The 71,998-nt window shown below is 40.7% G+C and overlaps 1 protein-coding gene across 1 annotated transcript; it reads left to right on the top strand.

Moving 5' to 3' along the window:
• Window positions 1-11,961: 11,961 nt before the first annotated feature.
• On the top strand, window positions 11,962-47,946 carry ELOVL4 (ELOVL fatty acid elongase 4). Its single transcript, XM_043439603.1, has 6 exons — window positions 11,962-12,364; window positions 37,417-37,604; window positions 38,640-38,720; window positions 41,878-42,049; window positions 43,500-43,627; window positions 45,881-47,946. The coding sequence occupies exons 1-6, from the start codon at window positions 12,265-12,267 to the stop codon at window positions 46,154-46,156; spliced, it is 945 nt and encodes a 314-aa protein (XP_043295538.1). The 5' UTR covers window positions 11,962-12,264; the 3' UTR covers window positions 46,157-47,946.
• The last annotated feature ends 24,052 nt before the right edge of the window (window positions 47,947-71,998 follow it).

Genomic DNA, 71,998 nt, shown 5'->3' with positions numbered 1-71,998 from the left:
GCTTTTGATGAACTTAGTTTTGTGGAGAACTAAGATATTTTCACTTCCCTGGTGGCTCAGACAGTAAAGCGCCTGTCTGCAATGCAGGAGACCTGGGTTCAATCCCTGGGTCAGGAAGAGCCCCTGGAGAAGGAAATGGCAACCCACTCCAATATTCTTGCCTGGAAAATCCCATGGATGGAGGAGCCTGGGAGGCTACAGTCCATGGGGTCACAGAGAGTTGGACATGACTGAGCGACTTCACTTTCTTTTCCAGATTTATCTACCTACCAAAAAGTTACTTTTTTTCTTCCCTTTCCACATTGTACTCTTTGGAAAGAAGTTACTACAAGCAGCCTTTACTTAGGGAGTGGGGTGTTATACCCCACCCTGTTGAGTAAGAAGTAGCTGCCTAAGAATTTTTTAGAATTCTTCTGCAAGGGATTTCTCTCTTCTTCCCCATATATTTATTTGTTCAATCACTTCTATCTGTATGGACTCATGGATCTTATTTTACACTTTGGGTTACAAGGCAATACTACTTTCTCTATTTTTTTTTTGCTCAAAGTGTTCCAGCTCTGGGCACTGGGAGCTCTTCCAGTTGTTTCCTGTGTCCCTTTGTCAAAACTCACACCAATTTGCATTTTTTTTCTTGAGCATTTCTTGACTTCCTGGTACTAAAAGATGTTCTGGGATCATCTAATACATTCCTACCCTAGTCCTCGAATCAGTCATTTTATCCTCGTTTACTTTGATAGGAGAATAGTGTGAGGAACCAAAATCTGGGTACTAAGCGTACTTGCTGCCAGAAGGGTGTCAGTGCCTCTTAAGCCTTCTCAGCTGACAGAGCAAAGATATATGTGTATATACACATCTCTATCAATAAATTAAGCTAATCATGATTTTATATGGATTTCTCCAACTCTATTACCACATGGATTATTTATAATAATCTTTGCCTTGCTTATTTATAAGTTTCCACTTCAACAGAGAGAGAGCTGGCTCATGCTATTCTCCATCCAGTTACTTAATTGTTCAGTTCTGGCGGACTCAGAACTGTTGATTTGTACTCCTATGGGAAACTACCTTACCAAGTAAAGTACATTGCCTATGAGCACTTCCTTTTGCCTTTAGTCTGAAAGACTCTATTCACTTCTAAATCTACTAGGGCAGCAAATTTTACCCTGACCCCCTTCAATGTGGTTGTTCCATACATTCTGTAATACAATTACATTCTTTTGTCATAGCCTGTATTCCATCCTGGTATTCCCCAACCTTCTCAATGAATAATATGTTAAGGCTCACTCTTTGCTCTAAAGTTCTACGGATTGTGAGAAATGCATAGTGCTATTTATCAACCGTCACAGTATCATATACAATAATTATATCACCCTACACAATTTCTTGTGCTAGACATATTTAGCCTCTTCCTGTCTCCCTGAGCCCTTTGGAAACCACAGATCTTTTTACTTTCTCCATAGTTTTGCCTTTTCAGAAATGTCAAATATTGGAATCATACAGTATGTAGCCCTTTTCACACTAGTTTCTTCCACTTAGCAATATACATTTAAGTTTCATCCATGTCTTTCATGTCTTCTTTCTTTGTTTTGCTGAATAATATTCCACCGTACGGATGCACCACAATTTCTGTACCCATTCATCTATGGGAGAGCAGGTTGGTTGCTTTCAGTTTTTGGTGGTTATGAAAAAGCTGCTATACATATCCATGTGCAGCTTTTTGTGTAGACATAAATTTTCAGATTAGTTGGGGAAATATTCGTGAGTACAGTTTCTAGATTGCATGGTAAGACTACGTTTAGCATTGTAAAAAACTGCCAAACTGCCTTCCAGAGTGGCTGTACCACTTTGCATTTCTGCTACCAGTGAATGAGGGTTTCCCCTAATGTGTGCCTGAAGCAGCAATTGGTGTTACCAAGGTTTTTTTTTCCTTTTATTTTTTTAATTTAGCCATTCAAATAGGCATTTAGTAGTATCTCATTGTTTTAATTTGCTCTTCTCTAATGACACATGATACTGAGCCTCCGACATGTTTGTTTGCCATCTGTATGTTTTCTTTGGTGAAGTGTCTGATTCTCTTGCCTAATTTTAAACTGAGTTGTTTTATTATTGTTGAATACTAAGAATTTGTTGAATACTAAGAATTCTTTTTATATTTTGGATACAAGTCCTTTATCAGAAAAATGTTTTGCAAGCATTTTCTCTAAGTCTGTGGCTTGTTTTTTCATTTTCTTAACAGTCTCTAACAGAGCAGAAGTTTTTAATTTTAATGCCTTAGCAGTTTGTTTGTTTGTTTGTTTTTGGCTGTGCCATGTGACATGCAGGATCTTAGTTCCTGACCAGGGATTGAACCCATGCTCCCTGCAGTGGAAGTGTAGAGTCTTAACCACTGAACTGACAGGGCAGCCTCTTAATTTTTTTTTCATGAATTGTGACTTTGGTGTTATATGTAAAAACTCATCACCAAAACCAAGGTCACCTAGGTTATACCCTATGTTTTCATCTATAAGTTCTATTATTTTACATTTTACACTTAGGTCTGTGATCTAGTTTGAGTTAATTCTGTTGAAAGATGTATGGTCTCTATTTATGTTTTTATTTTTTATTTTTTCCAGAACAACTTGTTGAAAAGACTATTCCTTTTCCATTGAATTGCCTTTGTACTTTTGTCAAAGATCAGTTGGCTATATATGTGTGTCTATTTCTGGGGTACTTTTTCTATTGTTCTGTGTATACATCCTTTTCCCAGTGTCATACTGTCTTGATTTCTGTAGCTTTACAGCAACTCCCGAAATCAAGCAGAGTAAGTTGTCCAATTTTGTTCTTTTTCAGTATTGTGTTAGCTAGTCCAGGTCTCTCTTTTTTTTTTAATTGAAGTATAATTGACCTATAAGACTATGTTATTTCCAGGTGCATAACATAGGTGACTCAATATATGTATACATTACGAAATGATGACCATGATGTCTAGCTACCATGTGACCCAACAAAGTTGTTACAATATTATTAATTGTATTTCCCCATCTTTACATTTAATCCCTGTCACTCATTTTTTTTTTTTCTCGGTAACTGGAAGTTTATCTCCCTCACCTATTTCACTCATCCCCTATGCCCTTCCCCTCTGGCAACCACACTTGTTCTCTGTATCTATGACTGTTCTGCTACATTTTTTCATTTGTTTTGCTTTTAGTTTCCACATATAAGTGAAATCATGTAGAATTTGTCTTTCTAAATTTGATTTATTTTTTTTAGCATAATACCCTCTAGGTCCATCCATGTGGTCACAAATAGAAAGATTTCATTCTTTTTTATGGCTGAATAATAAATCTACTATGTGTGTGGATATATCTCTATCCGTGTGTGCATGTATGCTAAGTCACTTCACTTGTGTCTGACTCTGTGATCCTATGGATTGCAGCTACTAGGCTCCCCTGTCCATGGGATTCTCCAGGGAAGAATACTGGAGTGGACTGCTATGCTCTCCTCCAGAGGATCTTCCCAACCCAGGGACTGAACCCTGGTCTCCTGCATTGTAGGTGGGTTCTTTACCACTAGCACCAGCTGGGAAGCCCATCTATATCTATAGCTATATCATCTACCTAGCTATACACATCTTCTTTATCCAGTCATCTACTGATGGATGTGACAGACTTTATTTTCTTGGGCTCCAAAATCACTGCAGATGGTGATTGAAGCCATGAAATTAAAAGATGCTTGCTCCTTGGAAGAAAAGTTATGACCAACCTAGACAGCATATTAGAAAGCAGAGACATTACTTTGCCAACAAAGGTCCATCTAGTCAAAGTTCTGGTTTTTCCAGTAGTCATGTATGGATGTTACAGTTGGATTATAAAGAAAGCTGAGAGTCAAAGAATGATGCTTTTGAACTGTGGTGTTGGAGAAGACTCTTGAGAGTCCCTTGGACTGTGAGGAGATCCAACCAGTCAATCCTAAAGGAAATCAGTCCTGAATATTCATTGGAAGGACTGCTGCTGTTGAAGCTGAAACTCCAATACTTTGGCCACCTGATGAGAAGAGCCAACTCACTGGACAAGACCCTGATGCTGGGAAAGATTGAAGGCAGGAGGAGAAGGGGACGACAGAGGATGAGACGGTTGGATGGCATCATTGACTCTATGGACATGAGTTTGAGCAAGCTGTGGGAGTTGGTGATGGACAGGGACGCCTGCTGCAATCTATGGGGTCACAAAGAGTCAGACATGACTGAGCAACTGAACTGAACTGATTGATGGGTACTTAGATTGCTTCAATATCTTGGCTATTGTAAATAATGCTGCAATAAAACTAGTGTTTTTAATTTCTTTGGAAAAATACCCAGAAATGGGATTGCTGGGCCACATGGCAGTTCTATTTTTAATTTTTTGAGGAACCTTCATATGTTTTTCAGTGACTGCATTAACTGACATTCCCACCAACAGTGTGCAAAGGTCCCCTTTTCTCCACATCCTTGCCAGCCCTTGTATTTCTTGTCTTTTTGATAACAACAATTCTCACAGGTGCAAGGTCTCATTGTGGTTTTCTCTTGCATTTTTCTGATGATAGAGATGTTGAGCATCTTTTCATGTGCCTGTCAGCCATCTGTATGTCTTCTTCAGAAAAAAACGTCTATTCTGATCCTCTGCTTAGTTTTTATTTTTTTATTGACTTCCGAATTTTATTTTTCTTTCAATTACATTATTTTTAAAATTTATTTATTTTTTAATTAAGAGATAATTGCTTAACAAATTTTGTTGTTTTCTGTCGAATCTCAGCACTTTTTAATCAGTTTGTTTCTTTGATATTGAATTCTTTGTATATTTTGGTTATTGACTCCTTATCAGATATATCATTTTCCATGATCTGATGGGCAATTTTAAAAGAGTATTTAAACTGCTGTGTGAGAAGGAGGAAAGACATGTATGCAGAGAGAGCAGTTAAGGGGTGGATGAAGTGATTAAGGTGAGGAGATGATGGAAGCTTAGGTTAAAGTGTATGCAGTGGAGCTGAGCGAAGTAGAAGGAGTCAAGATACGTTTTGCAGTAGCAGTGATGGGACTTGGTCATGGATTGGATATGGGTGGTAAGGGAGTGTAAAGTGTCAGTGATGGCTTGGGGCATGTGTAGTAATGAAAGAATATGAAGCAAGAACAGACATGGGGGAAATATGTTCTAACATCTCAGATTCAGATGCCTGAGGCCCATCAAAGACAAAGTACCACACAAGCTGTGAGATTTATGACTTGAAAGGCTGTAAACTGGAAATATACATTTGGGAGTAATAAAAAGATGGCAATCAATGCCATGAGAATGGATCAAAGGGCAGGAGGTGTAATATAAGAATTCTGATAATCAAAGATCAGAAAGAAGAGGAGGAGCTAGTGAAAAAGAATGAGAAAGGGGGAGCAGATATAAATGACAGTAGAGAAGCCAAGACTTTCCTTCAGTTATTGCCTTTTAATTTTGTCCATGGATTCTTCAGGGTCATGGCTGTTTCTCCAAGGTCTAAGGGAGGTCATTCACTTTTGTGCAGTTTTTCTTCTCATGTGAGTGTCCTACTGAACAGCTGCTGGGTCCAAACACTTCAGCTTATCACTAGCAACTTTCTTTAAATTCAATCACATATGGCCATTTTCCTGAAGGCATCCCCAGAATAAATATCAAGATGGCTGGTGAAAGATGGCTTCTGCAGTCAACTAAACGCTGGCCTGGAATCAAGAGTCAGGTTTTCAATACTAAGTCCTTGAAATTCAGCCAGTCTGTTTATCACATGAATTGGTTTTCTCTCAGGGGTCTCTTTTGTCTTCTGCTATGATGAAACCAGACTGACTGTCAGTAATGAGAAGGTAAGAGCAAGGTGAAGAAGTGTTCTCCTTAACACTTTCCATTTATCATCAGATTTCATGATCAAGGTCTATATCATTGGTGAAGATGGTGATTATATAGGATGTAGTAAATAAAAGAACTGTAAACCTAGAAATACTCAGTTGAGTGTGATAGAATCTTTCTGGGTTAGAACCCAAGCCAGGAAGAACTGGGAGCAGTACTGTGGTTTGACACTCATCACTAGGTCCTTGAATGCACAATATCGCCTTGAAGTATAGCTATGTGAAGAGAGATAGGGCCAGTAGCACTGATCTATAAAAGAGTCTAGACTGGGTGTATGTTATTGGGGATCTCAAAATAATCAATAGTCAATGCAAGATGTTTGGAGCTGAGATTCTTGAGAAGGGAGTAGTGTTTGCTCCTGAAAGTGTAGATCAGAATTTCCAGAAGTTACACAGTTTGAAAAAGAACATTCTGATTCATAATTCTGGTGGAGGTGGTGATGAGTGAGCCTCAGTTCAGTTCAGTTCAGTCACTCAGTCGCGTCCAACTCTTTGCAACCCCATGAACTGCAGCACACCAGGCCTCCCTGTCCATCACCAACTGCCAGAGTTTACCCAAACTCATGTCCATTGAGTCGATGATGCCATCCAACCATCTCATCCTCTGTTGTCCCCTTTTCCTGCTGCCCTCAATCTTTCCCAGTATCAGGTCTTTTCAAATGAGTCAGCTATTTGCATCAGGTGGCCAAAGTATTGGAGTTTCAGCTTCAACATCAGTCCTTCCAATGAACATCTAGGACTGATCTCCTTTAGGATGGACTGGTTGGATCTCCTTGTAGTCCAAGGGACTCTCAAGAGTCTTCTCCAACACCATAGTTCAAAAGCATCAATTCTTTGGTGCTCAGCTTTTTTTATAGTCCAACTCTCACATCCATACACGACTACCGGAAAAACCATAGCCTTGACTAGACGGACCATTGTTGACAAAGTAATGTCTCTGCTTTTTAATATGCTGTCTAGGTTGGTCATAACTTTCCTTCCAAGGAGTAAGCATCTTTTAAAAATTCATGGCTTCAATCACCATCTGCAGTGATTTTGGAGCCCCCAAAAATAAAGTCAGCCACTGTATCCACTTTCTCCATCTATTTGCCATGAAGTGATGGGATTAGATGCCATGATCTTAGTTTTCTGAATGTTGAGCTTTAAGCCAACTTTTTCACTCTCCTCTTTCATTTTCATCAAGAGGCTCTTTAGTTCTTCACTTTCTGCCGTAAGGGTGGTGTCATCTGCATATCTGAGGTTATTGATATTTCTCCCGGCAATCTTGATTCCAGCATGTGCTTCTTCTAGCCCAGCGTTTCTCATGATGTACTCTGCATGTAAGTTAAACAAGAAGGTTGACAATATAGAGCCTTGAGTGAGCCTAACTTATGCTTTATCCCCAGCCTCCAATATGCACAGTTAAAAATTATTATAGGGACTTCCCTGGTGGTCCAGTGGTTAAGACTCCAACATCTACTGCAGGGGGTGTGGTTTGATCCCTGGTTGGGAAACTAGATCCTGCATGCCACAATTAAAAGATTCCCCATGATCAACAAAAAGATCCTGTATGCTGCAACTAAGACCTGGTGCAGCCAAATAAATAAATAAACAGTAGAAACATGTGATTCTAGATTGAGGAGAAATCAGAGTTCACCAAGGCCTTTGCATTTATGACTCTCTCATTTCATTTAACTCTTTCTTCAAAGATCCTTTTCTTGGTACTCCTTTTTTTTGAGCATTGTATTTTAAATGGAAGTAAGATCCCACATGCTGAGTGGTCTGGCCACCAAAAAAATGAAAAGATAAAAAAGACAAACAGAAAAAAATTATTATAATAAATCCAGTAAAATATAAATAAACTGGGAAAATACATTTGCAACATACATAGCAAACTGTTAGGGCTATAGTCCATGGGGTCGCAAAGAGGAGGACATGACTAAAGCAACTTAGCACACACACACAGAGCAATAACTTTATTACATAAAATCTCTTATAAATCAGTAAGAAAAATAGATGCAACTAATAGAAAGTGTACAGTGAATACAAGTAGACAATTCTCAAAAGAAAGAAGCTTAAATGCCAATAAACATGCTTAACTGTTAGGCAACAGTAAATATCATTATCAGCTTATCTGATTGGTAATGATTATAAAACATAATTAAAATCAGCAAGAATAATGGGGTGTAGAGAAATGAGCACACTTTCATAATTTTGGTGGAGTTATGAACTGATATACTTCTGGAGGTTAATCAATCATCAGATACCCAAAATTTTAAATTAAAGCTCCCTGACCCAGAAATTTCCCTTGCAGAAATTTATGCTAAGAATATAGACAAGTTCACAAAATTGTGCATACTGGGATACTAATAGTTAAATTGCTATAATAGCTCAAGTTGGAAACAATCTAAATTGCAGAGACTAAATAAATTGTGGTATATCCATATAATGGAATATTACATAGTCAGTATTTTTGCATTGAAAAGTGTTCCTAATCTATTGTTGTTTTTAGAAAGCAGATTATAGAATAGCATTAAAATAAAAATTTGTGTAAAGAGAAAAGAGCTTATATAGACTCGTAACGCGTGCATGCTAAGTCACCTCAGTCGTGACCAACTCTGTGTGACCCTATGGACAGCAGCCCACCAGGCTCCTCTGTCCATGGGGTTCTCCAGGCAAGAATACTGGAGTGGGTTGCCATTTCCTTCTCCAACAGATGTGTAAAAATCTGGAAAAATAAGAGAGATGAGATTGTGAGGGATTTTCACTTCATTGTTTTATTTGTAATTTTTTCAGTACACAAGAATTATCAGGAGAATCAATATCCACTTCATATAATAAAAATAATTAAATACAAGGTAACAAAAAAGTAAACATCCTAAAAAAAATTTTAATGAAAGATGCCTTAAGGCAAAGCTTGTAATTCCAAACTAGCTAAGAATATATGTGGCTCAGCTGGTAAAGAATTCGCCTACAATATGGGAGACCTGGGTTTGATCCCTGGGTTGGGAAGATCCCCTGGAGACGGGAAAGGCTACCCACTCCAGTCTTCTAACCTGGAGAATTCCATGGACTGAATAGCCCATGAGGTCACAAAGAGTCGGACACAACTGAGTGATTCACTTTCACTTTCTTTCATGGTGTAATGGATACTACATACTTTTTTACCTTTATGGAGTAGGGGTGGAATGGCCAGTGGAATTAACAGAAAACTAGAACTAATAGACAGCAATTAATATTAGCATCAATTTTCTTCATTTTCTGTATGATCCACTTGGCAACATTTACTTCTGTAAGATTCAGGGTCTCTCTACTGCTCTTTATCAGACTTCCTTTCACTCCCGAGTCAACAGATTTTTCGGTTCTGCTTTCTTTGAAAGCATAGGTTGCTGACAATATTGACAACATGGAAATATAGAAACACTAGGGGGAAAAAAGTGGATAGCTTGGTTTATATTCTTAACTCTGTATGGACTGGAAGACATTTAAAATATATTTTGCTATTTTATGTAAAATGATCTTATTATAATCATATCCTTTCCTTTAGTTTTTGTAGGTAACTCTGTTGTATTTATAGTCATTCCCCAAGAAAGAACTCCGTTCTCAAAATTTTGCAGATACCAACCATGCATGCTTGTATTTTATTTTGTTCTGACATAATGCCACCAAGATCTTGGTTAGATGGCTGCCACTCTAGCTGAGTGGACATGCAGTTCTCCTTCTGTTCCACAGAGTAGGTAGACTTTGGGTTTGGTCAGCCAGTGGTGTTTGTACACATCTTGTGAATTGAGGACTGGCCGGTCAGTCTCCATGCTGGGTGATAGGTCAGGGCAGGTAAGTTCTAGGGCTCTGGTTCTTGGTGTATGTTTGGACAGCCCATAAATGGAAACAAACATACTACTCCACCGGGTAGGTCATGGAGGCGGTGCAAGTGCCCTGCCGGATGTTTCTGTCATCCCTTGTCTAGGATTTTCGTATATGTGACAGGCGCCCCCTAGTGAATAGAGGCACTTAAGTTGGCCTCGCTGTAAAAAAAAGGCTGGGGAAACCATCTGAAATGGTTTTAAGAATTTGACACTGTATTAAACAAGTAGAGATGCTGAGATTTTGCAAATGTGAAAGGAAAAGAGGGCAGGGATCTGTTCTCCAAATAAAGTATGTAGGATCTCACAATGCAGAAATAGTAGTCAATTTTCTAGATGAAATTCAAACTAATCTGAACCTTGCCAGACTATCAAAATAGAAGAGTAAATTGTCGATCACTATCCACTCTTATCCACTCCAGTATTCTTGCCTAGGAAATCCCATGGACAGAGGAGACTGGTGGGCTACAGTCCACAGGGTCACACAAGAGTCAGACGGGACCTGGCAACTAAAACAACAATCCACTCCCCAAACTTGACAGGATGTTTTATACATAGTGTATAGCTTCTAGAATCGGACAGATACACATAAATTTAGGTTCAGACTTGAGAAAGCATATTTCAATCCAAAAACTTTTAGTCTGGCTTTTGATAAATTACATTTTGTTTGGTTAATTTAAAAAAAAAGAGCATTTAATGAAGACTATGGTTGCTTCATGGGGTCGCAAAGAGTCGGACATGACTGAGCGACTGAACTGAACTGAACTGATGGTTGCTTGTGCAGTACATCAGTTACTTTTAGTTATCTCTTCTTTCCTTAAAATGTCTGCCTCATACAGTTCTTTTTATGTTCTGAAAAAATATATTATCATTTTGACATCATCATAAATACTTATTATAGCACTGGGTTGGGTGTTCGAAAAGGAACCCAAAATAAGTCTTATCCTCCAGGATGCTTCCAATATAAAATAAAATCAAAGATCATATAACAGGTCAACTGGAAAACAAATAAATAACTATGACAAAAGATAGTATTCAGATTATTTTAATACTGTCAAAGAGCACAAGAAATTAACACTGCACTCAAAGGCCTGTATTTATTTATGAATCAATGGCCTTTAACCCGAGCATCCTAAACCAACAATTGGTGAAAAGATTACACAAAAAGTAGGCGACATGCTTAAATATCAAGTAGGGGAAAAGGTTATTGGACTATTCTCAAAGGTCTTGTTTGATGTCAGAAGCTAATTATGAACTGAGTGTAGTGTAGTTTTGCTACTTTTTAGAGGTTCACTTTTCAGGGTAAGATTATCTTGTTGCCTCCTATCTTCTTCTTCTTACCTAAACAATAAATAAACAAACAACTCTTCCCTCTTTTGCCTAGATTGTCTTTTGTCTCCTGAGTAATCATCCTTTCAGATTCACCACAACTCCTTCAGGTCTGAGCAGACTTCTCTAACCGTAAGGCCTCTCTAGGCCCTCTTTCTTCTAATGACCTCGTTTAACTACCATAACCTCATTTAACAATTACACTGCTTTGATTACTTCCTGAATATTAAAAGTCTCTGCCGAACAATAAACGCAAGCGTTTATTCAAATTATTTGTTAACTTGTTAATGATTAGCTCCCCAAAGTCCATTCTCCATCACCGTAGCTTAGAAGATAAATAACCTTTTACTTATTTAGAAGGACGGCTTCAGCATCTCCCTTATCGTGGTGACATCTGTGCAGGCTGAGGTGAAACAAACCAAAAAACAAACAAACAAACAAAAACCCAAGGGACATCGAAATGATTGACAGGTAAGGACCAAAGCACGTCGCCTAGCTCAGCCTTGCCCACAAGACGCCCATCCTCCCCGCGTCCTGTTTTCTAAGATGCATCCCGGGCGGATGCGAGGTCACCTGTGGGCAGGCGGAGGACTTCTCTGCAGCGGCCTAGAGGGAGAGGGAGGCGGGGAAGGCATGAGGATGCGGTGGGGCGGGTGACCGGGGAGGAGAGGGCGCGGGGAAGCCGGCGTGCGGGGGTCCCCGGACGAGGCGGCCGGAGCGGGTACCCGGGGCGCCTGCGCGGCGGCCGCCCCCGCCGCAGCATCCCTGCGCCGGGTCCCCGCGCGCGCGCGCGCGCGGGCGGGAGGAGGGGCGCGCCGGCCCCTCCGCCCCGCGCGGCCACGTGACGCCGGCCGAGGAGACTGGAGCGGCGGCGGCGGCGGCGCGCGGCGGCAGACTGGTGCAGCGCCCGGCGCGCGCGGCGGCATCTCCTCCACCTCCTCCTCCTCCTGCTTCTCCTTCCCTCCTCCTCCTCCTCCCGGGAGCCTCGACGGTCCCTTGCCCTCCACCCGGCTCCTCGCCGCCGCGTGCCCGCCGCCGCGGCGCCCCGAGGAAGAGGCGAGGACGCAGCTGCGGCGCCGCCGCCGCCGTTAGACGGGGGGACTCGCGGGGGAAGGGGGGTCCCCCGGCCGCCGCCGCAGCCGCAGAGGCCAGCCCTCCCGCGGGGTCTCAGCTTCCTCCTCGCGTCGCCGCCGGCGCCCGCTCTCGGCCGGGATGGGGCTCCTGGACTCGGAGCCGGGCAGCGTCCTGAACGCGGTGTCCACGGCGCTCAACGACACCGTGGAGTTCTACCGCTGGACCTTGTCCATCACAGGTAAAGCCGCCGCCTCGCCATCCTCGCCGTCCTCTCCATCCTCGCCATCCTCCCCCGGGGGGACCTCGGCCTCGGCCCCGACTGCCCTCCGCTCCCCGCCCGGCGGCTGTTGGGGTGCTGCGGAGCCGAGGACCGGCGGGCGGGCGGGCGGGCACTGGTTAATCGGATCCGAACGTTAAGGCGCTCCCCTCCCCCGGCGCCCGCACGGTTTCCCTCCTGAGCTCCTTCCAGCGGGTCTTGCCAGGTTTCTCGGATGCAGGCGCTGCGATCGCAGCTGGAGCCTGGCGCAGGCCCGCCCCACCCTGTGGCCGCGCACCTGCCGGGCTCTGACCGTTCTCTCCGGCTCCGGGGTCTGCTGTAACCTTTAGGAACATTCCGTGATGGGGCTCGGGGGAGGGGACCAGGGCCCCGGGGTGGGGGTGGGGGGTCGTTGTCCTTTTGGGCTCCTGGTTGCCTTGACGCACCTGCCCGTAATTTTCTTGTCTGGCTCGTCCGTCCGCAACACCGTTTGGAAGGAAAAGTCGGGAGCCATTGTTCGGCTCCTTGAACCTGGGAGGGGGTTAGTTTCTGAGGCATTTTCATCCGCACGGAGGTTCCAAGTGATTGTCTGCGATGGCTTTGCGCAGTGCAGTGCGGTCTGGGGGAGGGGGGAAAGATAAAACAACCGGAAGAGAAATGGGGAATCTGTAGGATGGGGGGGGGGGGGGTCTCTACAGCAGCACCTAGAGATGGTCCCAGAAGCCTGCCTGGGTACCATTTTCTTAAATTGGCCAACTTTTCTCTTTCGCCGTCGCAGTTTGACAGGGATCCTTGGTTAGCTGAGCTAGGCGGCTTTCCTGCCTAAGGGGAGGCAGTTGTTATACTTTACCATCTGTTTTCTTTATTTGCTTCAGTTACTTTTGGGTTTAGAGCGTTTACAAATTTTTGAAATTAAAAAAAACGAGGCCAACAGGATTTTAGAAGGGATCTTATGTTTTATCCTTTGCCAGTCCTTTTGCAATATTGCCCTGCATGCCAACAGTGGAAGAGGTTTATATGACATGTTACCACCGTGCCTCCCTTCCCTAGAAATGGAAATATAGTCCTATAGTTTGGTGTCTGTTGTTTGGTTTGGTGTTTGTTGTTAGAGGCAGTGGTTGCAGCATGAATATATGGATATATGTTGTGGGAAGAAACGTATTCTGAAATTATTTCTGTGGGAGACAAAATGATTCTTTGGCATTGCCTCGGTTTTAACTTCTTTAGCAAAGTTCTTTCTCAGAAGATGGTAAGTTTGACAGTGAGAAATAAGCGATTTAATTAGCTGTTGCACTTGAAAATGGTTAAAAAACAGTTTTTAATGGAATCATTCATTTTTAAAGTCTCCCTTCTATGTAGTATCTATTGAGGTTTTGTGGTACCAACAAAAACTGGGAGAGATGTATCATTTCCTTCATCTCTGTGATTTTGGTAATTTAAACATTGCATCAGGGTTTCCCATTACACAATTGTGCAGAGCTGAACTTCAGGCAGACTGGTTGGCAGATAATTGCACTTTGCGTATTTCAGACTCCAGACATTGTCAAGGTCCTCCAATCTCCATATAGCCAGCCACACCCAGGACTTCTGCCTGCCTGCCTGTCTTCCCTCCCTCAGAGCTTTCCCACCTTTGGGAAAGCTCAGTTTCAGAACCATTGAGAGCAAAGGTAGAATGTACCTTTCTGTGATGGTCAGTTCCTTCCTAATGATGCTGGTATTAAAAAAAAAATCACAAATGAAGTGGGAAATTTCGTGCAGTTCCCTCATGTGAAAGCTTTCCGCTAGCCTGTGAAAGGCAAGTAAAATAGTATAATATTGTGGACCAAGCCTGAGAAATGAGAGTAGCTACCAGAAAGAAGTGACCTCTCTCTAGCAGGTCAGAGGTAAGGTATTTGCCCATGCTCTGGCTATCCACTTACGAAACCTGAGACTGCTTCCTTGCTTTCTGTAATGAGCTACCTAGTGTAGGTAGATGGTATTTCTTAACCAACTTAGAGGCTTAGTCGGATATAGTCTGCTCTGCCTTGCTGCTGTGTAAGGAGGACTGTTTCAGACTCAGGCAGAAGAGCTGGTCTGAACCCACTGCTGCCCCATTTCTTCTCGCCCTGTCGCCACACCCCCACTTCTGTGCTCTCCTGTCTTCGGCTGATTCACACGACTGATTCCAAGAGGCCCTTCTTCCTGTAATTTCATGAATATCTGGGTGAAGGAGTTTCAAAGTAGAAAAGTAGCCTAGGAGATGAGGCTGAAGGAAAAGTTGATGAATTTGGAAGGAGGATAAGATAAAAGTGGGCAGAGAGAAAGATGGTCTTGAGAAAGAGTGATGAGTCTGGTAAAAGGATGCACATCCTCCAGGGAGGGCAAGAGATGAACAAGGCTGCCTGCCTTAGAGTGCATTCATCCCCACGCGGTAGCTGTGGGCTTCTTGCTTTCTGTTCTGTCATCTCATTAAATATTTCTCTCCCCAGAGGTGTCTGCCTAAGTGTAAAGTTAGTGTCAAGGTTTCTGCCTAGCTCTGTCTACCTTGGGCAGTCTAATAGGAATAGTTGTTACACATTTGGGGAGTACATTTGATGATTTCAAAGATTTTTGCCCTAGGGCGATGTCTGGAAAAATAAAATTTTTTTTGCTATTATATTAAATGGTGATATTTAATAACACATGTCCAAAGCAATGCATAAAAACCGGGCTTTTCAAAGACACATATCTAGCAAATGTAGAATATGTCCCACAGTGTATGAACATGCAAAATGTTACTTTTACCATGTAATTAACACTGTATACCTTGGAATTGAAACTGTGAAAGCACTGTACTCTTAGAAAACCTGCAAAAATAATTTTTCTCTGTATTTTTAGGTATTTTGAACAAGTGAGTCTTAGTTTATAATATAAAGGAAAGTATAGACTGATACAGGACTTTTTTTTTTTTTACAGGACTTTTTTAATAGCAGTTGGTGGCATTAGAGTATGTCTGATGTCATTGTGGTATTTTCCTCTGTTCTTTCACTTTATATCATTAATATCATTGGACTGGGATCCTGGGCTCAAAGTGTATATCTACTCAAGAAAAATTGTATATACAATTTCAAAACTGATGAGTCAATATCCCCGACTTACAAATACCCTAATTGTCTGTATTTTCCATTGCATTTATTATTTTAGTAATTACTTATTAGTAGCATTTTGTGTAACTAACATTAACAAAGAAACATCTTAGAAAGTTAATAACCAGCATGTCCTCTCTAAGGCCAGTTGTCTCTCGAGGTTCCATATTTCTTTTTGACCATGTGTTTGTTTGTAAACAGCCATCGTTCATGGAATATGTTTCCACATGGCATGTGTGCTGGGCTGGGCACTGATCTATGTTCACTAATATAGCACACTCTAGTTGGGTGAAAAATGAGTTGTCTACTTGGGAGTTGAGATCAGAGTAGGTAGATGAGTAGGAGTTGAGATCAGAGTGTGAAAGGCCAGTCTATCTGACCTTCCCCTCACTTTGGAGTGTCAGATGGGAGAAGAGGATGTGTGGTCCAAGAGGGTGGAGGACTCTTGCGGGGTGATGATGAAATCTGGAAGCGAGGCTTGTATAAACTTTCCTTCTTATCTCATCACTTGCCATGTGCTGACATGGTTCTGGGAGAGAAGGAGGACAAGTGGTCACCACCCCAGGCAGCTTGTGAAGTCTGGGGGATGACGGCCATTCCACCTTCCTTGCTGTCGTGGTCTCAAAGCAGTGTGGTCAGAGTGAGGGTCAGGGCTCGCTGGAGCCTGGGGAAGGTCAGGAAACTCCTCGACTCTCCGTGTCTCCACTTCCACTTGCCTGGCAGTCTTTAGTCGTGAGAGGAGTGTATGGCTCCGTCTTTAGGGTATTTAAGCTGTTTCCCCATGTGGAATTGACATGGATGGTGTTGGAGAGTGTTTGATAGGTGGACTAAAAATGGCTGTCAAAACTAAAAGTCCATGGAAACTAGGAATGAGTTTAAGTGCCAGTGAGTCAGCTTGGTGTGCTGAAACTTGATGGCTCACAGAAGGGGGTGTTTAACTCAGCTCAGCTAGGCAAGGGTCTGTTTCACAGTTTCCTGGGCCCCAGAGGCACATGGGTCTTAAACAGGCTATTCAGTTACACTGGGGCTTCCCAATGCAGGAGAAACAAGAGACAAACAGGGTTTCGATCCCTGGTCAGCAAGATCCCCTGGAGTAGGAAATGGCACCCCACTCCAGTATTCTTGCCTGGAAAATTCTTTGGGCAGAGGAGCCTGGCGGGCTACGGTCCACGGGGCTGCAAAGAGGTGGGCACGATTGAGCGGAGCACAGCATCGTTGCATTGATCTTGTTATTTGTCACAGTTAATGTATAGTTGTGTTTTTCAATCTGCGTCATTATCTAAAATAGGTTTTCTGTTTGGACTAGCGTGGGAACTCGTCACTTTCAGTGTTTCTTTGAGAAAAGACATTCTAAGTTCTAGGCAGTGAAAGACAAATACATGTTCATCTTCTAACGTGGCGTCTCCCTTAGGCCGTGTTTTCAATGAAGTCCTCTGAAGTCCTCTTTCTGTCCTTTCACAGCCTCCCTGCAGCCTCCAGGAAGTCCATTCGGCTGTAGGGTTTTGTTTGTTTGGTCCTGGACTCTAATGTCTGATGCTCTCGTCCATTCCCCCAAAGTATCCAATCACAGATGGAATGCCAGGAGGGGAAAACAACACATGCTCTAAAACTGGCATCGGGACACAGTTTTACACAGTTAGATTCTTTGGCTTTGGGAAACACGGTTTTAAGAATTACATAGCTAATTAGCCTCCAACTAATAAAAATAAATGAAAAAAAAATTTTTTTTAATAAATAAAAGAAAAAGAAGGCAAGAAAAAAATTTTTAAAAAAAGAATTACATAGATAATTATATCAGTGAGTGCTTTTGTGATCTTAAGAGCCACAAGAAGTTGATCCTCCTTTTAAAATTCAGTGTTTTGTTTTTTTCGTCAGTCCTGTGATAATATCATTAGTGAATGATTTAATGTTAACCAAAGTATTATCTTTGATTTATTGAGTCACTTATTATTTCGAATTAGACGTCTGTGGTCACATAGAGAAGAGTTAGGTAGCAGAATCTGTCTTTTCTCACATTGAGATGGCTCTTTTTTCTTTTTTCCTTATTAGGACATTTTTTCCTGTTCAATTAAGGTGCCATTGTTTCATTTTCCCTTAGAATGAGAATGAATTACAATACATATGTTAAAAAATCATTTGGATCCTGACTTTTAGAGAAGAGAGGGGAGGAAGAAATACATAGGCTCTCAAAACCCAATTTCCAGCTCTCCTGTCTACCCTGGTCCCTGCCCACAGACCTGCAGCTTGAGCCAACCTGGGACACTCACGCTTGAGTAAAACAGGCGCACGTGATGTCCCTTGTCACACTGCTCTTGCCATTACTGCCCTTCTCCCTGGTTCCCTTCCCACATGCCTTTCACCAGGCCCTGCCTCAGTCTCCCTCCCACGTGGAGCCTTTCTCAGCCCAGGTACCCAGCGCAGTTCCTTGCTCCATCTGACCCCATTGCCCTGAGCGATCGCTCATGTACCTCTTTGCAGTTTCTTCTGAGACTCTCTTTTCTTGCACTGTTTAACCTTCATCATTACTTATCTTTTCCCTTCTTAGTATTTTTCTCCCCAACACTAGGGAGTGCCCATACATTTGTTGGCTTGACACGACTCCCTTAATCTAGCTTGATTTCAGATAGTGACATTTCAGATACTTTCTGATTGATAAATATTAGTAAGGTTTGGGGTTAGACTAAATTATGGGGAGTTTAAGGGATTACACTAAATTATGGAGAGTTTAAGAATGATCTTTATCATAAGTTAGTCTTAAGTCAATCAGTGTTGACTCAGTTGAATGAAGGAATCAAACCATAAAATCAGTTAGTAGCACAGAATATTCTCAAGAGATTTAGAACCAGATGCCATTCCTCTCTCTCCATCCTCTGCACATGAGCATTGTGGTGTGTGCGCAAGTGAGGGGGGCACGTGGTGTCGCAGATGGAGAGGACCCTGGACTGGGGTTTAGACTTTAGGCTTTAGTCCTGGACCTGCCACAAATTACCAGTGAGTGTGTATAGTGGGCACTTTGCTCTTCCAAGTCAACTTTTTTCACCTGCAGATTGAGCTGAATTAGGTAATCTCTTGAGGTCTCTCCTGGCTCTTAAATTCTAAATATAAGTGAAGCTTTTAAAAATTCTTTACATAGATAAAGTAATTTCAAATAAACATATACTGATAAGTAACTGAAAACCTGACTCCAGGCAACAATTCCAATCTTCACCAGTAAAACTGTTATTAGTGCCGTGTAAATGTTAAAAATAACAGGTTCATGTTTAGTCCTTTTCACTTTCTCTTATCTGCTCCATAAGGGATAGGTGAAGGAATAAAAAACACAGAGATACAGATATTTAAGCCCCTCTTTTTTTGACATAGTACTGTGTGTGTGGCTGTAATACTCTACCCCTTTAATGATCTAGGTATTTCTCAAACAACCCAGAGTTAACTATCTTGTCAAAAATAATAGCAGTAACACTAAAGAATAAGTTTATTATTCTGAGGATGGCTTTTTACATGGTTTTGGACAAGTTACTCATGATTTGGAGGGGCTCATATTTCTGCTTGTACAATGAGAAGATTTGAAACTACATGTCCCCTTAAGGCCTTTTTATTGAATTCTCAGAATATCTCCTAAAGCAATGGCTTAGATAGTCTAAACTTAATCTTACTTCATACTTTTTTTCCTATAGAAAATGCAAATTTTATCATACGTTATTAGAAAAGATTTTCATTTTTAAGCACTTTTTGAGCATTTCTAACAAATTTGGAAATATGGCTTAAATTTTTTGTAGAATTGCTACAAATATGTAGGTTTTAGCATACAGGGAAAACAAAAGAAATTAAATGGTTTTGGTGTAAGTATGTTCCTTAGTTTGGTTAGGCACTTTGGTATTAAAGCATCTTACTTTTGTCATTTATTCTTCTCCATGGAATATTGTAATTCTTAAAAAATATCTCAATATAATACTTTGTTTGTGGTCACATTTAATTGGAATTTGAAAGTCAAATGCATTAATCCACTGAGGAATCAGTTTCTCATTGTTAGGTGTGATCACATCAAGGCATTTGTGATTTTTAACTAGAGTATTTGAAGGAGTAAGCTTCTCTTTTTCCATTTTATTTGTTTATCAAATGATAACTTAGGCACAGACATGTATTGTTAAAGAATTTCATGTATATTTGTTCACCCATATTCATAGCAGCACTGTTTATAATGACCAAGAGTGGGAGCAACCCAAATATCCACTGATGGGTGAATAGATAAACTGTGATATATACGTACAAGGGAATATTATTCAGCCTTATAAAGAAAGGAAATTCCAACACAAGCTACAACATGGCTGAACCTTTTGGACATTATACTAAGTAAAATAAGCTAGTCAGGAAGAGACAAATACTGGTGATTATGAAGTCCCTAAAATAGTTACATTCATAGAAAAAGAAAGTAGAGTGGTAGTTGCCAGGGGTTGGGAAGGTGGTGGGGAGACAGGGAATTGTTTAACGGATATAGAGTTTCAGTTTCACAAGATGAGAAAGTTCTGGAGGCTGGTTGCACAACGATGTGAATACATGTAACACTAATGACATGTACACTAGTGAAATGTACATTAATGAAATCTATGCTTAGAAACAGTTGAGATAGTAAAGTTTATGTGTTTTTTATTACAATTTTAAAAAGATTGTCATATGTCATACAATTAATATAGCATCTCTAGAAATGATCTTTCTTCAGTGTTCATTGCCAAAACACTAAAAGTGGTTTTGTTTTTAGTTTATCATAAAATGGCTCTATTTATAGAGTATTCATAGCTGTTGCTTTTTTAAAAAGTACCCAAATGGTCCTGGAGGGCTTCCCAGGTGGCACTAGTGGTAAAGAACCCACCTGCCAGGGCAGAAGATGTAAGAGACGTGAATTCGACCCCTGGGTTGGGAAGCTCCCCTGGAGAAGGGATTGGCACCCGACTCCAGTATTCTTGCCTGGAGACTCCCATGGGCAGAAGAGCCTGTGGGCTACAGTCCATAGGGTCGCAAAGAGACGAACACAACTGAAGCGACTTAGCACACATGCATGCAAATGGCTAGAAAGTAGCAAATGACAGGGAGGACAATCTTGGCTTTGTAATTTGCTTTATAGGATTACCAAGAACTTCACAACTCTGGAGTTTAGGCCTGGCAGGCAGTGATATTTTCCATGTTTAGAAGTTAAACAACTTGCACGTGGCAGTTGAATCGAAAGAGGTGGTTTGGTCTCTTAGCCCAGTGCCTTGTTTCCCATTGAGCTCGCCCAGCAAGAAGGCAAAGTCCTCGGAGGTGTATCACTGTTTAGAACCCTAAATCTGAACAGAGTCATAATACCACTAGAGGTAATCGAAAGAAAAGCATCTGAAATGCTTAATGGTGCTGTAAGGGCTATTGTATGAAATTAAACTACAGTGTTATATATATACATACATATATATATACACACACACATACATATATATATATGTATATATATATATATATATATATACACACACACGTACATATTTGTTGTTTAGTTGCTAAATTGTGTCCGACTCTTTTGTGACTGCATAGACTGTAGCCCGCCAGGCTCTTCTGTCTGTGGGATTTCCCAGGCAAGAATACTGGAGTGGATTGCCATTCATTTCCTTCTCCAGGGATCTTCCTGACCCAGGGATTGAACCTGTGCTTCCTGCCTTGCAGGTAGATTCTTTACCACTGTGCCACCTGGGAAGTCCATATATAAATATATACATACCATATATATGAGTATATATATATATATTGTGTGTGTGTATATATATATATAAAATACAAAAAGTGGTAGTGGTATTTAGCCTGAGAAGGTGAAGTTGACTTCCATATTATGGACTAGCCTAGAACCTTAAAAGAAAGTATATTCAAAGTGAATTTTGAAAATGTTTGCCATACTTCATAATATAAGAACTAGAAACTATTGCTAATTAGTGAAGAGGAATTCAGGATCCATTATGGATATTCAGCAAATAGAACAGTTCGCAAGAGAAGATCTTGACCGAAGTTCCATTAAAACACACCACATACTTCAGTATTATCTCAGTGTTTTTTTGCTTTTGGTTTTCTTAAAGCCACACTGATAGCGCTAGGTGTGATATTTGGTCTTTGAACTCTCAGATTACCACATGGAGGATGTTTTGCAACTGCTTTTTCTGAGAAGACCAGCAAAGTGTGAAAATGGGATGAGAAGATTACTTGCCTGCATTCTGTCTTGGCTTCAGTATACATAGCATTCTTCTTCTTTATCAAATGTACATATATTTAAGTCCATTTTGTCACCATAGAGTTGTTAAATAATGCCTACTGTGAACATTAAATAACATAGGTGTATAAAATGTATATTACAGCATTTTATACCATAATCACCCTATACTAGAAGCTCAGTAAATAGCAGTGAGTTTCAACATATGAAGATGATATCTAAATTCATGGTTGAAAAGTATATATTACACACATGCATATACATCTGCCTCTCCCTGTGACCTATGACTGCCCTATATCGCCCTGCACTGGCTTTGATGAATATGTAATTTTTTAAACCATGAATATAGATATCGTCTGCACATGGTAGAACTCACTACTGTTTATTGAACTTCTACTGTAGGATGGGTATGAATTATAGAACGCTATGATATGAATTTTATGCACTTTGTATTAGTTAATGTTTCTTAGTGTCCTTAGAAGAGGGCTTCCCTGGTGGCTCAGTGGTAAAGAATCTGCCTGCAAGGCAGGAGACTTGATTTGATCCCTGGGTCGGGAAGATCCCCTGGAAAGGGAAAGGGCAACCCATTCCACTTCTTGCCTGGAAAATCCCACGGACAGAGGAACCTGGTGGGATTGCAAGAGTCAGACACAATTTAGTGACTAAACCACCACCATGATGAAGAGATAGACTTGAAACTGTACAACTAAAAAGTAACAGAGCCGGGATGGAATTGAGATCTTTCACCTCCATCTTTCTTTGGTGGCCTTTGCATAAAGCAACACAGCCTCCTTACTCGTCCCACAAATCCTGTTTTATTGTCCAGTCATCATGGCGAACATTTATTGAATGTTTATTATATGTCAAGCTCTTGGACCAATGCTTTGTATTTGTCACATTTAATCCTTATACTCCTGTGGGTTCAGTATGTTACTATCCCCATTTTCTTTATTTTTTTCAGTTAAAAAATTTTTTTTAATTAATTTTTATTGGAGCTTCCCAGGTGGCTCTTGGTAAAGAATCCACCTGCAGTACAGGAGATGCAGGTTCGATCCCTGGGTCAGGAAGATCCCCTGAAGAAGGAAATGACTACCCACTTAAGAATTCTTGACTGAGAAGTCCCATGGACAGAGAAGCCTGGCAGGTTATTGTCCATAGGGTCGCAAAGAGTTGGACATGACTTCATGATTAAACAACAGCATGTGTGGGTGCTCAGTTGCTCAATCGTGTCCAACTCTTTGTGGCCCACGGACTGTAACCCACCAGGCTCCTCTGTCCATGGGATTCTCCAGGCCAAGAATAGAGGGGGTTGCCATTTTTTTCTTCCAGGGGATCTTCCTGACCCAGGGATCGAACCCATGTCTCTTGCGTCTCCTGTATTGGCAGGTAGATTGTTTACCACTAAGCCACCTGGGAAGCCCAAACAACAGCAGCAGCAATTTTTATTGGAGTATAGCTGCTTTGCAATCTTGGGTTCGTTTCTACTATCCCCATTTTCCAAGCAGATAGACCAACCTTCCAGATAATTAATATCCATCTAGAACCAGCCCTCCCAAATTAAGCCTTTGTGTAAATGATCTGCAGCTCATATCACACATTGACTCACTCACTTTGTCTCTGTTATTGTCTTTTCTCCTTTGAAGCTCCTGAGTCCGTCCCTATTTTATCTGCTCTCTGTGAGAAATTTTATCATTTCTCTTGCTTTTCACCTTTATTGTGTTCTCTGTACAGGTAAACTTGGAACTAGAATTCTTTTTTCTCTGCTGTTAACTCCTCTCTGCATCCTTGCAGGCTCTTGTGTGACTAGTATACAGTTGAGTTCATAAAACTCTACGTTGGCCATTGACTCCCTTAGAGCCTGCACCTTCCCCTGGCCTTGCTGGTGATGAGCTCCACTCCTTCCAGTCTGCCCATCACACTCTGACCTCTTAGTCTTTTCTAGCTCAGCCTCCAAATTCTTCAAGAGCTGCCCTTTCCTTGACTTCATCCAGGCATTCTTCCAACCTGAAAGCAGCATCCTCTGCCCTGAGCACAGATGGGTTAAAGCAGACAGACATTCCCTGCTCATCACCCTGACTCACCCCTCAGTCCTCCGCTGTCTTCAGAATGTTTCATTTTCAGAGTAAATCTCAGCTGGTGACCTGTCCCCTTGTATCCAGACCTTTCTCCTCTGCTTCTGCCTGTTTCACCTTGCTGATACCCCAGATCTTCCTTGGCTTGAAGAATATACTAAGCATCCCATTTTAGAATGGGACCCAGAAGAGGGGGTGTTTAGTTTATCCTTGGCACAGAGACAAGATCTTTCTCAGATTCTTCTTGACAACAGTTATCTACATTTGCTCATTAAACATTTCTTTTAGCAAGTTTTTGCAAGTATTGTTGTAGAGGTACATCAAGGAATGGCTGTAACCCTGGCCCTCATGATACTTACAATAATTGGAGGAGGACACTGACTACATCCTTCAGAAAAAGAGCAGTTTCTCTCTGGGGTGCTCTCAGCGTACAGCGTAACATGAAGTCACTGTTATTTTGTGTAGTCTTTAGAGGCGAATGGATTTATAACAGTGAAGAAGAAGTGAAGTCGCTCAGTCATGTCCAACTCTTTGCAACCCCATGGACTGTAGCCTACTAGGTTCCCTGTCCATGAGATTTTCCAGGCAAGAGTACTGGAGTGGGTTGCCATTTCCTGAGTATTAGTGATTAGCTGCCAGGTGTTAAAAGCATGGAGTTGATTTGCAGTTGTTGGTTCTGATTTAGTAAGGAGGGGTGAATAGTTATAGAGAACAGTGTGTGGTACATACTTCTTGATGTCTTGACTGTATGCCAGAAGCTGTTAGTGCCTCTCGTTGGCTGCTGGACTTGTGTTTTTCTTTTGTCTATGGGAGGTTAAGGGCTTCCCTGGTGGCTCAGATGGTAAAGAATACACTTAAAATGCAGGAGACCCAGGTTCGATACCTGAGTCGGGAAGATCCCCAGGAGACGGGAATGACCACCCACTCCAGTTTTCTTGCCTGGAGAATTCCATGGACAGAGGAGCCTGGCGGACCACTGTCCACGGGGTCACAAAGAGTCGGACACGACTAAGCGACTAAGCATTATGGGAGGTTAAATAGAGGTAGATGTTAGAAAACAAAACCAGCTGATTTATTCAGCGAGGCTCTAGGAACAAACAGATCAAAATTACATGACTTGATTATGTATTATATAAAGTAGGCCCACACTTCTGAGTGGACTAAAGCAGTTCATAGACTTTAATGTGTTAAGCACCTAGAAAACTAATTAAAGCAGAGCTCTGGCTTTGTAAGTCTTGAGTGAGGCCTTCCCGACCTCAAGGATCTTCCCGACCCAGGGATCGAGCATGCATCTCCTGGGTCTTCTGCACTGGCAGGCGGTTCTTTACCACGAGCCACCTGGGAAGGCCTGTAAATCAACTATACTTTGGTAAAAATAAAATGTCTTGAATTCTCACAGTAGCCATAATAATAGTTACTATTTTCTAGATACTCTGTGGTCTTCAGAGTGCTGGGGCTCAACCGTTTGTGGGTGCAGCCACCGTGGGAAGCTCTGTGGTTTTAGAGATCACGGTTGCAGCCCCTGCCACGTCTGGTGTGGGACACAGTTAAACAGACGGTGCCAGGACAGTGTCATGGCATGCTAGAGGCAACCACAGCGTGCTTGAAAAGTTTCAGAAGAAATTCATGTTTAGTGAATTTTAAGTGCAAAAGGGTTCATGTTGGAGTGGCTTCCTACAGAGGGTTTTCAGTTTGAACCTCAAAGCAACTCTGTGATTTGGTAATCTAGTGGCGCTAGTGGTAAAGAATCTGCCTGCCAATGCAAGAGATGTGGGTTTGATCCCTGGGTCAGGAAGATCCCCTGGAGTAGGAAATGGCAACGCACTCCGATATTCTTGCCTGGAGAGTTCCATGGGCAGAGGAGCCTGGCGGGCTGCAGTCCACGGGGTAGCAAAGAATCAAACGAGACTGAGTGAGCGCACACACATTATCACCCCCGTTTTACATAGGAGAAGACTGTGGCCCAAGAGTTTCAGGTTCAAAGTCATGGGGCCCGAAAATGACTGATAGAGCTGGAATCCAGCTGTTGTCAGTTCAGGTCCTGTCCTCTGTCCCTTGGTGCCGTATTCCCTCTGCTTCGTGTGACTCCCCAAGTTGTCACTCAACGAAGATTATTTCCTCCTGTAACCATGTGCCCTTTCTTATCAATTCTGGGAATTTGGATCTTCTAAAATTTTAAATTTTTACTAATTTTTCTTTTGATGGCCACTGAGCCACCTGGGAAGCCCTGTAAATCTACTATCAGCTTAGACTGCTTGCAGAAGAAATTTCATTCTAACTGGTGGAAATCCTGAGTTCTAAAAAGCTTTAAAAGAGATAAGCCTTTCAAAGAAAAAAGACACCTATAGAGATTTTTAAGAAAATTGCTTTACTATACATAGTTTGTTGTAAGAATTAATCACAGTTGTTTGTGTACGAGTAGAAGTTTCCAAGGGTTACTTCAAAACTATTGGACTAAAAATATTTTATTATTTATTAAAATCTGGTTTACAGTTTCTTAAAAGGATGCTTTTGTTTTTTAAAAAAGAACTTTTTTTTAGATAATTAAAAAGTTAGACTTGTTATGCATTTGCTCTCCTGAATAGATTATAAAATGCGCTGTATTCTCAGCATATAAGTTATAAAATATTCTGTCTTCTCATTTTACAGTCTCCTGCTAAGATTAATTGCTGATGGCGATTTTTCTTTAATTTGGTTTAACTCTTCTCTTGGGAGAGAGGAGGATTTAGTGGTTTGATTATTGTCAGTGGTAAAGACAGTGCTGACATGTACTGAGCTCTTATTCTCTGTCAGACACTGTCCGTCGTGTCTTATTCCTCCCGGCAACCCTATCATCACCCATAAAGTCAGAGAGACTGGGTAACTTGCTGGGGCTTATTCAGCTGGTGAATGAGAAAGCTGGGGTCATAAGGCTGCTAGTCTGACTTGAGAGTTCAGATTCAGAGCCTAGAGAACTCTTTTAGGTTGGGAAGAAAAGGCCTAGAAGACATAGAGGGCTTGGCTCTTAGCCAGAGGGGCTCAGATGATCCCTGAGGTAGGACCACCTGCATGGAGATGCAGAGGGAACAGGGTACAACAGAAGGAAGGGCCTATGGCATCCACGTGTGCTGGGAACGTACCCACTTAACTATCACCCGTCAACCTTGTGAGACAGTTATTTTTTCTCTTTAAAAAGACTTGGAAAGAACAGTTGGTTCTGCATCCATAGAGTGTGTTGCCCATCCCCTCTCTTGGTCCTCACGTCTTTTTCTATTTTCTCTTCCTTCTTCTCTGGTTGCTTCACAGCCGTTGATCCCACTCTTCCCTTAGGTGTTCCTCAGGGTCCAGCCTTCGTTCGTTTTAGTCTTTCACTGTGTGTTCTTTCCCTTGTGACCTGAAACCCTGGAGGACTTCTCACTGCCAGTGACTCCTCTGTGTGTCTGCCACCTGGGCAGTCGTCTGCAGCTCCAGATGCAGACCCTGCTGGATACCTCCCGCTGGGTGTTCCACGAGTGCTTCAAGCAGAAGAGGTTTAGAAAGCAGCTGATTACCTCCTGCTCCTCTTCCTTTATGCTCTGTCCCAGATCCACAACTTCACCATCTGTGCCACCAGCCGGGGCAGAAATCTGGGAGTAACCCCAAGCTTTTCTTTCATTCCCACCTCTCACATCCACATCAGCCACCTCGCCTGTAGATTTCACTCTTGTGACTTTCACATCTGCCTGTCTTTTCCATCGGCAGTGCAACCCTTGGATCCAGGTTGCGCTCATTTCTTGCACGGTGTAGTGGTCTCCAAGGCTGGTTGCCTGCCCATCAGCATCAGCAGGGGAAAAGGTTTGTACTGCTGAGCCCTACCCACAGAGATGGTGATTCAGTAGATCTGGGGTGGAAACTAGGAATCTGCATTTTTAATGAGCAGATCGTTCTTCTGTGGGCAACGGACAGATACTTGAGAACCACGGACCCAGCTGGTTTCCCTGCCTTTCCCCTCAGTCCATCCCCTGCTGCCTCCGTCAGCATCTGCTGAAAGCCACACGTGGTCTCCAGTTTCTAACCAAGGAAGCATCTCTCTGTTCTCTACAGGATAAGTTCCAGCCTCTTCAGCAGAGTTTGTGAGACTCTTCCAGGTCTGATCTGACCTATAAATCTCTAGTCATTTCCTGTCATCTTTCCTTGTATATATCCTCTACCTCAGGCTTCCCTTGTGGCTCAGCTGGTAAAGAATCTGCCTGCAATGTGGGAGACCTGAGTTTGACCCCTGGGTTGGGAAGATCCCTGGAGAAGGGAAAGGCTACCCACTCCAGTATTCTGGCCTGGACTGTTTAGTCCATGGGGTTGCAAAGGGTCAGACACAACTGAGTGACTTTCACTTTCACTTCACATCCTCTACCTCAGGCCTGCTTAGATTCCAGAGTAAGTGTTTTATTTCTTGATTTATGGCTTTTATACATATGATTCTCCCAACAGGAAGGCTTTCCGCCCTTCCTATCTGCTTGCCAAGTTACTCCTCTTTTCTTCAAGGAATGGTTTGGGCGTCAGCTCCGGAAGCCACCCTTGTCACCTCTCTCCTGTCCCCAGACTGACCTCTGATGTTGCTGTCAGAATCCTGCAAAGCAGTTGATTTGTCATGTGTGTCTCCTCTAACAGATGATGAGCTTTGAGAGGTCAGGGACCAAATGACCTGCCCCTAATCACTGAGCTCAGAAGGGGTGGAAGGGCTGTTCTGTTTACTATGCTGGGTGATTTTTAAGGTGCAAATCAGGTTAAGAATAAACGAAGCTGTTGGTGGGGAGACTATTCAAGGGAAGCCCCACTTCAGATGGACCATTTTTTCGGTACCATTTTAAAATAAAGGTATAATTTACACGTAATAAAGTGAACTCTTTATAGTGAACAGCTTGTGAGTTCTCATGAGCACATATAGTTGTTAACCATTACATGGCCTTTTAATATAGATAAAATTGTATGATTGTTGACCAAACTAGTGTTTGTAAACCAATCTCACTTGGCATGAGCTTTGTGAAACAAAGTGTTTTAGATGGAAACAGTTTCTTGAGAAAGAAGTTAACGCTTAAGGGTCTGGAACGTTAAGATAATGTGTCTCGGTAAGTCTTATTTTTGAAATAAAGTTCCTTGCTCCGAAACTTGATTTGCAGTAATATTTAGCTTTAGATTTGCTTAACTTTAATTTAAATTTAATTTAATTATTAATAACTTGAAACTCATTTCCAAAGGAGACAGCTTTTCCACTTATAGGAAGAGAGACCTCATGGTTAGAAATTTCTGAATTTATAGGCGTCATTTACTTTGCTCAAGCCCTTCTCATGGGATCTCTGGATAGAGAATAAATCTGGCGCCTCTTTAGGTCTTTCAGTATTTGATGAGGCCTCCTCTTTTGCAGGCTAGACTTTCTTGGTCTTTCCTCAGTATTTGGTGTTGTGTCTTCCAGAGCATTGCAATCCTAAACCAGGTCTGCTAGGTGCAGCAGCTGGGAAGGTGTGAGCCTCGGTGTGTTTATCTCTTGTCCTCCCTTCTGCTCAGGGGACTTCTGTAAGTCTCTCTTGCTTTCTTTCCCTTGAAGGACCATGATGGATAGTCACAGTTTTATTTGAAAATTTTCTTCATGCCTATAATTTAGGGAGAAAATGGTGGGACCATTTTTCCCTTAAAATGAGTGAGCATGGTGACTGAGAAGGTGGGCTCCCCCTTCTCCTGCAAGTCTCTTGGTCTCTATGCATCTCCTTTTTAAAATAAAGGGATCATTTCTAAATCTGAAGTTCTACACATGGAATTTATTGTTGTTGTTTTTAGTCGCTAAGTCATGTCTGACACTTTGCGATCCCGTGGACTGCAGCATGCCAGGCTTCCCTGTCCTTCACCATCTCCCAGAGTTTGCTCAGACTCATGTCCATTGAGTTGATGATGCCTTCCAGCCATCTCATCCTCTTGTTGTCCCCTTCTTCTCCTGCCTTCTATCTTTCCCAGCATCAGGGTCTTTACCAATGAGTCAGCTCTTCACATCAGGTAGCCAAAGTATTGGAGCTTCAGCATCAGTCCTTCTAATGAATATTCAGGGATGTGCAACATGAAAGGCTTAAAATTGTTAATGAGAGTGAAAGTTGCTAAGTCGTGTCTGACTCTTTGTGACCCCATGGACTGTAGCCCGCCAGTCTCTTCTGTCCATGGAATTCTGCAGGCAAGAAGACTAGAGTGGGTAGGCATTCCTTTCTCCAGGGGATCTTCCTGACCCAGGGATTGAACCCAGGTCTCGAACCCAGATCTCCTGCTTTGCAGGTAGAGTCTTTACCATCTGAGCCATAGAGGAAAGCCCAAAATTGTTAATAAATAGACTCAAAAATAAGGGCAAAATCATCAAAATATGAAGGCATAGACATGTTAGTAAACATATTAATAAAATATAGAAAGAAGACAATATGACAAATCAACTAGAGTTCAATTTATATAATATATGTGCCATATTGACCCTCTCCCTTCCCTATAAGAGCTTTTCATAGAGAGCATTCCCCAAGAATGTTACATAAAATCCATTTGAACCTTGGTATTCGTCGATGACAGAATCTGACTTCAGTGTTGGCAAGAGGGATAGTGTTTCAGTAGAATTTTTCTTTTTTTTTCCACCCCTAATAAAATTCATGGTGTGGAACCCCACCCATCACTGTGTACTGACAGCATACCAGAAACATGTCTTCTTTTACCTTAATACGCATGATCTACATTTGGATCCCGTGTAACTCAAATAAATAGAGGATATAATTCCTTCAAAAGATTATTTAAGGGCTTCCCTGGTGGTTCAGTGGTAAAGAGTCCACCTGCCAGTGTAGGAGACATGGGTTCGATGTCTGGTCCCGGAATTTCCCACCTGCTGTGGAGTAACCAAGTCTGTGCAAGACAGCTACTGAAGCTCACATGCCCTAGAGCCCACGCTCAGCAATAAGAGAAGCCCTGGAACCACAGTTACGGGGTGACCCCTGCTAACAGCAATGAGGAGCCTGGAACCACAGTTACGGGGTGGCCCCTGCTAGCTGCAGCTAAAGGAAAAAAGCCCGTACAGCCACAAAGATCCAGCACAACCAACAATAAATAAAGAGGTAAAAGTGATTAGTTAAAAAGAATAAACACCAAACTCAGAAGGAGAGGTCAGGCCAGAGGCAGAGGGTGTGGGGATGGGGCGTTGGAGGACAGTCACAGGACAGTGTGATGTGCTATAAGAACACGTGCAAGGGCTCCCGTGAGAAGTGGGTCCCTGGCCAGAGAAAACTGCTTGTTTTCTTAACCCAGTGTTCCTTACCTTCAGTCCCATTCTTTCTCTTTCTGAAAAAGTGAAAGCTGCTCAGTCCTGTCCAACTCTGCAAACCCATGGATTGTAGCCCACCAGGCTCCTCTGTCCATGGGACTGTCCTGGCAAGAATACTGGGGTGGGTTGCCATTTCCTCCTCCAGGGGATCTTCCCGACCCAGGGATCAAACTGGGGTGTCCTGCATTGTAGGGGGATTCTTTACCATCTGAGCTACCAGGGAACCCTTCTTCTCCTTGCTGTTGCTGTAAAAAGTAGCAATTTTTAGAAGTTAAACACTCCCAAGGGATCACCTAGTGTTCTGATACTCAAGGATGGTCCATGGAACATTGGCATAGCCTCGCTTGGAACTTCTGGAAAGTGCAAAATCTTCCTAAAGGTGAGCCGTACCCCCAAGCTACTGAGTCAGAACCTGCACTGTAACTATGCTCCCAAGCGATTCTTTTTCTTGTTGACGTTGGAGAAGCGCTAATCCAGTATCACTGCTCCCCATCAGGTGTTACAGATGAAGGGAATGAGGACAAGTTGTGCCCTTAAGGTCTTACCCACAGCTGCAGAGCAGAGCTGGCGTAAAGACAGCGCGCCTGTCTGCTAGTGGAGTCTCACATGCTTCCTCTGTTGTGACTGTTACTCCTTGTCTGCCCCCTCCCCCCACCACCTCTTTTACCCCTGTTTTACCTTCTGTCTTATTTCTTCCTGTCTAGACCTTCAGCTTCTTACTCCTGTCTCTTTAAATATCTCTGTTGCGTGAGTAACACCATGCATTAAAAAGGATGGGCATTTTTTTTTTCCCAAAGAACTTTCTTTTATTTTAGTGAAAGACTTCAGTTCTTTGAAAATTAAGAATCCTGAATGAAATGGTAACTTCTGTGTAGTTTGAATGAGTCTGTTAAAGAGAACCTCAGTTCTCCCACCATTCTGATGAAGTAGAGTTCATTGTTCTTGGTCTTACAAAATTAGGATGATATAACCAATCATTTATGTCACGTGTAGACTTGCTATTCGGATTTAAGGAAAACAATATTCAAATTAATATTTTAAGCAAGGTTTGAGGCTTATGTTCATGGACTGCAACAACCAATGTGTGTTTTGTAGAACTGTTTGCATTTAATGGTCAGGAAGATCCCCTGCAGTAGGTAGTGGGAACCCCCCCTAGTATTCTTGCCTGGTGAATCCCACGGACAGAGGAGCCTGGTGGGCTTCATGGGTTCACAAAAGAATAAGATATGACTGAGAATGAGCATGAGCTCTTGAAGATTAGGGTGACCCAATTGACATTCTTTCTTTTTAAATTTTTTTATTAAACTTTTTATTTTATATTGAGTATGGCCAGTTAACAATGTTGTGATGGTTTCAGGTGGACAGCAAAGGGACTCAGCCATACATACACATACATGTATCCATTCTCCCCCAAACTCCCTCCCAGGAATGAGCATTTTTATTTATTCTTGATTTGGGGGAAATTTTGAATCCACCTCTCTAATTTTTCCCTTGCTTGCTGCACAGAACTGCCTTTGAAGTCAATAGGAATTGTGTGTATAAGAGTAAGAAATAATTTATGATGTTAGAGATTAGAATCGCTTTACAGATGAATTTATCTTCCTTTCTTTGTTACAGTGAGTCAGTCAGTTCAGTTGCTCAGTCGTGTCCAACTCTCTGCAACCCCCTGGACTGCAGCACACCAGGCTTCCCTGTCCATCACTAACTCCTGGAGCTTGCTCAAACTCATGTCCATCAAGTCGGTGATGCCATCCAACTGTCTTGTCTTCTGTTATCTCCTTCTCCTCATGCCTTCAATCTTTCCTAGCATCAGGGTCTTTTCCAATGAGTCAGCCCTTGCCAGCAGGTAGCCAGAGTACTGGAGTTTCAGCTTCAGCATCCAATAAATATTCAGGACTTATTTCTTTTAGGATGGACTGGTTGGATCTCCTTGCAGTTCAAGGGACTCTCAAGAGTCTTTTCCAACACCACAGTTCAGAAACATCAATTCTTCGGTGCTCAGCTTTCTTTATGGTCCAACTCTCACACCCATACATGACTACTGGAAAGATCATAGCTTTGACTAGACGGACCTTTGTTGAAAAAGTAGTCTTTGCTTTTTAATATGCTGTCTAGGTTGGTCATAACTTTTCTTCCAATGAGGAAGTGTCTTTTAATTTCATGGCAGCAATCACCATCTGCAGTGATTTTGGAGCCCAAGAAAATAAAGTCTGTCACTGTTTCCATTGCTTCCCCATCTATTTGCCATGAAGTGATGGGATTAGATGCCATGATCTTAGTTTTTTAAATGTTGAGCTTTAAGCCAGGTTTTTTCACTCTCCTCCTTCACTTTCATCAAGAGGCTTTTTAGTTCTTCTTTACTTTCTGCCATAGGGGTGGTGTCATCTGCATATTTGAGGTTATTGATATTTCTCCCAGCAATCTTGATTCCAGCTTGTGCTTCTTCCAGCCCAGCGTTTCTCATGATGTACTCTGTATAGAAGTTAAATAAGCAGGATGACAGTATACAGCCTTGATGTACTCCTTACCCAATTTGGAACCAGTCTGTTGTTCCATGTCCAGTTCTAACTGTTGCTTCTTGACCTGCATACAGATTTCTCAGGAGGCAGGTCAGGTGGTCTGGTGGTCTGGTATTCCCATTTCTTGAAGAAGTTTCCACAGTTTGTTGTGAGCCACACAGTCAAAGGCTTTGACATAATAAAACAGAAGTAGATGTTTTTCTGGAACTCTCTTGCTTTTTTGATGATCCAGTGGATGTTGGCAATTTGACCTCTGGTTCCTCTGCTTTTTCTAAATCCCACTTGAATATCTGGAAGTTCTCAGTTCATGTACTGTTGAGGCCTTGCTTGGAGAATTTTGAGCATTACTAGTGTGTGAGATGAGTGCAATTGTGCAGTAGTTTGAGCATTCTTTGGCATTGCCTTTCTTTGGGATTGGGATGAAAACTGACCTTTTCCAGTCCTGTGGCCACAGCTGAGTTTTCCAAATTTGCTGGTGTATTGAGTACAGCACTTTAACAGCATCATATTTTAGGATTTGAAATAGCTCAGCTGGAGTTCCATCACTTCCTCTAGCTTTGCTTGTAGTGATGCTTCCTGAGGCCCACTTGATTTCACACTCCAGGATGTCTGGTTTTCACACCCTCGTGATTATCTAGGTCATTAAGATATATTTTGTATAGTTCTTCTGTGTATTCTTGCCACCTCTTCTTAATATCTTCTGCTTCTGTTAGGTCCATACTGTTTCTGTCCTTTATTGAGCCCATCTTTGCATGAAATGTTCCCTTGGTATCTCTTAATTTTCTTGAAGAGATCTCTAGTCTTTCTTTTGTCTTCCTCTATTTCTTTGCATTGATCACTGAGGAAGAATTTCTTATTTCTCTTTGCTCTCCTTTGAAACTCTGCACTCAGATCTTTCCTTTTCTCCTTTGCCTTTCACTCCTCTTCTTTTCTCAGCTATTTGTAAGGCCTCTTCAGACAACCATTTTGCCTTTTTTCATTTCTTTTTCTTGGGGTGGTCTTGATCACTGCTGCCTATATAATGTCATGAACCTCTGTCCATAGTTCTTCAGGCACTCTGTCTGTCAGATCTAATCCCTTGAATCTATTTGTCACTTTCACTGTATAATTGTAAGGGATTTGATTTAGGTTGTACCTGAATGGTCTAGTGATTTTCCCCACTTTCTTCAATTTAAGTCTGAATTTGGCAATAAGGAGTTCATGATCTGAGCCACAGTCAGCTCCCCATCTTGTTTTTGCTGACTGTATAGAGCTTCCCCATCTTCAACCGCAAGGAATATAATCAATCTTTCTTTGTAATTTTCTTTCTTACATAGATTATCTCATAGCAGAGTTCTTTTGCTCTTTGCATCCATCCCATGGGAAAAGCTCTCTAGTTTGTGGATGAAGATGGGACACCCCGGCAACTCCTTTCCTCATGACCAGAAGTAGATCCAAGCTTTAGGATTTAGGGGCTTCGTATCAAGTCTTTTTCTATAATACAGAAAAATAAAGATCTAAGTAGATAAATACTCCATGTTTTAAGGGGCCTTTTGACACAGAAAGATATGGGTGCAGAAGGATATCATAGCGACGTTAAAGAAGAGTGCACGACCACGGATAAGACCACAGTGGTACAGTACCTTCACCAAAAGCCATCCCACCGTCTTTTAAATTACCCTCCCTATAAGAGGACTACTATCCCTCCTGTCCTTTAAGTATTTGAGTTTATTTTTAGTTCTGGAATATGTTTTGATTTGAGTGACAGAATCATAATCTCTATGAATAGATAGATAGTAGGCTTCCACTGTAAACTATAAAGTAAAATCAGTTCCTCTGGGGTTTCTATTGTTGTTCTCATATTTGTGTGTTTTGTTTTTTTCTTTTCTTTTCAAGTCAGTATCCCATCCTTGTTGTTGTTTAGCCACTAAGTCATGTCCCACTCTTTGTAACCCCATGGGCTGTAGCCCGCCAGGCTCCTCTCTCCATGGGACTTTCCAGGTGAGAATACTGGAGAGGGTTGCTGTTTCCTTCTCTAGATGATCTTCCTGACCCAGGGGTCGAACCCACATCTCCTATATTGCAAGGGGATTCTTAATGGCTGAATCACCTGGGAAGCCCCATCCCACCCTTCTAGCGACTCTTCTTTTATGGGAACCATAGTTACTAAGTCATTTCCCAACTTTGGAAGCTATGTGATTAAATATTTTTGTACTTGTGTTTCACATCTTCTGTCTTATTTTCTGTTGACAGTAATATAGGAACAGACTAATTTATTTTATGTAAAGTATTTTGAAAGATAATTAACTTATCCAGAGCTGTTTCACATATATAGTTTTAATAAAACTGACAGTTTAAATAGAGAGACATTGTAATGAGCAATTAAATTGCATTCATTTAGGCTAGGTTTTAGGAACTGGCTAAAATTTTTTAACTATTGAGAAATATATTATTTTCTTCAAAATACAACATAGAAATAATATGCATTACCAAGAATAAACTAGACATTAGATTCACAACCTTCAAAATGCCATTTAGCTTTTAGAAATATAAAAATTGACTTCAGTGTCTTTTTATAATGTAAATTTTTGTCTACCTCGTATTTCATTTTTATGCATCTCAGAAATATTTGTGGCAAAACTCTGTTATAAATTTGATTCAAGATTACATATTTGAATTTAAAGACAGCTGATTCAATTTAAATGAAATAATGTGTTACATTGGAGATGTATATATTTACACGTACATAAGGTAAATGATTTATTGCTTTAGAGAAAAGTGCTTAAGTTGATTATATTCATGGGAAAAGAATAAATTCATGTTCTCAAGAAAAAAGAAAAATGTCTTGAATATGGTGGTTGCCATTTAAATAAATTATCAAACTGTGATGACCTCTAACTTAATCCTCAACTTAATTCAGGTATAACCATACTCTTGTCTTCAGCATCCAGAAATATTCCAGGGGATGGCTTCTATTCTCCAGAGCTCTTCAGTTTACTAAGTTTTTCCTGCTTTTAGCATAGGAGGGAGTAGCTTCCAAACTGCTGATTTATTTCACATATTTAATATAAGGTCAAGTTTCTCCTTTAAGTATTTTCTGTCTTTGAAACCTTTGATTAACTTTTCACCCCAAGCCTATTCTGTATTTTCAGTGAACCTTGTTTTCATCCCTTTGTTGTCAAGGTTCTCTGTCAAATATATAAGGTGTACCTTATATAATGCAACTTCACTTCCAAAAGCTACTCCCAGGAATTGGTATTGTTTCTTCGGTTTTTATGTCATGTATTTTAGAAATGCATGTATTTTTAATTGGAGGATAACTGCTTTACAATGTTGTGTTGGTTTCTGCCTTGCATCAACATAATCAGCCATCGGTATACATATGTCCCCCCCTTCTTGAACCTCCCTCCCTCTAGGTTGTCACAAGCACTGGTCTGAGCTCGCTGCATCATACAGAAAACTCCCACTGGCTCTTTTACACATGGTAACATACACGATTCCCTTCTGCTCTCTCAGTTCATCCACTGTGTCCGCACGTCTGTTCTCTATGTCTGCATCTCCACTGCTGCCCTACAGATAGGTTCACCAGTACCATCTTTCTAAATTCCATGTATATGTGTTAATATGGGATATTTGTTTTTCTTTTTCTGACTTACTTCGCTTTGTATAATACGGTCTAGGTTCATCCATGTCATTAGAACTGTATGTCATGTGTTTTTGTTGGACCTCTAAGGATCTGTATTTGGTCACGGAGGAAAGCTAAGTTGAAACGTGGCCCTTCCTAATAATTTCATTTGATGAAACGTTTATCACGTAATGAATGTTGTGTCCCCTCTGTAGATAAACGCGTCGAGAACTGGCCCCTGATGCAGTCCCCACTGCCGACACTCTGCATAAGCACCCTGTACCTCCTCTTCGTGTGGCTGGGTCCCAAATGGATGAGGGACCGCGAGCCTTTCCAGATGCGTTTAGTGCTCATTCTCTATAATTTCGGGATGGTTTTGCTTAACCTTTTTATCTTCAGAGAGGTAGGTTTACTAAAGTTCACTTTATCCTTCCTCGGGTCTGTTGCAAATTAGAAAATAAGAATGTGTTAAACTATGATTGGAATGTTGTGCCCTAAGATAACTGTTAGCTCCTCTAAGAGTAAATTTTATGTTATTGACCTAAGCATGGATAACAAAAATCTGAAACATTCATAAAGTATAAAGACTTATTTAAAGTGAAATTTGGAAGCAGACAAACTGGATTCTAAAATAACCCTTACTAGTTTTTCTGACATTGGAAGTTCCTTAACTTTTTTGAGGCTCATTTCCCCCATCTGTAAAATGGGCATAATACCTGTCTTCTAAGGTATCAGAGGTAAGTGAGATAATTTTTGCATTGTGTTTAGAACATATTAAGTCCTCAGTAAATAGTTGTGGCTGTTTATTTACATTTTCTCATTCAGCAGTTTCAGGTTTGGTAACTGATGAAAATATGCAGATGTAAAATACCGATTTCAAATTTAAATCCTACCACATAATATAATTATATTAATATTTTAGGTTGGAACTAAAATGAGTTAACTGTTATACAACTGTTGCTGCTAACCAGTGGATACTTTTCTGGACACCAAGAAATTCTCTATGGCATTTTAAAAGGAAATCCTAAAAGCTAGATTGACCCAACCACTTTTTAAGTTGTGAGAAGCTCAACATCATAAAAAACTTTAATTTATTTGGCTACTTTACCTAATTTGTTAGATGCAGTCCACTCTGGTTCAAAACTAGAAACCCATGCAACTCTTGCAGCATGGTTAATCACAGTTTCTCTTAATATGATAATACAGATAGAGTGTCTCAGTCCAAATTTTACATGTCAACTTAGATTTCAATTTAAGAATAAATTGACGGATAATAAATTTTAGAAATTCCAACATATTAAATGTTTAATGCATTTGAAATTTATTTTTAAGACAATATTGCTTTTAAAAATATTTTGGAAGTTTGCATATTGTAGGTAGTGCTTTTAAATGTTATATCTTCTAAAACTTTACTCCAAATGTTATTTTCTTTTTCCAGTTATTCATGGGATCATATAATGCAGGATATAGCTATATTTGCCAGACTGTGGATTATTCTGATAATGTTCATGAAGTCAGGGTAAGTACATTAAAAATACTGCTGATCAGTAGACGTTGGTTTAATTTTGTAGTCTCTAGTCTGTGAAAAACATGCTTTAATGTAGTGGTAAAAACTATAGTGGGATTGTTTTGAGTCAGTAAAACTACTTTTTAAAAAATATACATAATTTAAAGTCCATTTTCTTCCCCCATTATCTTTTCTCATTTGGAGATTTGAGAGTGAATATATGTTGAACTACTGAAATGCAGTACTCAAAAAAAAAAACAATAATAGTTCCATGTTTAGTATAAAGATTATATTTTAGATTCTTGGTTTTTTGGTCGAGAATAGAAACTCTTGAAGTTGAATTCATTTGTTAAGAAAGTATGAGGAAGACAAATATAACTATTTAATGTTTAGTAAATTAGGCATAGCACAGCTTGTATAGGTATAAACCCAGTTTTTATTTATATTTGAGAAAAATAGACTAGTAATACAATGTTATCATATTTTACTTTGTAGTCACCTACATCAGTAAAGTTGCCATTTTACTCAAGTGAAGAAACAATACTTACTTTGTTAAGTATTTATAGAATTCCTCTTGTATACTGTGTTCATATTAAACATATGTGTCTGTGACATATGTTATATATATGTGTGTTTTATGTTAGATATGATATATGTAGTAATAATATAATATGTAATAGCTGGCCCTGAAAAAAAAATAGCTCTTTAGCTTTGGGGTTCAACAATATAAACAAACCAGTATTCATCAAGACCCGAGACCAAATTGCTTTAATGTATTTATGATTTTATGTCTCTGTCTTCATTTCCCCATTGGAAGACTTAACACGCTGATGAAAAATGACCCCTTTTGGTTGTCACGTTGGTTTTATTCATTCAACAAGTGTGTATTGACATCGGCTATACACAGATAGCGCGCGGGTACTGGGAGCCCCAGTGGAAAGGCAGACAGGGACCCAGCCTTTGTGGAGCTGACATTCTAGCAAAGGTGGGAGAGGCAGTCATGTAAACAAACGGTTAACAGGGAGCTCAGACCTGAGATTGCCTGAGGGGAGCCCCTCTGTTGCTCCAGAACCTTCTCCTGGTTGGAGCAGTGGAGCAGGACTGGTCTTGCTTGCATCTGGGGAGAGAAAAAGAAATGTGTCGGACTTGCTTTCTTTGAGGAGTGAGCTCAGATAAACCCTTTGGGGGAGACAACATGTTAATATTTGGAGGATCAAGTTTTAAAAATACCACTCTGGCCATTGTGTCCCTGCCCTCCTGGCATGCGTAAACTGATGAGTTCTTTAAAAATGTAGCTGTTGTGAGACCTGAAATCTAGGAGGAGAAGGACAAGACTGGCAGCAGATTGTATTTGAACACTTCTTCCCTCTCTGTTATTCTGAGATGTGGCAGAATAAGTGTTTTACTCAGAGACTCATCTTTGTATTAGTTGTCATGTAGCTAAGAAGAATCTTTTCACTTTGATGTAGCTATTCAGTTCCCTGATGGCTTAGATGCAAAAGAATCTGCCTGCAATGCAGCAGACTTGGGTTTGATTGCTGGGTCAGAAGATCCCCTGGAGAAGGCAGTGGCTACCCACTCCAGTATTCTTGCCTGGAGAATTCCATGAACAGAGGAGCCTGGCAGGCTACAGTTCATGGGGTCACAAAGAGTGAGACACTACTGAGCGATTAACACTTTCACAAACTAAAAAGAAGGATTGTTAATTACTGTTTATGTCTCATTGCTAATTTAACATGCCAGATAAGAGGGGAAATAAGACATGACCTTCTAGATAGAGTTTGCATGCTCTGTTGCTAAGTCATGTCCAACTCCACAGACTATATCTCACCAGACTCCTCTGTCCATGGATTTCTCCAGGCAATAATACTGGAGTGGGTTGCCATTTCTTACTCCGGGGGATCTTCCTGACTCAGAGATCAAACCTATGTCTCCTTTGTTGGCTGGTGGATTCTTTACTGCTGAGCCACCTGGGAAGCCCCTTACTGCATGCACCAAAATGTTACACTTTAAAATACCAACATAATGGTGAATATTAAATATAGTGTTGCTATGAGTAGTTCCCTATTTCAAGTTTGTTTTCAAACAACTTTATCATTTTCAGCAATGTTATTATGCAAACAGACTCAGTAAATAATTCTCAGTTTGTAAATACAAGACAATTATTTTTTTCTTTGGATGTTCTCTTTTTTCCTTGCCTACACTTTAAAATCATAATTTTGTTTTTCAAAAGCGAACAGCCAAACCCAAACAGACAGAAACCCATGGCATCCAACAGGTGCTCTTATCAAATGAAGACCCTATCAGCTCTGAAGAGCCTAAGCCTTCCTGTGAATGCATCTGCCAAATGACACACACAAGTTTACCATCAGATTTCAGTTTTGTACTGCTGCCTTTGCTGTTGGTATATAGTGCAGATGTCATAGAAAATACTTGACATAAGAAAGATGAATCTAGATTACTATTTTAGTGGGATTCCTGTGAAATATTTTAAAATGTATATACAGAGGTCACCTCTCGCTGGATCCTTGGATCCTTAATCTCAGCGTGTAATGTAATCTTTCTGCACCATCTGGTGTCTTAATTAGAGCCCAGGAAAAGAAAAGACTTACTCATGTAAGCAGGATTATATTTATGACCTAGGAAATATTTGTTGCGTGTGTGTGTTTGTTGCAATTAATCATTTTAAAAATTTCACCACCTAATAAAAAATAATGTGGTTAAGTATTTTGTTGCACATGTTAAAGTGAGAAAGAGAGATTCAAGCACACTTGCAAGAATCTCTGAGGCTGGAATATAGGCTTGGCATGAACAACTGAAGTGCCTTTATAGAGTAAATATCTGTTTCTCTCCCACACTGGAAATCATAGCAGTTGAAAGTGTTCACAGCACTGCAGTGAGTGGGCTGGTACCCAGGACATCCAGCTATGAAACAGACTAAAAATCTTCTCTGAACTGTTGGTACAGTGTAGATACAGATTTGGAGTCTTTTATTTCCCATCATCTTCCCCATGAATAGATGCCTAGGTTTCACACCCACTTAAACAAAAATGATTCTATGCCTCATACGTTTTGTGCAGTAAAAATTGCTTAAGACTTCACTTTAGTAGAAAACCATGTGATAGTACCATTCTGGTGTTTGTAAAATGGTTTCCCTTTCTTTCTACAGATAGCTGCTGCTCTGTGGTGGTACTTTATATCTAAAGGAATTGAGTATTTGGACACGGTGTTTTTTATCCTGAGGAAGAAAAACAACCAAGTCTCTTTTCTTCACGTGTATCATCACTGCACCATGTTTACCTTGTGGTGGATCGGAATTAAGTGGGTCCCAGGAGGACAGGGTGAGCATCTTCAGGAACATGTCCCCGTGTACTAAATTATGTAAATGTGTCGGGTGGAAAGTGGTGGGAATTTGACTTGGTCTAATGGCAGCCCAGTCCAGTTTTCTTGCTTGGAGGATTCCATGGACAGAAGAGCCTGGCAGGCTACAGCCCATGAGACCGCAAAGAGTCAGACACGATGAGCAACTAACACACACACACACACACACACACAAATATAACTTCCTTCCAGGCTTAATTATTCCTGTGTTAATTTCGCTTTAAAGAAATTTGAAGAAAGTAGAGCTTTAGCTGTTTATCTGTGACTACTTTCACACCTAAAGATTTACCCCAGAGATTAGCATAAATGAATCCCAAGTGTAGCAAACAGTATTTTGAGAGGGAACAATGCTAGTGGTTCTGATCCAGAGGATACCAAGATAGAACTTCTCCATCTGAAGGTTCCATCTCTCCTCCAAGCCCAGAGCCCACTCTTGCTCTCAAATAGGCCCCAGAGCACCTACTGCTTCTTACTCAAAGGAAATTGTAGGTAGCCTTCTCAGTGTTGAAGAGAATCTGAACTCACAGTTTGGCCAAGATCTGCCTCCAGCTTTTCAGATGCCTGTACATTGGAGATAATTCACATCATTGAGCTGGAAACAGACCATTCCTCTGATGGGGACCCAGGTTACAAGTCATACTATAGTTCATCTTGCTACTTTACTTTCAAACTATTTATAAATCTAAGAAATGAGTATTATTTTGTTGTAGCTATGTGTATCAGCACATGTAAAGACAATAATGAAGGATTTACAGATCTGCTTAAACCATTATATGTACCCTGGCTTTTATTCCCCCAAGAGTAACAGAATGAAAAATAATATTGGCAGTATTATGACCTACTTAAATAGACTAGGGCCTACTTGAGCCACTTGGGCGGAGAAGGCAATGGCAACCCATTCCAGTATTCTTGCCTAGAAAATCCCATGGACGGAGGAGCCTGGTAGGCTGCAGTCCATGGGGTCGCGAAGAGTCAGACACGACTGAGCGACTTCACTTTGACTTTTCACTTTCATGCATTGGAGAAGGAAATGGCAACCCACTCCAGTGTTCTTGCCTGGAGAATCCCAGGGATGGAGGAGCCTGGTGGGCTGCCATCTATGGGGTTGCACAGAGTCAGACACCACTGAAGTGACTTAGCAGCAGCAGCAGCAGAGCCACTGGGGAAGTCCTTTGCCTTTGAAGAACACCCATTTTTATTTATATGGTTAAAGGTGTAGTCTAAACTTTAAAAATATTCCGCATGATCTTAAGAGAAGGCTTGTCCATTAGAACTGTTTTACAACTTTTATTTCTCATCTATACTCAGAATTAAATATTGGAAAATAATGTAGATTCATTTATTTTACATTCAGATGGCTTATCACCTAAGTAAAGATTTCTGTGTCTTGTATCACCTCTTTTTCTAAAGCATTTTTTGGAGCCCAGATGAATTCCTTCATCCATGTGATTATGTACTCATACTACGGGTTAGCTGCCTTTGGCCCGTGGATTCAGAAATATCTCTGGTGGAAACGATACCTGACCATGCTGCAGCTGGTGAGTTCTCTGTTAAAACACTGAGAATGTTAGACTGTCATTAATTGTGAAGTGCTGAGTCATTTTCAACCATTTTATGTTACCAAACTGGCTTTCTCTGTGTTCCAGCGATAGGAGTTTAGGCTGTCTGGCTCTGAGCTGCCTGTTCATAGGCTGAGTGCTCACAGACTCTTGCTTTTTAAATGTCCCTAAAAGACCAGATGCAGGTCCTGTCTGTCTAATAGGAATATCCTTTAAACATCTCTGTGAAATGGATGAGTAAAGATCTAGGCACGTTGCAAAATACACAATCGTTTATGATTAGAAAAATAACTTCTTAGTTTTTTTCCCACTTAAAATGTTATTATTACCTCTGTTCATTCTGCCCTTAAATACATTTTCTGTTTTTTGACTCCCATTTTTCGTCCTTGTGAACAGATCCTGTACATTTAGAATAGGAAAGTTGTAGAGAAGTCATAGAGCCAAGGAAGGGGTGGGGTAAAGGATGAACTTCCCTGGCCGCTCAGTGGTTAAGGCTCCATGCTTCTGCTGCAGAGGGTGCAAGTTTGATCCCTGGTCAGGGATCTAAGATCCCATATGCAGCGCTGTGTGGCCAAAAAATAAGTAAGTTAAAGGACCAAGGATCAAAGAACTCTTAATTCCCTAACACACAATCCTTAGAGAGCAGAGCTTGGTATACTCAAATGCTCATCTTCAGAGCAGACAGTTCGCAGCACCAACCCCTAGTAGGACTTCTGGTAGCATCTGGGTGACTCAGTGCAACCTTCAGAGCTGAAGCGCCAGCCCAGTAATCAAACCGGAAATCCAAAACCAACCTGGTAGCTATTCTTCAAGCCTTGGAAATTTATTATAATTTGCTTTAATCATAGCATGTGCACAATTTTATCAGTGGAATCACATTTGGAAATACATTCATCTCTGTTTTAAGTTGCCAAACAACAGGCTACCCAAACAGGAAGCACAGCTTTTGGGGAGTACTGGGTGTGCAGGACTCATCTGCAAGTAAAATGCTACAGGAAGCTTCCTCCAGTTTTTGTGTAACCTGTTTACACAGTTTGTGTAATTCGTTTCTCTCAGTTATTAGTAAGTGGGCCCAAGAAAACGAGAAGACAGAAATCATGTGAACTGTTCTTATCTACTTTGCGGGAAGACTGCACCTGATTCTCTTTGAGCGATGCCTGACTCAGTCACCCCCCAGACACACCCTTTTCCAGTGATGCAGGTTCTAAGAATCATTGTGAAATCAAAAGTCCCTAAAACCTGGATTTTGCCATGGGAAACTTTTAAAGTTTTTTAGTCTGATAGAAATTTGGAGCTTTACATGGGATAAACTTTTAAAATAATATTTAATAAAATAATATTGATAATGCTATCCTTAAAAGAGAAGCTGCAATTGCCCATTTTAGATAGGGTGTTAATTTTGTGAAAGGTAGTGTATTTCCAAGGCAGAAGTTCTCACAGCAGTGAATCTTGTATGTTAACCTTGTGAAAAATTAAGTGTTGTTTAATCACATGGAATTCATAAATTCTTATAATGAGAGCTGTCCTCTCCTTTTATACTTACTATCAAATATCTACTAAGTTTTACCAAGAATCTTAGTTTTTAAAGGATTATGTTAATTCAATTTTTAATTAATTGTAAAATGCATATTTACCTGTCTCCAATTCTATAAGAAACAGATAATGAACCATTTTGATAAACTCATTTTTAAAAGTATATGTACCAGCTTGCTAACAACTTTGTGGAAAGAAATCAGTCTATTTGGGAGGAAAACAAAAACTGAAGAGCCTTCACTCTCTTAGGCCAGTGATATTCCCTCTCATTAGATAACATTATTCAGTGTTATGCAAAAAATAATTCCCTGGGTCCAGATACCAGGCCAAGGGCCCAGGAATCGTGGGGATGAATGCAGAGCCCTGCCCTTAAGTGGTACTCGAGGGGAGAGACGGACAGTCCAGAAGTCAGCAGATGCAAAAGACATAATTCCTCCGAAACACAAAACCAGCCCAAACCAGAACCCTTTGGTTAAAGGGATGGAGGACCCCATTGGGTGGGGGTACTTGAGTCTTAGCAGGAAGCCCTCGTTGAGGACATGGTTTTGAGAAGCGGCCCACGTGAGAAGGAGCCAGAGAACGCTGAGGTCTTGGGCGCTGGGTCAGGCACGGGCCTGTCTCAGCCGCAGGGAAGGTGCTGCGGTCGGGACGAGCTGCTTGCTGCCCACAGTAAGCGAGGCTGTGCTGTTCTGATTTCAGGTTCAGTTCCACGTGACCATCGGGCACACGGCACTGTCGCTGTACACCGACTGCCCCTTCCCCAAGTGGATGCACTGGGCTCTCATCGCCTACGCCATCAGCTTCATTTTCCTCTTCCTTAACTTCTATGTGCGGACGTACAAAGAGCCCAAGAAAGCAAGACCTGGAAAAACAGCGGCGAATGGTATTTCAGCGAACGGTGTGAACAAATCCGAAAACCACCTAGTGGTAGAAAATGGCAAGAAGCAGAAAAATGGAAAAGCAAAAGGAGAGTAAAGCGAACTGGGCCTTACCTGGTGTTGACAGTGAGGAAGTTCCCACTTCATTTAAGATTTCAGGGAAAACAGAAGCAAATGAGGGTTTGAGGGTGGGGAGAAAAAAGGCAAATGTGCTCTATGTATTATTAGTAACCTTTAGATTGAGTAAAGTGTTAAATACAACACCCAGATGTTTTATTTATGAAGTTTTTATTTTAAACATTTTTTTTATTAGCCTTGATGTTGTCAGACCAAAGCAAATCATCACGTGATTTTGGAGACCACCCCCACCCCCCCACATTCACATCCAACAATGCATGAGATTTTTCATTTCTCTTCATCCTTCAGTTTGATGATCACAGAAACACGGTCTTTATGCCTTTTTTTTTTTTTTTTTTTTTTTTAGCTAAATTGCAACTTATGTACTGATGAAAATCAGTTACCTTATCTTTTCTGGTCCCAAACTGGAAATGCAGATAGTTTAAAACGTGCACATTTGAATTCATTTGCTTACTGGAATGATCAAATCTCTCCACCTGTAGTCCGAAGATACCCTTTTGATTGGAATTAAATTTTAAAAATCTGATGATCTTTGTAGACTCTTAGAGGCTTTATGATGATGGTGTTGGTGACAATAGAATTACAGTAAAATCCTGTCCAGTGGCTCAGTTCACTGTGACCTGCAGCACAAATCACTGTGGGAAACAATTTTTGTGATGAAAAGGCAGCCTTTCAATACTCCTGTTACTACTGGGTATATATTATGAAAATTAAGATTACTGTCTGATTGGAACATGAAACAATTCATGTGTCTACTAGTAACATCATAAAATAGCTACATTTATGTGCTGTTAGAAGAGAGTATGTTGATTTTTATCAGGCTTTCCTTGTTTTGATTTGTGGCTGTTACCGATTTTTCATATGTGGAAATATACCTACCTCTTCTGTTGGAAAGAACATTTAAAATTAAATAAATTTTAATTAAAAAATCAAGGAGTCCTCTAATGTAAATTTTAATACTAACTTTCAAATTCACTAACTTTTTTTTTTTTACAAATAGCATACAGCAAGCTTTTTTGTGAAATTATCCTTCTCTTTCAATGTGTTTAATTTTGGAGTGATATTTTTCTGTGACAAAGTTGCAAGATCTTATTTGTAACTAGATATGAAGTGTAAACCCGTTTTGGTGCAATATTCTTGACTCCTTGGTGCTAAAGATCATTAAATTCAATGCTTGATTGTTAAAAGGTCTTAATTGCTAAGACATAAAGTGAGTAAAAGTGAGGGTTGTCAGATCCAGAAAATTAAATTTGCTCTTTACCAATGAAGTATTTCATGTGATGTAAAAACACAACTGGAAATTCACTAGGAAAGAACTTGTACTATGTCTTATTACATAGGTTAAATTGCTAGTGGGTATTGCACAGGGATCTTGTGACCAAAAAATAAAAAGGCATGAGTATTTCTAAGCATCTTTAACATATCAAAACTGCATGTGCAGGATGTAATGCTGTTTGTGCAGACTATTTCAGAATACTTTGTAAACTATGAAATATTTATTGTGCATTCAAATTACACACTTCTCCCCCCACCCCAACCCAAGGCATGCAGACATGAGAACTACAGAAAATTTGCAGCACGTAATAGTTTGATCTAGGAGGATTCAACACTTTTGTTTTTACCACTCAGTTTGTAATGACTAGAGATTTGTAAATCTTTGTGAACATTCTGTACTAGTTCCCTAGAGCTATTCATTCCCTGCTACCTGATTTCAGCACAATAAATATACTACTGCTATGGGAAAAATGATTTTTTTTGGCTACTCAGTTTATTATAATATAAATCTTCTAGATATTTATTTATTTAATTCAGTTGTTAATATTCTAAATTATTCCCTGCTGCCAATTTCTAGTGTAGAAAAGAAATGAAACTAGAACTTGGGTGTCAATAATTTCTGGCAAAAAGCTTATTTTTTTATGGTAGCATATTTTTACTTTAAAACTTAGATGTTTCTTTGGAAGAATTTTTGGATTCCTGGCATATCATTTTGTTGTGAATTCTTACATTTGTCATTTCAAATGTAAGCTTTTTTTTTTTAAAAAAGAAACTTTTAATTTTATATTGGAGTGTAGTTGAGTAACAATGTATTGGTTTTAGGTGTACAGTGAAGAGATTCAGTTCTGCATATACATGTATCTGTTCTTTACCAAATTCTTTTTCCATTTAGGTTGTCATGTAATATTGAGCAGAGTTCCCTGTGCTATACAGTAGTAGGTCCTTGTTGGTTATCCATTTTAAATATAGCAGTGTGTACATGGTAACACTTTTTAACGGTGTGCTGTTTTTTGTTCTAAAAATAAAGTTAGCAAGTTCTCCTGTTCTGATATTCAAATCCTCCAGTCCTTACTATACTTTAAGTTTTGTTTTGTTTTTTTTTTTACCAAAGATGATTTTAAGATGTAATAAATACAGTCTTTTATGAGCACTTTCATAATTTCTCTATTACCCCACTAAATACACATGCCTCATATGTAAAAATCAGTGAGGAGGATTGCATCCTCTTTCTGGTAAAACTGTGTCAGTAACTTAAGAAAAATATTCTTAGAAAACGGAATTTCTGAAATATTTGCATTGACTAGAAATAGCTGAGGTGTGTTAGCAGTGTGTTTTCCCATTGAATTGATAACTGTGGCTCTCTTTGTTCTTTTTTCTGTGTTACCCCTGACTCTGCTTTGCTGCTGGACACTGACTAGTTCCAGTCTTAGCATTATTAATTCAGTTACTCTCTTTTTCACTCTTTCCACACATACTCTGAGGCATTCAAACATATTTTCCTATAGATTATTATATTCACATTTTAGAACATCAAATCTAGCAGTGCTTTTTTATTTATCAGGAATATTTTAATTTAAAGGCTTGCTTCATGTAGGTTAGGTGCTCAGCCATGTCCGACTTTTTGCGGCCCCATGGCCTGTGGCCCACCAGGCTCCTCTTGTCCATGGAATTCTCCAGGCAGGAATGCTGGAGTGGGCTGCCATTCTCTTCACTTCTTCCCGACCCAGGGATTGAACCCGGGGCTCCCGCGTTGCAGGCACATTCTTTACCATCTGAATCACCAGGGACGCGCTTCATAGAGGGATACCCTGTAAATGAGAAAGAGAACCTAGAGATGGAGGTGATTTTTGCTGCCGTATCTGTTAATAATGTAATTGAGGCCTTAGGTATTGAGTGTTGGGGCAGAGCCTTTGAATCTCACCTTCATTAGAATGTGATAGCGTGCTGAACTGTTCACTGTCTCTCAGCTCATCCCTTGTTATGGCCTTAACCTCAGCCAGCCGTATTTGTAACATTGTCCTTACTGAGAAAAAGATGACGGTGGATGTATAGCTGTAAGTGGTATCCTCACTACAGACCTGGGCGACTCAGAGTTAGGATTTTGCTGGATGATCAATAGGGTCGAAGAGCTGAGAGGCTGAGCAACCTGCCCAGGCACACAGCATCTGAGCAGTAACCACAGAACCTGCTTGATGAGATCAGTCATCTGCCACTCAGCATGTAAGTGGTTTTGACAGGTAACCTCAGAAAGCAAGTCCTTACTACTGGATTTTACAATCCATCCTTAAATTAATCTCAGGTATTTCAGGCAGGGGCTTCCCTGGTGGCTCAGCGGTAAAAGAACCCACCTGCCAATGCAGGAGATGTGAGTTTGATCCCTGGGTCAGGAAGATACCCTGGAGGAGGAAATGACAACCTATTTCAGGACTTTTGGCTGGAAAATCCCACGGACAGAGGAGCCTGGCGGGCTGTATAGTCCACAGGTTAGCGAAAGAGTCGGACACAAATTAGTGACTAAACAGCAATAACAATTTTAGGCAGAGGACATCTGAACCAGAAGAATCTTCACGAAAAGGAAGAAATGTAGAAACAGATTTCTTGTGTCAAAACACTGCAGATCACGCAAGTATTTTATCAGGTCGGTTTTCCTGATGTAAATTATAGAGGGAATGCACAAGTGTCAATTGAAAGGCACAGCTATTTTTTTTTTAAGTTTTTATAATAGGAGGCTGTAACATAACCCTGTGTTCCTGAAGGATATTCAGAGGTCTAAATTAAAAGTTACAATTGACATATAGAACAAATAACCAGGTGAGGACCGTGACATTTGAAGAGATGGTAATAGCTTTGTTTGGATGGTGACTAATTACCATCCTGGCAGGGGGATGATCTGAATTATCTCTTGGCGTCCTTTTACACTTACAGGTCTAAATTTTGGAGAAATTAAGCATTTTTCTACCAGTTTAAAAGAAACCCCAGAACTTAGGTCTCCTTTTTTCTTTGTCTTTTTCATTTTACGACATAGAGACATGTTTACATGTCCACGTGTGACCAAAGTTTCCTTCATACATTTATTCATTGGAGATCCATCTGATCTTAAATTGAAATTCAACTAGAATTTTTTTATTTTTTCCATTCGCAGAAGTATGTGCATGCATGTCGCTTCAGTAGTGTCCAACTCTTTGGGACCCTATGAGCTGTAGCCCGCCAGGCTCCTCTGTGCATGGTGATTCTCCAAGCAAGAATATTGGAGTCAGTTGCTATGCCCTCCTCCAGGGGATCTTCCCTGGTCCAGGGATAGAACCCACATTTCTTGCATCTCCTGCATTGGCAGGCTGGGTTCTTTACCACTAGCACCCTCATAGGTGAGGTTTCCCCAAAGAATGTGTCCTTAAAGCAGTATCTTCTTTAAGAATAAATGCATGCTGAAACACATCATTTGATGTCTATCTACCTAATTATAATAATCTAATGCAGCGATCAGAAAGTCACATTGTAACTGAACATCTCCACAAAGAATATGTCCACGTTAAAAGCTAAGATGAAAAACTCTGGGAAGGTTTAAATAATACAACTGTTTCTAAAAAGACAAGGTCTTGAAATTACTGGATATCCCACTTTAAATACAAGACTGTGCATTGTAAAAAGTATTCGTCAGCCCACAGGCATATTCTGTATCCACTGTCAGTCTCCACATACCCTTGAATCCTTTTCTTGCAATTTTAGAGAAGCCAGTCAGGTAGTTCCTTTCCTCGGTTTAATTTTTTTTCTTCCTTTTTTATTTGACATTAAGAGAAAGGAAAGCATCCAGTTGAGATTCATTCTTTGTCATCCCTGATGCTGTAGGCTTAGACTGAGATTCTCCTCCCTGTGAGGTAGCTATCCTCAGAACCAGTCTTTCAAGAAGAATGATTACCAAGCTATTTGGTAATGAGAGGGTGGGTAGCTTACTAGTCTTGCACAGTATTATGTTAGTGGCATTCATACCTCACCTTTGAATATGATTTATGTTTTAATTTCCTCAATAAATCTGGGAACCAAACACAAACACAACTTTAACATTTTTCTAAGCAGATTATATATAGTTAGGGTTTATCAACTGTATGCATATAGGTGAATTTCAGATATTTTCCACGTTCAATTCTCATAGTGAAAATTCAAGATGTTATTCGGTCACAAAGATAGTTGCTCATTAAAGATACATTTATTCAACAATGTTTGCATGTTTATATTAGACTTGAATTATTATTACCAGCCCTTGTAAAAGTGGTGTCTGGTCTTTTTGTCAGAAAAGGAGAATGGGAGCTGTTGAGGCAAAAGTGCCGACTTGAATTTGGGGAACAAATTTCTAATTTATCCTCAGAGTTGAAATTTGGAGTTTACATCCCAGAGTCTTCCCTACATATTAACTGTTTTAGAAATCCAGCCCCATCTTTAGGTTTGTGTGCTAGATGTTAGCAGCTCTATGAATCCATTCCTAACCCTTTGAAATGTTCTCCTTCTGTCCTTTCCTCTCTTTGTGTTACAGTCTGGAGGATGAAAGATTACATTTCTCAGACTCCCTCACAAATTCAGGTGAGCTAGTTGCTTAGTCGTGTCTGACCCTTGGCAACCCCATGGACTTAGCCCGCCAGGCTCCTCTGTATATGGAATTCTCCAGGCAAGAACACTGGAGTGGGTTGCCACGCCCTTCTCCAGGGGATCTTCCCAACTCAGGAATCAGAATGGGGACTCCCGCATTGCAGGTGGATTCTTTACCACCTCAGCCAGCAGGGAAGCGCTCGGGGAGGCACTTAGGAAACTTTTGAAAGGCAGAAGGGAGGTGGATGCCATCTTTCTGTAGTAATGCGATCATGTGAATAGACTCCTTACTGACATATATGTTGGCAATAGCTGAACTGCATGTTCTACTACCTTGGCACCAAGTTTGTGAAGGCAGGCAGTGGTAATGGTGATAACAGTCATGGCAGATGTGGTCATGGGAATTTGAAGTCAAAGACAGGGGGTGGCCTCCTGACTTTTATTCCTCCAAGTTACCAGTAATAGTATAAGCATCTAATTCTTTGAATTAAAGCTCTTTCTGCCTGAAATACGTTGAGTGGTATCTATTGCATGCAGTGACTCTTACGTAATGAAGTATTCAGTACCAAAATGTAATCAGGGAACAGGCTGCTTGAGATAAGAATGTGGAATTGGTTATCTGACCTAGTTGAGCTTATAGGCAGTGAAAATTTCATGAAATGAGATACTACTTTCCATGTAGTAGATAGCTGACATTTTCACTGTGGTCACGGAGAACAAAATAACTACTGAAAGCAAAGTCTTTGGCAGACCTAGGGGTGACATTATTGAAGTATTGTGATGGAAATGAAGAATATAAAGACTTGAGTGAGATGGATGTTTCTGATTGCCCTGCAGAGCTATCAGAAAGAAAATTCACTCATTCCTAGCTGCCCTAAGAGGCCCTCTTACATCTTGTAGTGGGAGATCTCACCTTAAAACGAGCTCCAAAGTTTGGTCCAAACTGGTGGCAGAATTACCACTGAAGTTCACAGCCTCAATAAGTGAAAGTTGTGGTGGTAACTGGGAAAGAGTGGGACCCAAAGAATTGGATTGGGGACATTTGGATGGGTGTACATGAATCCGAGAACCTGATTCTCTAAATCCCATTGGATATTTCTAGCCAAGAAAAGCAGCACTTTGTTCCTGGTCAGATATTAGTCCTTGGTTACTTGAGATCCTGTAATGACTTCAACCAAGGTGGTGGTTGTTGCTCAGCCTCTAAGTCCTGTCCGACTTTGCAACCCCATGAACTGCAGCTTGCCAGGCCTCCTTGTCCTTCACAATCTCCTGGAACTTGCTCAAACTCATGTCCATTGAGTCATCCAACCATCTCTGTTGCCCCTTTCTCCTCTTGCCTTCAATCTTTTCCAGCATCAGGGTCTTTTCCAATGAATCAGCTCTTCACATCAGGTAGCCAAAGTATTGGAGCCTCAGTTTCAGCAGCAGTCCTTCCAAAGAATATCCAGGGTTGATTTCCTTTATGACTGACTGGTTTGATCTCCTTGCAGTCCAAGGGACTCTCAAGAGTCTTCTCCAACACCACAGTTCAAAAGCATCAGCCTTCTTTATGGTCCAACTCTCACATCCATACATGACTACTGGAAAAATCATAGCTTTAGACTATACAGACGTTTGTCGGCAAAGTGATGTCTCTGCTTTTTAATATACTGTCAAGGTTTATCGTAACTTTTCTTTCAAGGAGAAATTAAAAATTTCATGGCTGCAGTCACCGTCTCACCCAAGGTAGAGACCTTCTAAAGCAATGCTGATCTTCCTTGTGTCTGCTTTCTACTTTTTCAGTGTCATCAGATCTGTCAGAAGAATTACAGCATGCTCCAGGGTGAAAACACAGAATCTATCCTGGGATGAGATAGCCTAGAATTATAGGACTTGGCTAGTTTTTCCCTGCCTTGAATTTATGAATGCTAAGAAAGCAGAAAGAAACATATCTTAGGGTTAGCCTGAAATTATTTTTAAAGAATTTTAAGGGATTGAAATTACTAATATAGATGTACTTATCAGAAATGTTTAATTTGAGGACATAACAGTGAGGAGTAAGCTTTAATAATTTGTCAAGTGTTTAACCTGAAATCAGGAAAACCTGGCATCATTGATGGCCTGCATCAGAGTGAGACATATGTTAGAAATTCATTGCATTAACGGAGGAGAGACTCCAAAGGCTATTAGGAATGTTGCAGTTTATTTATCGTATGTGACTCCCCCTGACCACTGTCTCATCATATTTGAGAAATACAGTGTTAAGTGTACATTGGCCATATTTCCTTGAAAATTTCTGTAGTGGCTGTTTTCTGTAGACTGTGGACTGCAAGGAGGAAAACTTCTTCTACCCTCTTAGGTTCAGTTCAGTCACTCAGTCATGTCAGACTCTTTGAGACCCCATGAACTGCAGCACTGCAGGCCTCCCTGTCCATCACCAACTCCCAAAGTTTACTCAAACTCATGTCCATTGAGTTGGTGATGCCATCCAACCATCTAATCCTCTGTTGTCCCCTTCTCCTGACTTCAATCTTACCCAGCATCAGGGTCTTTTCAAATGAGTCAGTTCTTCGCATCGGGTGGCCAAAATATTGGAGTTTCAGCTTCAGCATCAGTCTTTCCAATAAATATTCAGGACTGATTTCCTTTAGGATTGACTGATTGGATCTCCTTGCAGTCCAAGTGTCTCTCAAGAGTCTTCTCCAACATCACTGTTCAAAAGCATCAACTCTTCAGGGCTCAGCTTTCTTTATAGTCCAACTCTCACATCCATACATGCCTACTGGAAAAACTGTAGCGTTGACTAGACAGACCTTTGTTGGCAAAGTAATAACTCTGCTTTTTAATATGCTGTCTAAGGTTGGTCATAACTTTTCCAAGGAGCAAGCGTCTTTTAATTTCATGGCTGCAATCACCATCTGCAGTGATTTTGGAGCCCCCCAAAATAGAGTCTGTCACTGTTTCCATTGCTTCCCCATCTATTTGCCATGAAGTGATGGGACCAGATGCCATAATCTTAGTTTTCTGAATGTTGAGTTTTAAGCCACCTTTACCTGTGAATTAAACTGACAAGAGACAGATTATCAAGAGAAGAGCTTTATAACATTTATTGATGTTAATATTTTCAATTTAATATGCATAGGTGAAGAAATAAAAAACTTGAAGAAATGATTAGCCTTGGGAGTTATATACCATTTTAACAAAAGACAACAAATTGTAGAGAAGTGACTGGACAAAGGAAAGGGAATCTCAGATTCTAGGGCTCATGCTTTGTGGGAAAGTAACTAGGAAGCATATGGGAGAAACTCATGGGAGACAAGGGTTATTTCATGAGGTGGTTTTTTGTTTTGTTTTGTTTTTTCCTAATGCAGACTCATCTCTGTTCCTTCTTTGTTTTCAGGGATAAGGGTTGTTCTCCCTTTCCTGATACAGGAGAAGAGGGAACAGCCTCAACAGGGAAAATTTATTCCCTGCTGTTAGGCAGTCAGAGGGAGGGCAAAGAGCTCTTTCTGTGTCTGCTTTTTCTCAACTGCCTGCAGCTCAAAATAATCCTTGTTAAAAAAAAAAAAAAAAAAAAAAATAATCCTTGTTGTCAAAGTGAAGTGCTTTGGGGTGACATATTCTGATCCTTCAGGATGATGAAGGAGGGAAAGTGCTGTTTCTGAAGTACATTCTCTGACTTCAGTAGGAATGATGGTATTGCAGATTGCCAGAGGCCAAATGCCAGTACTTAAATGCCAAAATGGACATGGTTATCGTAATGGGCAGCTGAGTCTGACGGTTATTATTATTAGGCCGTGCCACAAGGCTTGCAGGATCTTATTTCCCTGACCAGGGATTGAACCTGGGCCCTCTGCAATGGAAGCATGGAGTCTTAACCACTGGACTGCCAGGGAATTCCCCTGAGTCGTTATTAAAATAACTTCATCTATATTTATGCATGTGTGTGTGCATGCTCAGTTATGTCCGACTCTTTATGACCCCATGGACTATTGCCCACCAGGCTTCTCTGCCCATGGAATTTTCCAGGCCAGAATGCTGGAGTACATTGCCATTTCCTGCTCCAGGGGATCTTCCTGACTCAGGGATCAAACCCTCATCTCTTGCATATCCTGCATTGGCAGAAGCCTTCTTTACCAACTGCACCACCTGGGAAGCCCGAATATTTATGGTGGCTGAGAATTTATTATGATGTCCCTAGGACTGAGACAGATAGGCAACCTACTTGATTTCTATCTCTCACTCTAAACTTAGTGAGCACAGATGTGGCTTGAGTCTCCATGATAGACACAGCCCCCACATCAATTTCCATACCTGAGTCATTTCATAGACCCAGTTAGTCAGTTCAGTCACTCAGTCACGTCCAACTCTTTGCAACCCCATGAATCACAGCACGCCAGGCCTCCCTGTCCATCACCAACTCCCGGAGTTTACTCAAACTCATGTCCATCGAGTCGGTGATGCCATCCAGCCATCTCATCCTCTGTCGTCTCCTTCTCCTCCTGCCCCCTGTCCCTCCCAGCATCAGGGTCTTTTCCAATGAGTCAACTCTTTGCATGAGGTGTCCAAAGTATTGGAGTTTCAGCTTCAGCATCAGTCCTTCCAATGAACACCCAGGACTGATCTCATTTAGGATGGATTGGTTGAATCTCCTTGTAGTCCAAGGGACTCTCAAGAGTCTTCTCCAACACCACAGTTCAAAAGCATCAATTCTTTGGCACTCAGCTTTCTTCACAGTCCAACTCTCACATCCATACATGACCACTGGAAAAACCATAGCCTTGACTAGATTGGACCTTTGTTGGCAAAGTAATGTCTCTGCTTTTTAATATGCTATCTAGATTGGTTCTAACTTTCCTTCCAAGGAGTAAGCGTCTTTTAATTCCATGGCTGCAGTCACCATCTGCAATGATTTTGGAGCCCAGAAAAATAAAGTCTGTCACTGTTTCCACTGTTTCCCCACCTATTTGCCAAGTGATGGGACCAGATGCCATGATCTTAGTTTTCTGAATGTTGAGCTTTAAGCCAACTTTTTCACTCTCCTCTTTCACTTTCATCAAGAGGTTTTTTAGTTTCAGGGCTTCCTAAATGAAAGGAATGTGGGGTTCCCTTGAGAAAATTTCCTGTGACATTGTCACAAGAATGTAGTATAAATTCTACTAGCTTTCACCCAAAGGGAAGGGAAATAAGCAGACTTTAGGGGATTTACTGGGTCACTGAGCTGATACTGATCATAGGCACCCAAATTGCTACTGTGACCATCAGTCAAAACCGAGGCTTAAGGAGGCTGCAGGATAAAGGTAATTTTGGCCTAAGTCCATCTCACAGTGGCCCCATGGATCCCCAAACCTGCACTCTTTGGTTCCTGAATGTATAGTGGATTAGTCATACTCAGTCTTTGGCTGAATCTTAACATTGGTTCCCTGCGTGGAATGAGGGCTAATATGTATTAAAGGCCCAAGTCAAAGCCCTTAAATATCGATCACCTCCTTCTTGAAACAGTGGACCAAAAGCAATACCATGTTTCTCCATGAATGTTAGAGGTTCATGCCAACATCAAAGGCATGAAGATTCAGGGATGATTATTTTTATTATACACTAATTTAACTCTCCAATTTGACCTTAGCCAGATATTGGAGAGTCTTGGAGAATGACCTTGGATTATTTATGCATATATGCATGCACGCTTAGTCCTATCTGACTCTGCAACCCCCTGGACTTCAGCCCGCCAAACTCCTCTGTCCATGGGATTCTCCAGGCAAGAATTCTGGAGTGGATTGCCATTTCCTCCTCCAGGGGCTCTTCCCAACCCAGGGATCAAACCCATGTCCCCTGCATTTGCAGGCGGATCTTTACCACTGAGTAATCTGGGAAATTTTCACTTAGTCATGTAACTCCAAGTTCAGTGACTGTTCTAGACATGGTCAATTAACTGCAACAAATCAATATAATTTTGGCATCTGATACTTAGCTATCAATCTGTTAAATGTTTTTCTTCTCCTTTTCCAATAAAGAGGAAACAGAAATAGTTTCTTTCACCTTTATTTGTTTGTGGTCTTACTTTAGGATAGTGTTGATTATCTAGTATTCTATAATAATCTAGAAATCCTGTTTGTCTCATCACACCATAAGATATTTATTGGTTCATCCTACTTGGATGTGGTGATTAGTGATGAGGATGAGGTAGAAAGTGAAAGTGTTAGTTGCTCAGTCATATTCAACTCTTTGTGACCCCATGGACTGTAGCCTGCCAGGCTCCTCTGTCCATGGAATTCTCCAGGCAAGAATACTGGAATGGGTTGCCATTCCCTTCTCCAGGGGATCTTTCCAACCTAGGGAGTGAACCCAGGTCCTCTGCATTGGAGGCAGATTCTTTACCATCTGAGCTACCAAAGAAGCCCAGGAGGTAGAAAGTACCATGGTTCCTTGCTAAGTGCCCAAGAGATGGTGGGAGGGGGAAAAAGCATGTGAATTCAAAAGCCATGACATCAACAGTTTGGGGTAGACCAGTGGTCTGTAGCAGATGGAGATTTTTTTTTCTCTTTAGTGAAAGACAGTTGCTATAACTTGTTACCCATTGGTATTAAAGAGATGAATTTCTTAGACTGCTAAATTTCACTGGACCTTTGAAACAGCATATATACATTTAAGGGGCTACTTTCACCCACTTATCAAGTAACCCATCAGGCTGCCAGTTCTGAATGGAGCCAGCATAGGAAATGGCTTTGTTCCTACTATGGACTGCCATGCAAGTTACACTGCTATTTGAACCTTAAGATCCAACAGATGAAACGGTTCTTGAAGAATCTGACAGAAGGCAATCCTACAGTGGCCTTTGGCCAGCCTTAACATAGAATGACAGTGCAGTCCTCTAGGGCTTTAGCATAAAGCCACAATCTAGTCTCCAAATGTACTATTTTAAAGAAACAGATCCTGGACTGCTTCCAGACCGTGGGAGAAATTTGTGTAGCTGACCACAGACTATCACATGACCGTGTAAGCTGAGCTGCCTGTCATGGACTGGGAATTATCTGATTCACCATGTCATAAGCTAAGCCATGCACAGCAGTATCCTTTCATCAGGTGGAAGGCCGTGAAGGCCCAGGTAAGTGGCATGGGCAGTCCTGCCACAGCATCAGTCCTGCCGCACCGTCACTTTTCCCTCAGCCCACGAGTTTGACGTCTTGAAAATTTCTGTGAAATATAGATTGATTGTGTTTACACACGTCTGATCCATTCCGCCTTGCTTTGTGTCCTAGGACACTGACCCATGTGGACACTGCATCACTTTGGCTCCCTGGTCAGCTGGATCCAATCAATAGGAGATCAATAGGTGGATGCATAGAATGCATGGAACATCTGTTCCATGCTCTTTCCCTATGTGGGTGATGTACCTCTGACCCTAGCTACTTCCCTCCACAACCACAGTCCCTGCTGGGAAATATATCCACAGTTTTAATTCTCACTAAGCTCTGGGAGCACTGCTTTCTTCCCTTGTCTCTTCACTTCCAGGGATGATAACATCACACTCTTGCTAGGGTCTGGATACCGCAACATCATTTGTTCCTTTAACCTTGCTTACACCTCTATAAGCCGTCTCTTTATAAAAGGTTTTTCATTTAAACCATCTGTGATAAATTTTCATTTATGCTGGAACTCTGATTGAGAAAATGAGAAAGAAAGTAATTGAGCCTGGTTAAAACCTATTCCACATAAAATGCAAACACAAGCTGGAAATGGACTGTGGCAGTGTTACAGCTTCACTTGTGAGCTAGCCCAAAAATGTGTGAAAGGATGTATGTTTGTATGTATGTGTTAGTTGCTCAGTCATGTTCCACTCTTTGCAACCCCATGGACTGTGGCCTGCCAGATTTCTCTGTCCATGGAATTGTCCAGGCAAGAATACTGGAGTGGGTTGCTATTTCTTTCTCCAGGGGATCTTCACGACCCAGGGATTAAACCTGAGTCTTTTGGGTCTCTTGCATTGACAGATTCTTTACCACTGGGAAGCCTGTCCTAATATTGTTTGATTGTGGACTAATGTAACTTGAATTCAGGCAAAGAAGATCATGAAAGGAAAGAGTGTGATTTCTTAACTAAATACTGAAGCACTTCAAAATTTATTTATCAACACAATAAATTCAAAGAACTGTCTATATTAGCTTTTATTGTTTTATATTAGGAATTAATTTGCACTTGTTATAAGACAGTGCTGGAATAGCTCTGGCTAGAATAGCAGGAGAGATAATCAGATTAAGGTCTCCTGGTTGGGCACTGTGACAATAATAGAAATTAATGACTTTAAATCCAGAGGGGCCTGCCATGGATCCCTGGATTAAGGACCATTGCTAATACTATGCCAATCCCTGTATACCTCTATAAATCTCCTGCAGTTTGACTATAAATGTAATGATGCATAAAGCTGTTATAAACATACATGTGCAGGTTCTTGTGTGGACATGTTTCCAACTGCTTTGGGTGACTACCCAGGAGCAAAGTGCTGGTTCATGTGGTAGGAGTCTGTGTTTTTCTGTAAGAAAAAACTGAACTGTCTTCCAAAGTGGTTGTACCATTTCCCATTCTTACCGGCAATGAATGAGAGTTCCTGCTGCTCCACATCCCTGTCAGCATTTGATGTTGTCAGTTTTGGAGGTTACCGTTCTAATGGGTGTGTAGTGTCATTTCATTGTTTTTTTCATTTGCAATTTTCTAATGACATAGAATGTGGAGGATTTCTTCATATCTTCATTTGCTGCTTGTCTATCTTATTGGATGAAATATCTGCTCAGGGCTTTTGCCCATTTTAAATTTGGATTGCTTATTTTCTTACTGTTGAGCTTTAAGAGTGCCTTGTGTATTTTAGGTAGTGGTCCTTTTTCAGGTATGTCTTCTGCAAATATTTTCTGTTAGTCTGTGGCTTGTCTCCTGCTGTCTTGATAAATCATATTTTTTAATTACCTTAAACTTATGCTTCATTGTTTAGAGCATACAAACTAGAGGAAACATATTCCAGGTTTGTTTTATTCTTGCTAGTTAGACATAAATTGTGGTTTTATAAATATATTGAGTCATAATGATCAGACTATTATGAAGGCAATGGCTCTGACTTTTTGGAATAATCAGTCATAGACATTTTATCATTTACATTTCTCATTAATATGATTAGTTTCATTTAGATATTGCTGAACGGATCAGCACCTTTTTGCCATCATTGTGCTGTAGACTCAGCAGGGGAAGGGAAGAAGGCATTCTTTATTCCAGTAAAAATTTGAGGTGGCTTGGTTCATCCCATATTTTATTTTTATACTTAAAATTCATGTCAGTTTGCCCACTTCTCTATCACAATTGAGTAGTCAGGTTTTAATGAGAACTCAGTAAGATACTGCTGGAAAAGCATTTAGCCTATGGCCTGACATATACTAAGTGTTCAATAAACAGTCAATGTTAGCACAGAGTTCCCGTAATTTTATTGCCATGGTAGTAATTACAACATCTTATTAGTACTGTCATATACTTGTAATATTACATAATAATTTGACTAATAATGTCTCATTTTTAAAAAGATTATTTGTTTTGGGTTGTGCTGGGTCTTCGTTGCTGTATGCAAGCTTTCTGTAGTTGCAGAGAGTGGGGGTCACCCTCTAGTTGAGTTGCGTGGGCTTCTCTTCACGGTGGGTTTTCTTGTTGCAGAGCACAGGCTCTGGGCACTCGGGTTTCAGTAGTCGTGGCATCTGGGCTCAGTAGGGTGCACAGGCTTAGTTGCTCCCCAGCATGGGGAATCTTCCTGAGCCAGGGATTGAACCCACATCCCCTGCATTGGCAGGCACATTCTTATCCACTGTACCACCACGGAAGTCCAATTTGTCTCATTTTGATTTATACTCATCAGCAACCTTGGGAAGCGGTTCTCACCTGCCACGGCTTTCACAGTGCTGCCTCATGGCCAGCTCAGTTTAGGAACGAAATTAACACTCTAGACTGGGAGCCTATTTCAGGCAGTAGTGTCAGGGACAATTAATAAACATTATATGCAACTAGACTTTCCTATTCATGGAATGAGAAGAAGTGGGTTAACATGACCTAATGGGACCTCTTATCATTGTGGGTGTAGAATATTATTAACTGTTTTCTGGTGAGTGTAAAGGGTCAAAAGTGACTTGAAGAAGAGGTAAAAAGAAATAGGACATATGAAAATTATATAATTTTTTCTTATAGAGTACATATGCTAAATATTTAGCATAAATTAATACATTGCTTTAATCTTGGTCTCTGAAAGTTTTATTTAAATATAAATAAATCTTAATATGAAAATACATACAGATAGATATACATATTTATATATGTATCATTGTGGTGTAAGCTCTTCTTAAGATACCTCCATGTGGCTATAGAATTGTACTGAAATTAACTGTCTTTCAAAGACTTGATTTTGAACGTCTTTATTGATGATTAAAATTACAACAACTTATAAAGTTTGTAAAGGTTGAGATAAAGGTTAAAATTTCAACAGCTTTTGCAACTTTTACCCTTTCATATTCAAATTTTAAGTCAGAGGTTTCCTAATTGTAGGCATAATTTACGTAAAAATTTGGGAAACAGTACTGAAATTGAGGAAACAATTCCTTGACAAGAGGTAGCATGTTTGTGTCAGAATTTAGATATTATACAGAAAGCTTTGTTTATCATTTTAAGGTAATCATACTTTATACTCTCAGATTAATGTGGAATACACTCATTTGACAAGTGTCTTGACATTTCTCTCTATGTGCCAATTATTGTGTTAGCTGAGGAAGATAATAATATAACATGCTAAACTTTTTAAAAAATGTGTCAAGTATTTCGTTTTTTTTCAAAATACATCTCAAGGACTTCCCTGGTGGTATGCTGGATCAGAGTCCACCTGCCAATTCAGGGGACCCAGGTTTGATTCCTGGTCGGGGAGGATTCCACGTGCAGCTAAGCCTGCGGGCTGTAACTACTGAGCCTGCACTCTAGAATCTGTATGCCACAACTGCAGAAGCCCATGCATGCAGAGCCCGTGCTCTGCAACAAGAGAAGCCACTGCAATGAGGAGCCTGTGTACCACAACCTCGCTTGCCACAAGAGAAGGCCCAGGCATCAGTGAAGTCCCAGAGCAACCAAAAGTAATCAATAAAGTAAAACATGTAAAAATGCATCCTAAGAAGAAGAAGAAGCCAACAACTTGTGGAGAAGATGGGCAAAGAAAATGAAATATTATGAATGGTGCTAAAAATGAGATCCAGAGAGGAGAGAGAGTTAGAACCACTTCATAAAAGCTCGCTTCTAGTTTATAAAGAGTTTCTTTGTAATATTTTTGTGTCTAGACATGCATATATTTGCGTTTAACATTTATGGTGGCCAATGCCATCTTAAGTGTGACAAACACCTGTTTGTTCTCCATATCTACAAATCTGAGTTTCGTTTGTTTTGTGTTTTAGATTCCACATGTAAATGAAATCATACAATGTTTATCTTTCTCTGTATGACTTAATTTCACCTAGTAAAACACCCTCAAGGTCTATTCCTGTTATCACAAATGGCAAGATTTACTTCTTGTTTATGGCTGAGTGGTATTCATATGTGTGTGTATGTGTGCGTGTGTGTGTGTGTTTGTGCCTGTGAGAGACACCTTTTTTATCCATTCATGCATCATTGAACACTTAGATCATTTCCATTGTCTACTGTAAATAATGCTACAGTGAACACAGGGGTGCATATACCATTTTGATTTACTGTTTGCATACCCTTCAGATAGAAACCCAGAAGTGGAACTGCTGAATCATACGATAGCTCTATTTTTCATTTTTTTTGAGTAAATTCTATACTGTCTTCCATACTGGTTGCATCAATTTACATTCCCATCAACAGTGCATGAGTGTCCGCCTTTCTCCCCATCCTCACCAATACTTTTTTTATTTATATATTTTTTATAATAGCCATTCGGACAGGTGGGGTGATATGGCGGTTTGATTTGCATTTCCCTGGTGATTAGTGATCATGAGCATCATTTCACGTGCCTCTTGGCCATCAGTGTGTCTTTGGAAAAATATGTATTCATATCCTCTGTCCATTCTGGCTTCCTTTGTGGCTCAGCTGGTAAGGAAACCATCTGCAATGCAAGAGACCTGGGTTCAATCTCTGGGTTGGGAAGATCCCCTGGAGAAGGGAAAGGGTACCCATTCCAGTATTCTGGCCTCGAGAATGCCATGGATTATAGAATACACGGGGTCGCAAAGAGTTGGACACAACTGAACAACTTTCACTTTCATAAAATGTTTTTCCATTTGTGTCCTTTTCAATTTCTTTCCCCAATGTCATAGTTTTTAGTGCACACATTTTTCACCTTCTGGGTGAAATTTACTTCTAGGTGTTTTATTCTTTTTGATGCATTTGTAGATGGGGTTTTTTCTTGATTTCTCTTTCTGATAGTTTGTTATTAGTGTATAGAAGTGCAAGAGATTTTTATACTTAATTTTGTATCCTACAACTTTACTGAATTAATTTATTATTTCTACATTTTTTTTTTTTGGTGATGTCTTTAGGATTTTCTATGTATAGTATCATATCATCTGCAAGTAATGACAGTTCTACTTCTTCCTTTCCAGTTTGGATTCCTTTCATTTCTCCTTCTTGCCTACTTGCTGTGGCTAGGACTTCCAATACTAACTGGAATAAAAGTGGCAAGTGTGGGCATCCTTGTCTTCTTCCTGATCTTACAAGAAAATCTTTCAATTAGGTGTCAGATAAGCTGTGAGTCTGTCATACATAATCTTTATTATGCTGAGATATAATGCCTCCATATCTACTTTGCTGAGGTTTTTTTTGAATCATAAACAGATGTTGAATTTTGTCCAGTGCTTTTTCTGCATCTGTTGAGATCATCACATAATTTTTATCTTTCAGTTTGTTAATATGTATCATATTGATTGGCAAATGTCGAACCCTGAAATAAATCCCACTTGATCTATGATCCTTTTGTATATTATTAATTCAGTTTACTAATATTCTGTTGAGAATTTTACAACTATGTTCATCAGGGATATGCATGCATGCTAAGTTGTTTCAGTCGTGTCTGACTGTGCCACTCTATGTGCTGTAGCCCATCAGCTTATCTCACACCTAATTGAAAGCTTTTCTTGTAAGATGAATTTACTGAGACTTGCTTTATGACTCAGTTCAGTTCAGTTCAGTTGCTCAGTCATGTCCAACTCTTTTGACCCCATGGACTGCAGCACACCAGGCCTCCCTGTACATCACCAACTCCCAGAGTTTACTCAAACTCATGTCCATTGAGTTGGTGATGCCATCCAACCATCTCATTCGCTGTCATCCTCTTCTCCTCCCACTTTCAATCTTTCCTAGCATCAGAGTCTTTTCCAATGAGTCAGTTCTTCGCATCAGGCGGCCAAAGTATTGGAGTTTCAGCTTCAACAACAGTCCTTCCAATGAACACTCAGGACTGATTTCCTTTAGGATGAACTGGTTGGATTTTTTGCAGTCCAAGGGATTCTCAAGAGTCTTCTCCAACACCACAGTTCAAAAGCATCAATTCTTCAGTGCTCAGCTTTCTTTATGGTCCAACTCTCACATCCATACATGACTACTGGAAAGATCACAGCTTTGACTTTGTTGGCAAAGTAATGGCTCTGCTTTTGAATATGCTGTCTAGGTTGGTCATAGCTTTTCTTCCAATGAGCAAGTGTCTTTTAATTTCTTGACTGCAGTCACCATCTGCAGTGATTTTGGAGCCCCCCAAAATAAAGTCTGTCACTGTTTCCATTGTTTTCCCATCTATTTTCCATGAAGTGATGGGACTGGATGCCATGATCTTAGTTTTCTGAATGTTGAATTTTAAGCTAACTTTTTCACTCTCTTCTTTCACTTTCAGCAAGAGGCTCTTTAGTTCTTCACTTTCTGCCATAAGTGTGGTGTCATCTACATATCTGAGGTTATTGATATTTCTCCAGCAATCTTGATTCCAGCTGTGCTTCATCCAATCTGGTATTTCTCATGATGTACTCTGCATGTAAGTTAAATAAGCAGGGTGACAATATACAGCCTTGGTGTACTCCTTTCCCAATTTGGAACCAGTCTGTTGTTCCATGTCCAGTTCTAACTGTTGCTTCCTGACCTGCATACAGATTTCTCAGGATGCTGATCAGGTGGTCTGGTATTCCCATCTCTTGAAGAATTTGCCACAGTTTGTTGTGATCCACACAGTCAAAGGTTTTGGCGTAGTCAATAAAACAGAAGTAGATGTTTTTTGGGAACTCTCTTGCTTTTTTGATGATCCAGTGGATGTTGGCAATTTGATCTCTGGTTCCTCTGCCTTTTCTAAATCCCACTTGAACATCTGGAAGTTCACGGCTCACATACTGTTGAAGCCTGGCTTGGAGAACTTTGAGCATTACTTTGCTAGCGTGTGAGATGAGTGCAATTGTGCAGTAGTCTGAGCATTCTTTGGCATTGCCTTTCTTTGGGATTGGAGTGAAAACTGACCTTTTCCAGTCCTGTGGCCACTGCTGCATTTTCCAAATTTGCTGGCATGTTGAGTGCAGCACCTTCACAGCATCATTTTTTAGGATTTGAAATAGCTCAACTGAAATTCCATCACCTCCACTAGCTTTGTTTGTAGTGATGCTTTCTATGGCCCACTTGACTTCGCGTTCCAGGATGTCTGGCTCTAGGTGAGTGATCACACCATCATGATTATCTGGGCCGTGATCTCTTTTGTAGAGTCCTTCTGTGTGTTCTTGCCACCTCTTCTTTGTGGCTCCACATGTGATCTGTTTTGGACAATTTTTCACATGCACTTGAGAAGAAAGTGTATTCTGCTGCTTTGGGGTGGAATGTCATGTATATATTTAAATTGACCTGATGTAATGTGTCATTTTAGTATATTATTGATTTTCTGTCTGGATGATCTATCCATTGCTATAAGTGGGATGCTAAAGTCCTTTCCTGTTATTGTATTGATGTCTATTTCTTAAGTCTGTTCACTTTTACTTTATGTAATTTGGTGCTCCTCTGTTGGATGCATATATATTTATAAATGTTATAGCTTCTTGTTGGATTGAGCCCCTTTATCACTATGTAATGCCCTTCTCTGTCTTTTCTTATAGTCTTTAAAGCCTACTTTTCCTGATATGAGTACAGCTATGCGAGCTTCCTTCTTGTTTTCATTTGCGTGGAGTGTCTTTCTCCACCCCTTCACTTTCAGTCTGTGTGTGCTTACTTCTGAAGTGAGTCTCTTGCAGGCAGCTTGTAGTTGAGTCTTGCGGTTTTTGTCTTTTATCCATGCAGTCACTCTGTATCTTTTGATTGGAGAACTCAGTCCACTTACATTTAAAGTAATTATTGATAGGTATGTACTTATTGTAATTTTGTTCATTGTTTTCTAGCTGTCTTTGTAGTTTCTCTTTGCTCCTCTCTTCTTTTTTTCTCTCCCCTTGTGGTTTCATCACTTTCTTTGCTGTTGTGTTCAGATTCTTTTCTCATTCTCACTTTCCTTTCTGTATTTACTATTAATTTTTGTTTTATGGTCACCATGAGGTTCACATATAACATCCTTTTTATATGAATCTATTTTAATTTGGCAGTAACTTAAATTTTGACACATTCCAAAACTCTACACTTTTAGTCCCCCCGACACACAATGCTTTATGTCTTTTATGTCACCTGTTATTTTATATATCCCTTACCTAGTTATTATGGTTGTTGTTAATGTTCAGTCACTAAGTCATGTCTGACTCTTTGCAACCCCATGGACTGCAGCACACCAGGCTTCCCTGTCCTTCACTGTCTCCCAGAGTTTGTTCATACTCATGTCCATTGAGTCAGTGATGCCATCCAGACATCTCATCCTCTGTCGCCCCCTTCTCCTCTTGCCCTCAATCTTTCCCAGCATTAGGGTCTTTTCCAGTGAGTCAGATCTTTGCATCATGTGGCCAAAGTATTGGAACTTCAGCTTCAGCACCAGTCCTTCCAACGAATATTCAGAGATGATTTCTTTTAGGATTGACTGGTTTGATCTCCTTGCTGTCCAAGGAACTTTCAAGAATCTTCTCCAGCCACCACAGTTCAAAAACTTCAATTCTTTGGCACTCAGCCTTTATGGTCCAACTCTCACCCATACATGACTAGTGGAAAAACCATAAATTTGACTAGATGGATCCTTGTCAGCAAAGTGACGTCTCTGCTTTTTAATACACTGTCTAATTTTGTCATAGCTTTTCTTCCAAGGAGCAAGCATCTTTTAATTTCATGACTGCAGAAATTTGGTTAAATTTACCACTCTTATCTCTTGCCCTTTGACCTTCATAGTAGCTTCATAGGTAATTAGTCTACTACCTTTACTATTTTCACCTTTTCCTGTGAGATTTTTACTTTTGTGTGTTTTCTTGTTATCAGTTAACCATATTTCTTTTCAGCTTAAAGATGTGCCTTTAATGTTAATAAATAGTATGGCTTGTTTAGTGGTGATTAACTCCTTCAGCTTTTGCTTAGCTGGAAAACATTAATTCTTCTTCAATTCTGTGTGATACTCTCACAGGGTAAAGTATTCTTGGTTGGGAATGTTTTCCTGTCAGCACTTTGACTATGGCATACCATTCTCTTCTGGCCTGCAAAGCTTCTGCTGAAAAATCTGCTGGTAGCTTTTTGAGGTTTCCTTTGTGTGTAACAAGTTGTTTCCTCTTGTTGCTTTTAAGATTCTCTGTCTTTGACTTTGAAGACTGTGAATGTTATTCTTCTTGATGTTGTTAAGATATTGTAAGATATTTACAATATCTTCACTTTTTAACGTTCCTTTTTTTCTGCTCTGTCTAGGTGAGTTCCATGGCTTTGTCTTCCAGCTTGCTAATCCATTCTTCTGCTTTATCTAGTCTGCTATTGAACCCTTCTATTATTGCATTTTTTAGCTCTTGACTTCTCTTTTATACTGTCTGGCTCTTTATAGTTAATACTTTATATTTTATATCTCTTTATTGAAGTTTACACAGTGCTCATTCATTCACTGTGCTCAAGTTTGGTGAGCATGTTTGTAATTATTAATTTGAACTCTTTATCCAGAAGATTACTTATCTCCATTTTATTAAAGTCTTTTTTTTTGAGGTTCTTGCCTTGTTCTTTTGTTTGGAATATATCCCTCAGTCTCCATATTTTGCCTGACTCTCTAAGTTTGTCTTTTATGTTATTAAGAGAAATACCAACCTCTCCCAGTCTTGAAGGAGTAGTCTTGTATAGGAGATGGCTTGTGGGGCCCAGAAGTGCAACCACCACCTCCCCCCTACCCTTAGTAACCAGCATCAGGAGCTCAGGAGGCATCCCTGGGTGGGCTGCACATGCCCTCGGCTACAGTGCAGGTGGGTGAGCTGTGGTCATGCTCTGGCACAGGTTGAGTGGATCATACCCTCTGGAAATAGCAGATTAGTAGAAGAGTGTCAAAATGATGCCTGCCGGCACCAGCATTAGCAAGGTAGAATGAAATCACAAAAATGGTGTTCCACTAGCCCCTCCATCCCTGGAGAGAGTATCAACTGCCGGGGTCCAGGAGTTCGCTTCGGATGAGCAGCTTCCGTGAAGAAAAGAAAGCGAGTGGAGTCTTGGTTGAGTGCAAGATCAAGACTACTTCATTCTTTTACGTCAGTGCTTATATACCCTAAAACCAATAATCCTTTAAAGAGGTTTAAGGAGGGGGGAATGATAAGATTGTACCAGGTGCATAATCACGGGTTACATCATAAATAACTTTCCAGAACAATCAATACCTACACATAATTTTTAAACAATTCAATGGCAGCGGCTAGTCAACTGTGAAAAGCCATCTACAAACCTTATTTTGGGAAGCTCACCCCAAGAGTTAGCTCTGGTATGTAATCCTAAGGGTCAGAGGTCTCATGAATTCCCTCCTGATCACACCCTAAGGAATCTTCTCAATCTCATAATGGACTCTTATCTACTTTTGCTTATGGGATAGATAGGCCTGTTGGTAGCAGATTTGGTTTTGTGCTAGAAGGGTTTTTGTGCAATCAGGAGCATTCCAGGTTCTAAATTGGCAATCATAATTCCAACACAGCCAGAAGTGGCAAGATATCCTGTGTTAATATTTTCCTTACCTCTGGCCTGTTTATTGGGGCCCATGTGCCCCTAGGGACTGTGTTGCTGCCATGCAAAGGTTTCAAGGAGGGATTTTAGGTAAGAGTCAGACTAGTGTTTAGGGAACATAGAAGAACGCCAAGCATCAGAAGAAAGGACGAAGGCCTGGGAGAGGATGGTGGGGTGGTCCGAGAAACCCCCAGAGGTCCGGACGCCTTTGCGTGTGGAGCGGTCCCGGAGGTCCGGACGCCTTTGCGTGCCGGCTCCTTGAACCTAGACTTTGTCACGGGCGGGGTTTCTCTCGCTGGCTCCCGACAATCAACAGATTCCTGCCTCTTCAGCAGATGCTTTAGGATTAGCAAGTGGCTCTTCTTCACTTTTGCTTTAGGTGCTTTTCAACCTGTTGTTTTTCACTGGGTCTTGGGGTGAGTGAGTCTGCACCTGAATCCTTTAAAAGCAGGTTTCCGATTCTCTATAGTTCTATGGCTCTCCTGAAAGCAATCCCATTGGTTTTCAAAGCCAGGCACTTGGGGTCGGGGGGGGGGGGGGGGGCGCTTGTCTTTATGGTGACCAAGGGTCAGAGTGCCTGATATGGAGCACAGACCCCTAACCCCTCAAGGAGAAGTTCCATATTTTTGAGATTCCTTTTAATTGTGGGTCACTTTGCCTGGGTAAGGTTTTTGGAGTGAATGTATCTCCTCCTATCTTACCAATTTTGCTGTGGGCCTTTAATTCTTTATTGTGGAGTTGATGTTCATCTAGTTTTAAGATCTTTTTCCGCTGAAATTACTCCGTATGTAGCTGTGGATTTGTTGTGCCCGTGGGAGAAGGTGAGTTCAGGATCTTCCCCTGCTGCCATCTTGAATTGCCTCCTAGAAACCCTTGGATGATACAGTATGAATGGAACATACAGCTTCTCCAGAAATCAGTTGACCGATTCATTGACGGAAACATGTGCTTATGGAAACATGGAACTGGGAGGACATGTAATTTAAAAATCACCTTATTTTGACTAAGTTTATAAAAAGATAGTCACGATACAACTAGAAAACTCTAACCAAGTTCTTACAGCCAGTCAGAGCCTGTACTAGAATCCATGTTTCCTCATTTCCTCTTTCCTAGTCTGTACTGTCATTTTTAACATCAGAAGCATTAGTGTATATATATATATATATACGCGTGTGTGTGTGAAATATATACATATATATGTATATATTTGGCATATATATGCCAAATGCCGACACATCACTACAAGAGAATATGTAATAAATACTCAAGAACATTAAGGAGAATTGTGAAGATGTTAAAAATAAGAGCTAGTCGAGACCCAGTTGAACCAAGTCATGTTGTAATTATTAATTTATGCAAGAGTAACTAACAAAGTATTTACTATCCACAATGGGTGACGACAGAGTTTGCCTTGCTAAGCAAGTCTGGGTTCATTGATACTAGCTTAGATTGATACTATGGGAATGCTCCCTAGGCGTAGTGATATTACACAATGCACTAAACCTCTGTATCAGTAGTCTCCTCATTATTGTTGGGTTATTAAACTTCAGGCCCATTCCCAGGACCTATTGAACTTAAAGTTCATTTGAAATTAAGTTTTACTTGAAACTTAACCATTAAGAAAATCAACAACATTTATCTGGGGAGACTTTCAGGGTTCTAACTGGAGGTGACTGTTCCACAGCTGACATCTCCAGCACAATGGGAACAGGAACACCAAGAGCTTCAAACCATTGCTGGCACGTCTACCAGCTTAGAGCAGGATGATCAAAGGTCACAGTCTGGGTACAGGGGCAATAATCATGGAGGAAATAGATCAATGGGAAATAATTACCTCACT

The sequence above is a fragment of the Cervus canadensis genome, chromosome 20 (genome assembly GCF_019320065.1).
Source record: "Cervus canadensis isolate Bull #8, Minnesota chromosome 20, ASM1932006v1, whole genome shotgun sequence".
Lineage (NCBI taxonomy): Eukaryota > Metazoa > Chordata > Mammalia > Artiodactyla > Cervidae > Cervus > Cervus canadensis.
Note: the sequence above shows the minus strand (reverse complement) of the source record. Positions and strands in the feature narration are given on the sequence as shown.

Bases quoted from the DNA above. Each gene is read 5' to 3' on its own strand.
- ELOVL4 (XM_043439603.1), top strand. From the start codon at position 12,265: ATGGGGCTCCTGGACTCGGAGCCGGGCAGCGTCCTGAACGCGGTGTCC. The intron at 38,721-41,877 runs GTAAGTACATTA...TTCTTTCTACAG, and splicing joins ATAATGTTCATGAAGTCAGG to ATAGCTGCTGCTCTGTGGTG. The intron at 42,050-43,499 runs GTGAGCATCTTC...CTTTTTCTAAAG, and splicing joins GTGGGTCCCAGGAGGACAGG to CATTTTTTGGAGCCCAGATG.